The 64,163-nt window shown below is 36.6% G+C and overlaps 4 protein-coding genes and 1 long non-coding RNA gene across 6 annotated transcripts in view; 2 read left to right on the top strand and 3 right to left on the bottom strand.

Annotated features, from left to right (window-relative positions):
* Positions 1-5,808: 5,808 nt before the first annotated feature.
* LOC127160431 (uncharacterized) lies at positions 5,809-9,341 on the bottom strand (the record flags this gene model as incomplete). Its single annotated transcript, XM_051103070.1, has 4 exons — positions 9,175-9,341; positions 8,131-8,496; positions 7,361-7,672; positions 5,809-6,162 (listed from the first exon to the last, which is right to left on the bottom strand). Coding segments are annotated over exons 1-4 (1,084 nt in total), but the record flags the coding sequence as incomplete, so codon positions are not given.
* Positions 9,342-22,392: 13,051 nt separating this feature from the next.
* Positions 22,393-24,774, top strand: LOC127160430 (uncharacterized). The gene is made up of 4 exons (XM_051103068.1): positions 22,393-22,773; positions 23,547-23,714; positions 24,015-24,163; positions 24,644-24,774. The coding sequence occupies exons 1-4, from the start codon at positions 22,430-22,432 to the stop codon at positions 24,772-24,774; spliced, it is 792 nt and encodes a 263-aa protein (XP_050959025.1). The 5' UTR covers positions 22,393-22,429.
* A 1,285-nt stretch (positions 24,775-26,059) lies between these two features.
* LOC127160429 (uncharacterized) lies at positions 26,060-37,470 on the bottom strand. The gene is made up of 5 exons (XM_051103067.1): positions 37,314-37,470; positions 33,970-34,140; positions 27,651-27,989; positions 26,811-27,131; positions 26,060-26,163 (listed from the first exon to the last, which is right to left on the bottom strand). The coding sequence occupies exons 1-5, from the start codon at positions 37,468-37,470 to the stop codon at positions 26,060-26,062; spliced, it is 1,092 nt and encodes a 363-aa protein (XP_050959024.1).
* Positions 37,471-40,964: 3,494 nt separating this feature from the next.
* Positions 40,965-44,960, bottom strand: LOC127160426 (uncharacterized). 2 transcript variants are annotated; one of them, XR_007826746.1, is made up of 6 exons: positions 44,660-44,960; positions 43,140-43,454; positions 42,670-43,025; positions 42,300-42,401; positions 42,152-42,180; positions 40,965-42,021 (listed from the first exon to the last, which is right to left on the bottom strand). It is a non-coding gene; the product is annotated as an uncharacterized LOC127160426 (long non-coding RNA). The 2 variants fall into 2 exon arrangements; XR_007826745.1 differs by having other exon boundaries at positions 42,670-43,006.
* Positions 44,961-60,033: 15,073 nt separating this feature from the next.
* LOC127160428 (uncharacterized) overlaps positions 60,034-64,163 on the top strand; it is a 15,240-nt gene continuing 11,110 nt past the window's right edge. The window contains exon 1 of the mRNA XM_051103066.1: positions 60,034-60,127. Within this exon, the coding sequence (XP_050959023.1) occupies positions 60,034-60,127 (94 nt within the window). The remainder of the gene's footprint in view (positions 60,128-64,163) is intronic.

Raw genomic sequence — 64,163 nt, 5'->3', positions numbered from 1 at the left:
CCTTAAAATTTAAGCTCATAGTGAGTCTGACGCACTGTGACTCTGTGAAGTTTAAAGCCCAAAAGCAGTGTTGATTTGCCCAACGTACTGTGGCTAAGTAAACGGTTTTCAAAAATATAACCTAAAACCCAAAGTAATGTGGTTTTGTCTGACGTACTGTGACAGTGTTACATTTTTAACAGTTTAGTGTAGTGAAGTGTAAGGCGAAAGTGAAAATTTGGTTTAAAAGCCTGACGTAGTATGGCTGTTTTATTAATTTGCGCCCAAAGCACAGGAACTGTGAATAATTAGACTAAATTAACTAGATAGGTATCTAAAATTTTCTAGATAACGTTCAGTCAGTGAAGGAATAACACCTATTATATTGCTGAAGACAGTTTATTAAGATTAGGAATGTTTGATGGGATAGAGATGGCAGATGATTTATATGAGTGGGCTATGTCTCAATTTAAACATTGTTCCAAAATGCTTAAAACCAAAGAGGAAAAAGTTGCTTATGCACTTCAGGCTCTTTTCGCTTCATACAAGGTAATTAAGAAAAAAATTGAAGAAATGAAAACAGAAAACAAGTTGCTAAATTCTCAAGTCAGCTGCTATGACATGTCATGGAGAAGAGGCTGAAGAGATCATGTTGAAGGAACAGATAATGAAATTGACAATAGAAATTTCAAAGTCCGACACAGACAGGGAAACATTTAGATATTTGTATGAAGGGACAGTTGCTACATGCCCAATCCAATTCTGAATATGATGAGAATAACTGCAAGGAAGCCTTTAGTAAACGACATAACTCTTCAGATGATTCTGTGAGATTCCTGATAGCACCAGTGCGAACAAAACAGAACGGAAATGGAAATGAGAGGGTTCTTGACCAAAAAAAAAAAAAAAAAAAAAAAAAAAAAAAAAAAAAAAGAAAATGGCCAAGCTGTTAGACAGCTGTGTTTTATGGACTTTCAAAGTCTTGTTACAGCAGTGGGTACTTTTGACCCTGATAACATGGATCCTGTTGAGTTCTTGTCAAAACTGGAGAAAGTAGTGGATGCTTATTGTGTGTCAGATGAAGATGCTTCTAGACTTCTCATGATCTGCATTCCTCGCTCATTAACTAGTGCTCTCTCACAGGAAATTCACGGCAAAAGAGCAGACAGAGGGGCAAGGAGAGAAGCTCTACTTAGACTTGCTGGGACTGATTTGGTTAACTTGAGAAAGATAACTGAGGTGACAATGGAACCTGGAGAGCATCCTCTAATATTTGAATCCAGGTTGTGGGAAATGTTTAGCTGTTACAGTGGTTTGCCAAATGCAACTAAACAAAACCTCATGTTTAAGTCTGCATTAATTGCACAGAGCAGTTCGCACATGTGAGAAGCCATTGCTCTTCATGTAGATGTCAATGCACCATATACGAGCAAATAATTTCCAAAATGACACAGTATTCCAATGCAAATAGTCAAAGGGAAGCTGCAAAATCTAGACATCCAGTTGTTTCTTTGGCAGGAGAGAATGTTCTAGATTATCTGATGGTTTCCATCAGAGACCAAGGAGATTTGAAAGAGTAAATTCAGAAGGTATTACTCTCTGTTATGCATGTGGGAAAGCTGGTCACATTGCTAGACATTGTCAAGATCATGAGAGACCTCATCAAAGTTTGTCTGTCATGCATGTGGAAAAGATGGTCACATAGCAAGGCACTGTTTGTGAACTGGAGAATTTTTTTTATTTTTTATCAACCTGGTGTAATCTCCTGGAGAAAAATGATCCAGTCATCTGAAGGACAAGAAGGCCAGCAGAAACAGTGGAGCCAGAGGACTTCCACAAGAAAAAGAAGTTGGGTGATCACCATGACCAAGAAAATCAGGAGCTTTCCAGACCTGCAAGATCCAGAACTCCCATCCTAAATGATCTAGAAATTCTGAGATTCACCATGGCCATTCAAAAAATGAAGGGAAAAAAATGCTGAAATATTATGAGGGTGCAAACATATCTCAATAATGTTTATGAGATTTTAAACAACAATTTTTGTTAAAATAGTTCATAAACAGAGTTGACCCTTCAAGCCACAGAATTGTAAAGTAACAAAATGGCCTGGTGGACTGACAATTCTGTTACAGCATTGTCAGCATTGTTACTCTATCTTGGTAACAGAGTTTGACATCACAGAATTGACCATTGTAATTATTTTTATTAAAAAATTCCACTTGATAGCATAAATGCTAAGAGCACAATGCACTAATGACATCATGATTAAAAGACTTTTAAAACACCTAATGTGTGATCAGTAATAAATTCATATTTTCTTTTCACATTGTGTTCTACAAAACTCTTGGTGCAAGAACATTTTAGATTAAATTGTTTGTGCTTCAGATCTTATCAGTGAGGGAAAGTGACATTATTTCCTGTACTTACATAGTTGTGGGAGATAATTGCACCAATTTAAAGGCAAAGTATGGTACAGTAACAGAATTGTGCATTAGAGAAAAAAATAATTTAGATTTTTATACATAAAAAAAAAAAATAATAATACGGACCAAAATTATAAACGCAACACTTTTCTTTTTGCCCTCATTTTTCATGAGCTGAATTCAAAGATCCAAGACTTTTTCTATGTACACAAAAGGCCTATTTCTCTCAAATATTGTTCACAAATCTGTCTAAATCTGTGTTAGTGAGCACTTCTCCTTTGCCAAGATAATTCATCCACCTCACAGGTGTGGCATATTAAGATGCTGATTAGACAGCATGATTATTGCACAGGTGTGCCTTAGGCTGGCCACAATAAAAGGCCGCTCTAAAATGTGCAGTTTTATCACACAGCACAATACCACAGATGTCACAAGGTTTGAAGGAGCGTGCAGTTGTCATGCTGACTGCAGAAATGTCCACCAGAGCTGTTGCCCGTGAATTGAATGTTCATTTCTCTACCATAAGCCGTCTCCAAAGGCGTTTCAGAGAATTTGGCAGTACATCCAACCGGCCACACAACCGCAGACCAAGTGTGACCACACCAGCCCAGGACCTACACATCAAGCAACTTCACCTCCGAGATTGTCTGAGACCAGCCATCCAGACAGCTGCTGCAACAATCGGTTTGTATAACCAAAGAATTTCTGCACAAACTGTCAGAAACCATCTCAGGGAAGCTCATCTGCATGCTCGTCGTCCTCATCGGGGTCTCGACCTGACTGCAGTTCGTCGTCGTAACTGACTCGAGTAGGCAAATGCTCACATTCCATGGCGTCTGGCACTTTGGAGAGGTGTTCCCTTCACAGATGAATCCCAGTTTTCACTGTACAGGGCAGATGGCAGACAGCGTGTATGGCGTCATGTGGGTGAGTGGTTTGCTGATGTCAATGTTGTGGATCGAGTGGCCCATGGTGGCGGTTGGGTTAAGGTATGGGCAGGCGTATGTTATGGACAACGAACAACAACGGAGGTGCATTTTATTGATGGCATTTTGAATGCACAGAGATACCATGATGAGATCCTGAGGCCCATTGTTGTGCCATTCATCCACGACCATCACCTCATGTTGCAGCATGATAATGCACAACCCCCTGTTGCAAGGATCTGTGCACAATTCCTGGAAGCTGAAAACATCCCAGTTCTTGAATGGCCAGCATACTCACCGGACATTGAGCATGTTTGGGATGCTCTGGATCGGCGTGTTTCAGTTCCTGCCAATATCCAGCAACTTCTCACAGCCATTGAAGAGGAGTGGGCCAACATTCCACAGGCCACAATCAACAACCTGATCAACTCTATGCAAAGGAGATGTGTTCACACCAGATACTGACTGGTCTTCTGACCCCGCTGGACCCCCCCAATACAGTAAAACTGCACATTGTAGAGTGGCCTTTTATTGTGGCCAACCTAAGGTACACCTGCCAAAACACACAAAACATTTTTTTAAATGTATAAAAATCTAAATTTCATTTTTTCTTCTAATACACAATTCCCCCAATTATTGGTACCCTTCAAAATTCTTACAAGTAAAATATCTCTAAAGTATATTCCCATTCATATTTACATTTTTAGCACACCAGGGTGATGAAATTAGCCTGCCATGACTTACTGTTTGACAGGGATTTTTATTCATCTACCAGAAGCTTTTTCCAGAGTGACTCAAGGCATATTTCATCAGTTTATGTACTGATGGAAAATACATTAATATGTAATAAATAAATAAATAATTTTATTTTATTAGAAAAATATCTGTAAAATGCTTTTCCCCTTTTACAACTTTGTGGAAAAACACTGATGCTGTGACACTTTACACTTGATGGATTTTCATTTTAATAATTATGTTTATTCTTAGTTATCAGTTATGTACAAAAGGGATTTATTGTTACAACTATTTTGTTAAATTAATGTTTGCAAAATTTGGTGTTTGTGTGAATGACGTTGTGTGCACCATCAATATATTACTATTTACATCAGCTTGTGGAAAAGCTTGTAATGAACTTGATGTAAAGTTACTTTCACATAGTTTTTATACCAAGTAACTTAACATAATCATTTACAGGGACCCTTATTTTCTCTGCATTACCCACGACAGAATATGGCATGGGCCCTGTTTGGTAAATGCGAACCTGCCCTGCAGTACTTAGAAAATACGACCTGACCCGTTTGACAAAGACTGTGACATGAACCACACTCATTACGTACATCAGGTAGACTGTGGAAGAAAAATGTGCTTATGGAATATTTTGTAAGGGTCTGCGTTATTTAAACCTGCTATGAGGATGACATGAGAGAAGGGTATCGGGGCCTAAATATAGATTTGAATCTTGGGAGTATGACGTAGCAGAATGTATTTATCTGACTCTTACTATGTGTGGAAAGTCACCGTTTAGGAGATGTAACCTTGAAGGCTGGGGAAGAGATATAAATTGGAGTGAGCCCTCCCTTCTTGGTTGCACTCTGCAGCAACCTGTGTTTCTGTATGACTGTTTGACCTTCTTTGCAAAGAATAAACTTATAAAAACATTTGACTGAGTTTGTCTCTTACTCTGGTGAGAGTCGTTTTTATTTTGCCACAACATAGACAAAAACAGCTCCTGTGCATTGTGGCTATTACCCTATATAGTGGTCAACATCTTAAATGGATCAAAAAAAGTTCATCAAAGTTGTCCTAAGAAGAGAACAGGTATTTTTTTGGTTTTAGGATGAATTTATTGGAAAGTTTTGAGCCACTTCAAATGTTAGCTAATGTACATGTTGTAATCACAGACACAGAGGCAACTTTAATTAAATAATACTATTTATACTGCAAGACTTAATACAGATATATTTTGACACATTCATATTTTTTTTTTTTTTTTTTTTTTTTTTTGACCCACCCTTTGCTATGTTTATCACTATGTCAGTCATCGGATTGTGCTGTGACTCATAGAGCGATATTTTAGCAGATTCACTCTGTATTTAAATGCAGTTGTCTCTCCTGAAACTTTGCAGTGTATATGTGGCCATTGGTCCTTTTAACAGCATGAAAAATAAAACTTTTATTCGAATTGTGAATAGATTAGATAATGTGTACAGAAAGAGTGCTCCCTTTATAATCAAAGTATCAACTATCAATTCAGAAGCAGAGTGACTGGCTACAATGATCTATGTTGCAAATCATGCTGTACATAGAAACCTTTGATGGTCTTCGCCAAATGCATTGTTTTGAAAATAGACTAAAGTTACTGCTGCAGTTAGAAGAATAAAATAAGTGAAGATAACGTTTTCACTTCTCAAAGTGGATCAGACACCTATGATATTAAAGGTGGATATATTTACTAATAATCATCACTAAATGATACTCACCAGTGACAGTGACACTGAAGCTCCTAATGATGCTGATCCTGCAGACGCCGCTGCTGCTGCTGCTGATCTTTAGTTTATAAACTCCAGTGTCTGTGGTTCTTGTGTTTGTGATGGTCAGAGATCCAGTCTGATGATTCAGCTTCAGTCTGTCTCTGAATCTCTCATCACCATCTTTACACTGATCTGTGCAAATCCTACTATGATCCTCAGTGATTTCAGCTATAGAAGTGTCATTAACATACCATGTCATCAGACCATTTGGGTTTTTTAACACAGGATCAGCATTTAAAAAAAAAGATTCTCCCTCCATCACTGACTTTGTCTTCATTTGATCTCGTTCAGCAGCAGGGACTTCTGAAACAAACAACACAAAAGCTGCTAGAGGATCGTTTGCTGAAAACAACAAACTACAAAATATGCAAGAAGTTTAAATGTAAAAGCAATTTTCATGCTTTTTCTTGACATTCAGTCTGACATTATGTGCTTATCCACTCAGAATGCAGATAGAACTTTATAATTCCAAGGTGATGATTTGTTATACTTTTGCTGCCTTGGAATTATAAGGTTCTATCTGCATTCTGAGTGGTTTTGAGATATTGACCTTTAAAGTTTTTGCATTCCATATAGCAAAAAATCCTACATGAAAATGACAGAGACTCTAAATGTATTCTAAATGTACAATATCAAAATCCTCTCAAATTCTGAAATGGGGATTTTGGGAACAGACCAAATGCAGATAGAACCTTCTAATTCTAAAAAGTCATTTTCCACTTGGAATTATAAGGTTTTATCTTGCAAAACATTAATTGGAACAACATTTTAAAGAAATACAAATAGTTTCCTTGTAATTTGTTTAAAGACATAAAAGGGGTGCTGTAACGATGTGCTGGACAAGTAACTGCAGACTGGAGATATCCAAAATGGGGCATGAACTCCAAAATGAGGCGGAGTTTCACCACTGGCTCTGGCTTCAGCCATTTGGTACTGACTTACAAAATAAAACTTTATAAATTAAACATGTTTCTAGTTCAGTGATATTCAAATCTATCCTGGAGGCACCCCTGCACATTTTGCATGTCTCCCTCATCTAACTCACCAGATTCTTTAGAATCAGCAGTGGGGTGGAGTATGCGCTAAAGTTGATTGGGGGAAAAAATTTGTGTATGCGTGTCATGTGCCTGTCTGTCAATGGGAGGAAGCCACGCCCAATTTTGGAGCTCCCGCCCCCGTTTGGAGATCTCCAGGGTGCAGTTAGGGGGGCGCTGAGCTGTTCTTGAGGGGCGTTTAGTTAAGGCAAGATTACACCAAAGATGTATGAGCTGAAACTTGCGAAAGAAACTTGCTGAAACTTTGTTTGGTTTATTTGGTTATTATATAGCCTTTTCACTTTTATTTTTTCCTCTGTCCCAACTTTTTTTGGACCATGTTGCAGGCTTCAAAATAAAGATTTGTTTATATTTACAAAATATATTTAAGTTGGTCAGCAGCAAAAAAATATAACTAAACACATTAAGTGATGTGATTTAAAGACAAACAAGGCATAATGACTCACCATGAACAGCAACACTGAATATCTGAAATAAGCCGTGGCTGATCCTTAGTGAATAGAGTCCAGAGTCTGTGTTTCTGATGTTTGTGATGGTCAGAGATCCAGTCTGATGATCCAGCTTCAGTCTGTCTCTGAATGTCTCATCACCATCTTTACAGATATAACTGAGATCTCTATTGACTTCAGTGATGATATTTTCATTAAAATACCATCTAATCTTTTCAGTTTGCTTTGCTTCAACGTCAGTGTTTAGAGTCACTGAATCTCCCTCCATCACAAACACTGACATTCCTTTTGAACTAACACCAAAAACACCTGAAAAAAATTAAATAAACAGTTATTATGTAATAATCATTGATTTACACTAGTGCTGCTGGGTGGTATGATGGTATTTGTATGTGTATCAAGGTTTTTTTTTTTTTTTTTTTTTTTTTTTTTTTTCAGATTTACAGCTGGACCAATTAATCAGAAATTCTATTATTTGTAATATTTAACAGAGCCCCCTACAGCGCCCCCTGGAACACCTTCCGAAAACTTGATGTATATCCCGCACATACTTGCACGTATATATATGAAGCTCGGTGCACATATAGATCTCACTGAGCCAAACAACTTTCGCACTCATGTCATAGGCTCCACTCGACAGGAAGTGAGCTATTCAGGGCTGTTTAAAAAGTGCATGCTCTGGAATTTGATATACTCCTCGGAGTATATCAACACATTAATGATGTACTTTAAATATACAAGACTTGCTTTCAAACATAATGACTCACCATGAACAGCAAAAGTGAAGATCTTCTCAACGTCGTGAAAGCTGATAACATCTAGATAATACAATCCAGAGTCTGTGGTTCTGAAGTCTTTGATGGTCAGAGATCCGGTCTGATGATCCAGCTTCAGTCTGTCTCTGAATCTCTCATCACCATCATCACACTGAACATCTGTACAGATACTACTGGGATTTTCATTGTGAAGGTAATTTTGATGAATTTCAGCTATGCGATTGTAATTAAAACTCCATGTAATAGCTAGAAAATGTCTCATCTCTTGTTGGTCTGATGTATCATTAGCGTGTAGAGTGACTGAATCTCCCTCCTTCACAAACACTGGCACTTCAACTACATTAAAAAGGGAAGGATCTGGAGAAAAAAAGTTAATAAGTGAGTAGAGAAAATATGTTTGGATTCATAATGTAACACATGCAAAACAAATAGCAGAAGAATTTAACATTCACTCATCAGACAAACATACATGAGTCTCATCGATGAACTTATACTTAATAAGCATCATACGACCCAAGAATACTAACAGATGAATATCACTTATAAAAATACTTCAATATATTGTGCTGTTTTCCATTACAAATCATGTTTTTTTTTTTTTTTTTTTTTAATACAAAATATTGTTATTTTAAGTCCTGCTTATTAAATCTTATTTCATTTACATTTCAAGGGTGCTCACCAGTGCAACTCTCATTGTATTCAAGATACAATACAATGATTAGTTTTGCTTCTATGTACTGACCCCCTATTTTTTTATAGTATGAGGCCATATACTTTTAGATTAATTTTTTGTACTTACACCCCATTGTGAAAGCCATAATGTTTATTTATGCCTCTATATCAAAGGCTGACTAAAACCGTCACGTCCAAAAGAGAGAGAGACTGTACCAAATAAAATGTCTTACAAGAGTCAATAGAAATACAAACAATAAATTATTTTTGTCGAGTTCAAAGCTAAAAGAGATTATACTGAACAAAACGGCGTCCCGTTCGCTTGTATCACTGACCGAAAAAAAGACAGTATAAATGTCTTACCATCCGCGCGTAAAGGCACCAACAAAAAGAGAAAGATAAACACATGGATCATCGTCAATGTTTGCTAAAAGCTAAACGCAGATTAAGTTAAGTAAAAGTAATCTGGCGTTGCCCTGCATTAACAGCGACATCAGGCCATACTGCACTATAGAAACAGAAAGTAACAGTTTGCGAGGCTCCCTACAAACTTTAATGCGATGACATGAAGTTTTGTGAGTTAAGGCTAGAAGGAATACAGCTCTGGATACTGGACATGCGCACATCAATCTAGCGTTATTTTTGTCACACTGTACAACAATAATACTCTTTGTTTTATAGTAAGGGCTAAATTTAGGGTTGGGGTAGACGTGTAGACGGTAAAAACAATCTAATAGGTAGAACAGTTCATTTCATTGTTAGTGTCCGGTCGGAGCTGTATCCTGTATCCTCTCTCTTTTTTTTTTTTTTTTTTTTAAGTTAATGCTTGAACAGACAGTATAAGAACATAGCCAAGGGATCACATACAAAACTATAAAATAATAACCAGTAATAATAAATAAAACAAATGCTTACACATTAATAAAAAAAAAAAAAAAAAAAAATGGTTACCAAAATAAATAATAATAATAATAAAAAATAAAGAATAACAAATAAAAACACCACAGTATGAATGACATTACAAAGATATTCAAACAAGTGCACATAAGGAAAGCATCTAAATACATGGATTTTCTTTAAATACCGCTAAGGTTTTTTTTTTTTTTATTCTGTATAAGATGAAGAGATTTTAGAAGTGAGTTTAGTTCAGTTTTAAGAAGGGGATAGGATAGGAGGTTATTTTTAGTATTATTATTAATAACAATGTCTTTTAAACTAAAGGAGTGTACAACATTGGCAGAATCAAATATATGAGAACCTAGTTCAGACCAAAATTGCTTGGATAAAGGACAATCATAGAAAAAGATGTATTAAAGTCTCCTCTGTTTGTTTGCAAAATTTAGTCATATTTGTCAGAATTTTAGAAACATTAGAATTAACAGGGTATATATTTATGTCAAATTTTAAAATGTTTCCTTTGCTTTATTAGAAATACAACATTTCCCAGGTAAGAGCCAAGTTCTTGTCCAGTCTATATCATCAACCAAGGATCTCCAGTAGAACTTGCCTCTTGAAGAAATTTTCCTTTTAAATTGAAAAATTAGGTGCACATATTACTTTTCTTGTCTAACAGATCAACACCTTCCAATAGCAAAGTACACTGAATAACAACCCCACACGGAAATAACCTATATAAACATATACGTTTTAATATAGGTTTTGATATAGGTTTTTAATATATGTGACATATATAAAATTGGCCGTTTTCCTATATTATATGTACATACATGTGCATATATGTGCATATATGTACATATTATATCGGAAAATGGCCAATTGTCACATATGTCACATATTTTAAAAACCTATATCAAAACCTATATTAAAACATATATGTTTATATAGGTTATTTCCGTGTGGGTAAATTCCATAACATGCCAATTACATGTGATACCAATTTCACGTGTTCGCACATAAGTTTTTTGCATTTTTTTTTTTTTTTTTAGTTAGTTCTTAGTTATTGCCTTGATAATAGAAAATATGAGCTAGGCATCATGTATGACAGTTGCCAAAGTGAGATATGAGCTAAAATGACCAGATCCTGCCATGAGCTATATAGGAGACATATCTTGTATGTACATATAGCGCTTTTTTGTGGATATAAAGAAGCAATACAGGAGACCTATATGGCCTGTATATGCACATATATGCACCTCAATTTTGCCTATATGTGGCATATATACGCATATATGCAGCATATATATTATCATATATGTGCATATATACTGCATATAGATTTCATATATGCGCATATATCCTCATATAGGTTCTTTCCATGTGGGACTGAACTCCTTGGATTAAATAAAGAGTGACGTTAACAAGGTGAATTAATCCATGTGAAATTGCTTTAACCACTTTATTAAACTCTTTTGGAGGAATTGGGAAACTATGGTATGTCATAAATTGCTCATAAGAGAGAATATTTCCTGAGTCATCAAATAAGCAAAGGATACAATTAATATTATTTTGAAACCACCTGGGAAAAAATAATTATTTATTTCTGATGGTAATATCCCTGTTATTCCATAAAAATGTTCTGTGGGGTGAGAAACAGTGAACATAGCAAAGCTTCCAAGCAAGGAGACACTGAAATTTTGATAAATAGGTCCGGTTGTAGCCAGGAATTAAGAATGTTTTTAGACTTGAATATCCTGGACGAAAAATTCAAGTGTTGTCTTGCCAGAAGATTCTGGTGATCTATATGCCTAAATATTTAACTGTGGATTTATGTGGAGTATTTTCAATAGTCATAATTCGAATCATGAATAGGCATTACTCATATTTTGAGATATTTAATTTTAGACCAGAAGCACAAGAAAAAATGTAAATTAAATCTAGAGCCTTTGATACTTGTGATTCATCCTTTGGGGTCGGAGCTGTATCATTTCTAGCCACAACCCGTTTTGTGACGTTTTGCTTCTTCGTTTTTTATTGGCGTTTCACATTCTTAAATAGAGCATTACCGCCATCTGCTGTGGGAAATGGATCAGAAACTTATCAGGACTCGAGCTTTTGATGTTGCTGCGTGTTCAGCTCCTCCATCTACAGCCCAAGTCCCTACAGCACAGAGAAGAGAATAATAATAATAGTAATAGTAATAGTAATAATAATAATAATAATAATAATAATAATAATAATAATAATAATAATAGAGTTGGGGTACTCGGACTCGTACTCGGACTCGAGTCCGGTCTCGAGTACAATTTTTAGGCGACTCGGACTTGTCACGGACTCGGATGCATTTTTACTCGGACTTGACTCGGACTCAAGCCTTTCGGACTCGGAAAATATCCCGAGTCCGTCCGAGTCCAGAGCCAGTTGACGGAAATGTCACTGACTCGATGCATTATAATGAAAGTCTTGTCCAGTAGCTACTTGAAAGCCGACGGGTTTATGTGCGCACTAGAGATGCGCGGATGAGCTCAAACGTCACCCGAATCCACAGCTTCAAATAAATTATCCGCCCGCCACCCACCCGCACCTGTATTTTTCTCTGATTTAGATAACCGCACCCGACCCGCACCCGATGGTCGTTTACAATTATTCTAATTCTTAGTTTTGCATGATGATATGATGAATGGATGGTTCATTTTTAACAGCAGATTGATTCAGCTGATCTGCTCATCGCTGCACACTTATATAAGCTTAATCACACGTGCTTTTAAGCCAAAGCCACGCTAAAAAAAATAACGTTAACTTACATCTAGACGTGACTCTCCGCAATCTCTGATGAAATCGGTTGGGTGTTTGAACGTCCTTGGACAAAAGATTACAGGGGTTCACCCAGTTTAAGAAATTTCAGATCATAAAAATCTAATTCTTTTCATTTTTAAGGTATTGTTTTCGTTATAATGTACTGATTCAAATTAGTAATCAATAATAATTGTTAATTTTACTACTCGGCAAATCTGGTGCTGGAGCGGGCGCGGGCGCATGTCAGGCGCAATTATCAAACATATTTCAAAGGAAGCCGGCGCCACATTCCCTACCGTCTTTACTATGTGTTTTGAGCGAATATTTGCATTTATTCACATACGATTTAATTAGAAATGGTGGCCAGTCATGATTTTTTTTTGCCTTAAAAAAGTATTTAGAACAGGTTCATATTTTAGAAAATGTAGTTTAAATTTGCCTCATTATTGATTCATCTCATCCACCCGCGACCCACCCGCAAATAATCAGAATGCATTTTTTTATTACCCGACCCACCCGACCCGCGGATATCACCGCCATCACTAGTGCGCGCACACTCAAAGCGCGATCACAGAACGCGCCTCTCAGTCAGTGTGCGAATACAAGTTCTCTTTCGCTTTTAATAGGTTCTGTTATTGCTACACACATGCTCGTATTGGAGACTATCGGTTTTGGTTTTGTCTTTAAGTTTTGTCTTAAGTAAACCTGAACAGTTGGGAGAAACACCTGATGCGCCAAAATATTTGATATGGGCGTCAGATCTTAAAGCGACAGCAGCGAAAACCTGCAGCAGCCGACCACGTCAAACAATAATCAAACAACAAAAGAAAAAGAGAAAATCACTCAGTGTTCTTGACTGAATCACTTATTAACTGTAATAAGAATTATCTTTAATGTATACAGTGAAAATTTTGCAGTGTTTTATTTTAACATGTATTACTTCATGAAATGTCTGTAGTCTATTTCTGTAATAGCCTTTATATACATTAAAAAACATAAAATAAAAAACCTACAATTCTATTTTAAAAAAGATTCTATTTAAAAAATATATTATTTCATTTTTATTTTTGATTAGTATATGTATTAATACTTATGCTTGTAAGTATTACTTGGAGTGTTTACTTGCCTTGAGCTCGAGAATGTTTTACTTACATTGGTTGATTAGTTTTTTTCTGTATTGAAATTATTATTATTTAAACATGGTGGCAGCTTCTAGCTTGAAATAAAAATATTTTTTCTAACATCTTTGCAGCAACAGTTTTTATGGGTCGAAAACCATCTTGGGTGTGCATGATTTTCTAATAATTAAATGGCATATCATCAATTATTCCTTATATAATGTAATTTATTGTAATTAATGTAACTATAAATGCATTCAAAAATAAAACAGGTGTGAGTTTGCTGTGACTTATGGAAAGTATAGGTAGGGCTTTATACACAGTCTGTGCCATTGTAAAGACTAGGTTTGTCCCTCACAACCTCATTTTCATTCAAGAAAAAAAAAAGTCATATACAACCCAAAACACACACAGCCACAATCAGAAATAAAAGAGGTGCATTTTCTGCTCTTAAGGTCCCATTCATCAAGATACCTACTCCTTTACCCCCACCCTTGAATTTATACATTTACTACATTGATGAATAAAGTCAAGTCCCGCCCTATAATTTATCACATTCTAAAACCTGTTTCACTCTAAAATATGTCACATTACATAGATCAGCCATCACTTCTGTCACATGACTTTAAGTTTGCTAAGCAGAGCATGGACACTTATGAGATGTTGTGAAATCAAAAATTAAAATGGCAAGATCCACTAGAGGTTTGCTTTTCTTACATTTCAACTGACATTGCATTTTTCTAGTTGTAAAGGTTAAAATCAGGGGTGGCCAAACTCAGTCCTAGTAAGAGCTTGATTAGCTGGTTCAGGTGTGTTTAATTGGGGTTGAAGCTAAAATCTGTAGGACACCTCCCTCCAGGACCGAGTTTGGGCACCCCTGGATTAAAACAATGTTAAGATACTGACAAACAGTACACTCTAAAAAGTGCTGGGTTAAAAAATAACCCAACCTTAACCCAGCCGCTGGGTAACTATGGGACAGAACACGCATTGGGTTGTTTTGACCCAGGTGCTGGGTTTAACCATTTGACCCAGAATGCTGGGTTGTTTATTTGACCCAACCAGTGGGTCAGGTTAACTGTGTTGCTGGGTTAAACATAACCTAATCACTGGGTTATTTGTTGTCTTATTGCCTTTATTACCTTTATATTTACAAATAATAATAAATAATCACTAAAGAATGTAAAATTATTATTGCTTTTCTGTAATACAGTCAGAAAAAACACAAAAAATGCAACTGTAAACATCAATTTAATGAGTTTTTTCTTTTTAAAACAATTTTCAAATGGGTGCAGCTGTCAAACATTTTATTTAACCATTATAGACACATAAAACAACAATTTTAGTAGATCAGTTACTTTAAAACACAAAACTGTGTAAACTAGGCACTGTAGATTTCGATTCTTTGTCAACATTGCAGCAGCAGAACACTCAAAAATTAATTATGACGACATGAGAATCGTTCCAAACATTGTGCTATTAAAACTAAGCCAAAGAAGTGTCCACCAGGCAATACATATGACAATTTAAAACATGTTACAAGTGGCCAGAAAAAAACAGTTGGCCTTAAAAAAATTCACACATAAAGACTTATGTCCATCAATATAATATACTGCAAGCTGGAGAAATTCCCAGGCAATGAGTCCGCTTCAGTGGCACGGCCCGTAACAAAGGCGAAGGTCGTTGCCTCATCCCCAAGGCACAAATCCACCATGCTGGTCCCCACCTGTTAAATATATGACACTTAGCCTTGAAGACACTTAGGCCTGAAAAAATTCTCATTTTAGAAGAAAATTTCAAACTGCACATTCTTAGTCTTTTACATCTGAACACTTCATGGTGGCCAAAATGATTGGAACACTAGTATTTTCACCAGCTAAACAATTGTTTTAAGTCAGTGATTTCTTGATTATCTTGTGATTATTTTTTGCTGTAGTGTGTCAGTGGGAAATATCAGTTTTCATTTCCAAAAATTCATTATATATGTATAGAAAAAGTATAACAAAACTTACAGGTTTGTATGTCAATGAATGGCTTCTAGAATTCTGTGGACCCTTCCTCCAGAATGTGCAGGACTTTGAAAGCACTCTCCCCTTTAGCATCTAAACAATAAAAATAATACAGTTCAAACTGTGAAACTCATAATTTAATGAATCAAGACAACACATTGAAACACTTTCATAAAAAAAAAAAAAAAAAAAAAAAAAAAAAAAAAAAAATCTTCATTCCTTTAAATAATGAAATTATAATTAAAAAAATAATAATTAAAATTATAATGGTATTAATGCAAATGAATCCCCACCCCCATTCAACTACTGCAGGGTAAGTTTAGGTATGTGGTGGGATTCAGGGATGTAGAATATGCTCATGCAGAATAAGGCATCAGTATGTGCTGTAGAAGTACTAATTAACAGCCAATACACAAACTAATAAGCAACTAGTTAAGTGTAACTGTACCATTGTATTTACATTTGAATTTTGTTTCTATAGTTTGACATATTATAAGAAATACCTTACCTGAAGTCATGTCACCCCGCTCTTAATGCACCTTTCCATCTTACTGGGCATAGGCAACAATTTGGTCTGCAAATGTAGCCCAGTCTACAAAAAGTCTGCCTCTGGATGTAGCTTCCTGAAGTCTTGTGAAATCTGATCAAATATGAAAAAAACAAACAAAACAAACAAACAAACAAACAAACAAACAAACAAACAAACACAAAGGTGGTTACATAAGTTAAAGCTTTTAAATGTTTGATTGTTTGATTTTATTGCCATGACAGTAACAATGATTATTTTAATAAAAAAGATTCTGAAACAAATCATGGTTACTGAATGTTACTGAATGATATAACTTACCTTCAAAGGTTTTAACCAGGGTATCAAGCCGCCTTTCCTTCAACTTCTCTATTACAAAGCTGTCTATCTGGACCAGCAAGAATCTCACATATCTAGAATGAAATTTCAGATTTAGAAACTTATAATTTCACAAAACTGTTTTTACAATGACTTATTTTATTTAGAAAGCAGGTTAATGCGTTTACATGCAGCACAATCGTTTAAACACAGATCAGGTGATCACGTGATTCTCCGTAGTTTCTGATTAAAATGGTCGGGTTTTCTCTGACATGTCCTCGCGTGTGAACAGGCAGCATCTGGGTGGAGGAGCGAACGGAGCGGGCGCGGGCGCGGGCGCGGGCGCATTTAGACCTTTTTCACAAAAACCGGAAATACGCAATCGCAGGGTATGCAGACTTCCTGTCTAATGTCAACACAGCAGAAAGCCGGGTAATTTAAAAATGGAGAGTGTCTACACAACTTCCCTCACAGGTTTGTCAAAGATCACCTATGCCGACGTGACAAAAATCGTGGAGGAAAACTCCGTCACAAAGAGGAACAAACTGGAAAAAGGATATACATTTTTCCACGAAGAGTTTATCCATAATAGTGATGCGCGGTTATATCCGCGGGTCGGGTGACCGCGGTCAAGTGAGCCGCCATCTGCACTGACCACTCTTTCACATTTATACATGCATTATTTAAATTCCTTCAAATCTCACAGCAACATTTCTATTCATACTTCTTCAGAATGCCCAAGACTCTGTCTGTATCAAGTTTCATGTGATTTCAGTGAATATTTGTACAGAAAATGAATGGCAAAGTCTGTGACATTGCACCCGCATTAAATGTTTCCGCCTAATGCTTTGTATCGTAAACATAACATCCCCTGCATTTCTTAGCCAGATTCTGCCATTTTATAGCTTAGATCTAATTGCCTTCACTTTTAATTCTGTATTAAGATAGAATTTAGAGCAGCAGACCGAAAGCGCACCCTCAGAACTGAAACTAATACAGCATGTGACCACTAGAGGGGTGATCGATATATATACACAGCTTGCCGGCATGAATGCTACTGCTTATATTTGGGTCACTAATAATGTTCGCCACTTGTATCACAAGGAAATAAATCTCAATAATACGTTATAAAGTTTCCACTATTATGCCTACTTTAAAATCAAACTTTAGTATATTTAATAATCATTTCTTTTTCAGACAGTAGTCTGATGTCACATTACCACTTTTATTTTATAAATACATACATGTATACAAGTAGTATTGTAATAGTTTTAGTAATCTTGTGTCCAGATTAGGAATTCACCATTTCAGGAATCCAGCTATTATGTGTGAATATTTTTTTAATGGCATTTATTAAATAAACATACATGGAACATTCAATTTATTCTTTCATTTATTTGTTACAGAAAGACAACAGCGTTTATACAAGCTTAATTTAAAGCATATGTTACATTGGCTGGCACCAAGTTCAGGAAAGGCACATATAAAAAGGAAAGGAAAGGAAAAGACAGGAAAGGAAAGGACGTGACGTGTGGCCAAGTATGGTACCCATAGTCAGAATTTGTGCTCTGCATTTAACACATCCAACTGCAGCACCTCATAAAATATCACAAAATAATCCAGGCAAAATGACACTACAACTCCAATGCGATTCATATAAAATCACAAATAAAAAACAATGTTTCACTTGTTCAGCAGAATCAGTGTTGGCAGATTTCCACCCAATCAGGTGGATGTGAATCGATTGCAGGTCAAAATTGTTTTGGGTGGGTGGACAAAATTTGTGATAATTTTGGCAATTTTCAAAATTCTATATTTTACAGGCTAATTTGATTAATGAGTAATATGTTTTTAGTGTGATAAGGGCTCAGATTTTGACACGAATGACACATTTTTGGCTGTTATACATTCGAAGACTTCAGATGCAAAACCAGCCAACTCGGCCAAAAAAAGATAAAAAAAAAAAAAAAAAGATAATACTGACTGAATGCTTTTGACACATAGCATATATCCATCAAATACTTTTACTTCAAACTCGCTAAATCCCAGCCTCAGCCCGATCAGAAGTACTTAGGTAGAGGCTATACATAGAAGGTATACATAGAAGCTGGTTAAAAATGTTTATTGTAAAGAAAAACATCAGATGGACTTCAGATGAGCTCTTCATTCCTAAACCCCAGAATAATGTTCTTATTTGCATATTTGCGGAGTTAGTGACATTGATTGGACGAATGAACCGTGCGACCTGTTTACATAACAAATCTAGCATTGCATATCATCATACAGATAGTCGATTCTTAATACTTCTTCAGTACCCTCAAACCCTGAAATGACTGTTTATACAGTGCACTGTGATTCTCTGATTATCCAAACCATGTGAATATGAGGCATGTGATTGCTATGCAACAAACTGTAACATTCTAAAACCACGTTGTTTCACACTACACAACATAACCTGTAATGGACACTACAGTATGTGAAGTGCACTTGTGTCTTGCAGTACGAGGCCTTGTGTGATAATATGCAAGCAGTCAAATGCATTTCCTTGTCATAATGCCCTTCTTGGCGAGGTATTCATGAAAACAGTCAGTTACAAAGGATGTAAACAGATGGGACAAAATAACTGAAAATAATAATTTTAGTACATCAGTGAAAATGGCATTATAGTGCAAATGACAACAACAAAAAAAAAACATTGACTGCTCTTGTTTTGGATCACTTTAGCACCTTCAATAAGCCTATACATACCGAAAAACTCAAGCCCTTGCTGTTCCTGCTGCCGGTAATGTGTTGCTGGTTTACTGCGTATCTGCCTTTTTTGAACCAATGTTTATGTAACTGAAAGTACGTGGACTACTGTTTGAATGAGTTTGATCCTTTTTTCTCATTTCCCATTGTCCTTTTACTGTCCCTTTCAATAAATAATAAATAAATAATGTTACAGTGTTGTTTCAGTCGCAGTCTCAGTCTTTCTATACAACCCACCATTAGCAGCAGCCTCAGTCTGACTAACAGATGAATAGTTTTTAGCCCTCTGAAAAGAAAACACAGAAGGTAAGAGAAATAAACAGTTGATTGATGATTTAGTTGAAATTAACAATGACTGATGATTTAGTTACACAAACACAAAAATATATAGCTGCAAGCAGTGATTATCAGAGTTCAAGCTCTTTAAGGCATTGAAACACTAATGAAAATACACTACATACTTTTTACCAAGCCTGTAACCACCTAAATTATTGATTTAAAAAGCATTTTTGTCAAATTCAAAATTCAATTCAAAGGTAATTTTATATAGAAATATGATGATTTTTAATGTTAATGTCTAAATAGCACCACTTCTGATCGTATTGGAGGAGTTTGCAAAAGTAGGTGTTTTTAAGTAGTGTCTAATATTTAAAGAACAATTTGAGTGACAGCACTGGTCCTACAGACAAAGTAGTACATAATGAGGAAATCGACTGTACGACGGGCAGAACTAGTGTATGCATGAATACATAAACATTTTCTAAAATGTGTCATTAACCATAAAAGTATTGTTTTTGAAGCAGTTTTAACTGTTATAGCACTACCTGTGGTCTGTTTACAATCACCTGTCATATGTGCTTACCTAGTTTTGAGTTTGAGTTCATTTTTAGGCTTTGTTAGCTTTTAGGTATATTTGGACAGGCCCCTTTTCTAAACAACCCTGTTCATAGCTACCCAAAGTTCAACATTTTTTTTTTCTTTTTTTGGTGCTGATTATTATTAACCTTGGAAGTCCAGAAAATTGTACCACAGTGACCTCTAGGACCATGAGTCAAACGGGCTCAAAATTCGATGGCCAATGGCGATCATGTTTTTTGAGATATGCAAATGTCCTTACAAGCACTTGCAGCACTTTGGATCAAGACACTGCATACCAATTATCATGTTGATCAGACAAATGGTTGCTTAGTTATAGCCAGTGGTGGACAGTAACGAAGTACAAGTAATTTGTTACCGTACTTAAGTAACTTTTTAGCGTATCTGTACTTTACTTGAGTATCATTGTTTTGTGAGACTTTATACTTTGACTCAACTACATTTCGAAGTGGAAAACCTTACTTTTTACTCCACTACTTTCCTAAAACCTGTCGTTTCTTTTTACGTTCCACAACATACATGCGTAACCAGTGACAGGTCAAAATAAGTACACGTGCTCCGCAAGTGTGCCAATCAGAACACGTCGTGTTTCCTGCAGTTTGCGCGCTTTACTGTCTAATATAACTGCTGCCTGCCTGCTTGCTTCTTTTCGCTGTCACGTTTATAGCCAACGCAATAATGGAAGAAGCGCCAGACATTGAAATTGAGCACCCATGGCCATATTTAAGCGAATTTTTTGAAGTAGTGGAAAGGAAGAACGAGTCATTCATTTTTAAGTGCCTTCTCTGTCTGCCTCAGAAGCATACGATTTCTTCTTTCAAGAATTCGCCGTCCAATCTAAAGAAACACATAGAGGTAAGTAATTTTCAGTTTGACTGTGAAATTAATTAAAGGCTAATAAACCTGTCGTTTTACCCAAACTGGATATAATACGCTCATACGTTGTGTTAATAATAAACGTGGACATCAGTTCCATTGTGCAAGGTTAAGCTAGGAAACTGCAGACCGTTAGCAAAGCTCATTAACACCAACACTGCAAAAAATACTTTTCTTACTTAGTATTTTTGTCTTGATTCCAGTCCAAATCTCTAAAAATTCTTAAATCAAGATGCATTTACTAAAGTATAAGGCCATAAGATATTATGTCTTGTTTTCTGGGGAAATAAATCAAAATTAAGTGAGTTGTTGCTTAAAAAAAGCAAAATTATCTGCCAATATATCTTGTTTCTGTTTGAATTAAGGTTATTTTTCTTAGTGGATGCATCTTGATTTAATAATTTTTAGAGATTTGGACTGGAATAAAGACAAAAATACTAAGAAAAGCATTTTTTGCAGTGAAGGCACTTGGCTAGAAATAGCCTAACATTACCCCCTAAAAATGCCATTTACTTGTCAAGCTCGTTCATAGAATGTGTAGTGTGTCTAAAGAAATTCAATGTAAAATGATGAAAATGCATTTAGGCCAATGCATTTTTCTGACATTTAGGCTTCTATTTGACTAGGTTTACATGCAAGGTATGATTGATCGGTAGCTACTTGAACAGTAGCCTGCGATTGATGTAGGCTAGCTAGTTACTCAGCCTTCTCAGCAGCCTACTTGGTACATGCAAAAAAACATGAAATGTGCACTTCATTTATGAAATTGAGATATATTGCTGTGAAGATATTATGTTCATGATGTGTTTTTCCCCCTTTCTTTCCAGAGAAAGCATTCAAGTCACTTGGAAAGATACAGTGCCCTGACAGCCCCTCGAAAAAGAAAAGCTGAAAACCCAGTTCCCTCCACTTCCAGACAACTGAAATTAGGAGAAACGAAAATTGTGAATCAAACAAAGGTAGACAACGTAGTCATAAATTTTGTAATTCAGAGTCTTCAACCATTTACTGTGCTAGAACAGCCTGCGTTTAATGCTTTAGTGCAAGAGCTACAGCCTAATTCACGTGTGATGTCCAGAACTACATTGCGCCGGAAAGTAGAAGAGGGTGTCCAAGAAATGAATGAGTCACTGCCCACTGGGTGGATCCAGATTCATTAAAGAGGTGCTCTGTGGCACTTGCTTGCCGGCGGATTAAAGGGCCACACACTTTTGATGTGTTGGGCAGTGCATTGAATGACATCCATTGCGAATTTGGCATAGAGAAAAATAGTTAGAACCACCACAGACAATGGGTCCAATTTCATAAAGGCATTTAGAGAATATGGAGAACAACAACAAGATGAGAACAATAACTGTGCCTCCAGTGAGACTGAAGAGGATGCTTGCAGTGATGAAAATGAACAGGAAGAGGAAGGTGTTGATGTTGACTTCATTGAGGTAACACCGATCTTAATGGAAGATGATGGCTTACAATTTCAGCTTCCAAAGCATCATCGCTGTGCATGTCATCTATTAAACCTTGTTGCCACAGTTGATGCAGCCAAGGCCAATTCCAATGACTCCTATAAAAGACTGTCACGATCAGCTTTTGCGAAATGCAGTGGCTTATGGAACAAGACATCTCGATCCTCCACTGCTTCAGACATCATAGAGGAAACATGCAAAATACAACTGATCCGGCCAAACGACACACGATGGAACTCATTATTTCTCTCTGTTGAAAGAATCGTGAGAATAATCAAAGATGAAGGAGAAGGGGCCCTGAGAACTGTATGCACTGCACTAAAGTTGCCAATGTAAGTGTAACTTTTTTTAAATATACCTTTCATTCCAATATGTAATTTTGGAAAATATTGCTTAACTATTCAGTTGCTTTACGTAAGGGGAAATGGAGGACAATTATAGTCCGAGCAGCCTCACCACTCACCACTCATCACACACACACACACACACACACACACACACACACAATCACTCACTCTCTCACAGACAGACACACACACACACACACAATCACTCACTCTCTCACAGACAGACACACACACACACACACACACACACACTCTCACAGACAGACACACACACACAATCACACAATCATTCTCATTCTCACACAGACAGACACACAAGCACACACTCTCTCACAGACAGACAGACACACACACACAATCACTCATTCTCTCACAGACAGACACACAAGCACACACTCTCTCACAGACAGACAGACACACACACAATCACTCATTCTCTCACAGACAGACACACAAGCACACAATCACTCACTCTCTCAGACAGACAGACACACAACACACACTCTCTCTCACAGACAGACAGACACACACACACACATTCACTCATTCTCTCACAGACAGACACACAAACACACAACTCACAGACTCTCACAGACAGACACACAAACACACACTCTCTCACAGACAGACACACACACACAATCACTCATTCTCTCACAGACAGACAGACAAACACACACAATCACTCATTCTCTCTCAGACACACACACACACACACACACACACACACAGACTTAAGTGTTCTTTATGTTTGTTAGGTTGAGTTCAGTTGAAATTTCCTTTCTGGAGGAATTTGCCAGAACCATGGGTCCTCTCGCCAAAGCCCTCAACATTCTTCAAGATGAGACAGATGTTCAGATGGGATGGCTTCTGCCAACTCTGACGCTCCTCATCAATAAGCTTGAACGAATCCACATAAATTCCAGGTAGAGATTCTTTCCCCTCATGTTATTAAGGTGTATTCCTTATCATACACAATTCAACTCCCTTAAAACTTCATATAGCATACGTGTAGGAAGTTAATGTGTGCCATTAGTAAAATGATTAAAAAGAGGCCTTTATGAACACATTGACCAAGAACACAATAGATGTAAGACCGTCAAATCATATTTAACAATTAAGTATTGGGATGCTTGTTGTTATTGTCATTGTCTCAGTATAAATGCACGCTGTAAATGTTGTGATATTGTACTATATCATTTTCTCTCCCCCACCTCTAATTCCAGGTACTGCAAACCTTTGGTGGATGCAGTCCTAGAGGGACTACAAAAGCGCTTTAAAGACATGATGGCAGAACCAGAGTTTATTGCTGCTGCCATCCTGCTCCCAAAATTTAAAACAGCGTGGACATCTGATGAGAACCTATTAAACCTAGGTATGTATCTATGTATGTACATATGTTTTGTGGCATTTTTATTTCAGATGTCATGCGCTTAGTTCACAAAACAAAAGTAAACAAAAAAACTAAACAAGCACATTTATATAAGTTTACTTACTTAAAAGGGTGGGGGTGGGGGTTGTGACCTGGATTCATATATATGCCTAAAAGGCAAGTTTGATGTGGATGGACCCCATAGCCTTATTGTTCAAGGTACTACATGCTGTTCATGTTGTTCAGGAAAAAGAACAAGGAAATTTGACACAATCTAGACTGAATTGTGGCCAGGGAAGTAAAGCTGATCTAATGGGGCATAGAAACTGATCTTTGCCCTCATATGTCAGCTTTAGCTGCCTATCCATAACTGTGCATGTTGCTCCAAATTAGTTAGTTCATTCTTTTTCCTCTGTACTGTATTGCCCTATCATTTATATAACATGATTTCTGGCATCTGTCCCAATATATGTTGTATATTAGGACTTGCCTACATCAAGGACCATCTGGAGGAAGAACGTCCACATCAGTCACCAGGCAATGGATCAAGTGCTTCAGATGACGATGACTTCTTTTCAAGCATGAAAAAAAACTCATGGGCAGGAAAGTGTTAAACAGCTAGAAGGGTACCTTGCCTCTAAAGTAGACAACAAAGAGATACTGCAATCTTATCCTGCGGTTTGCAAATTGTCTCTTAAAATCAACACTGCCTTACCAGCTTCTGCTGCATGCGAACGTCTCTTTAGCACTGCTGGACTGATTTTCAGCCCAAGAAGGGCAAGATTGGATGCCAGAAATTTTGAAAATCAGCTCCTTCTCAAACTTAACAAAAAATATTTTAGCTTTAGGTAGGTCATACAGTTAACAGTGCTATTTCTGTTATTCTTCTGTTATAGCACATCACTACTAGTTAGTAGTTCTACATACTGCGTAAGTCTTCAGGGAAATCTATTGGTGTGTTAGTGTTTGTAAATCACACAACAACAGAAACTAACATTTGTTTATAGAGTGGACATACAGCTGTGTTGTAAGGAGTCATGTTTAGTAAATTGGAAAAAAGACATTCTTTGTAAACTTTGTAAACCTTTGTAAACTTGAGTAAATCCGTCAGCTGTGATGTAGTAAAGGAATGTGATAAAGGAATAAGATTTCTACATTACTTCAAACAATAAATTGTTAAAGAAATACGTGTCTAATGTGGTTTCCCCCCCACCCTATTTATTCCTAATCATGTGGTTTCCATTTAGTAGGATGTGCTTATGATAATTTCAAAAGATATCAGTACCAGATATCACAAATAGAAAACATTGTAATTTCAGAGTGGTGTTAGTGTTTTTTTTTTGTTTTTTTTTTTTACCTTGTATGACTTGATTGAGTGTATAAAGGACATGACAAGACATTGGAACTACATTACACCAAATTACTTTTACTTTTGATACTTAAGTACATTTGAAGTCAAGTACTTTTGTACTTTTACTCAAGTCGACGTTTAAAGGGAGCACTTCCACTTTTACTGGAGTAATATTTTACACTAGGTATCTCAACTTTTACTCAAGTACATGGTCTGTGTACTTCGTCCATCACTGGTTATAGCCATTTTTATGTTTTTCCCCCCTTCTTATAGCACCAGCAAGTGGCCAGTTTGGTGAAAATATCTCATTGCGTTAAAGGCTTGAACCCCTAAAAAAAATGCAAGACTGGAGTTGTAGTTTTGAGGAATTTAGGTTTATATTACCTGACCATTATTTGGCTCCAAATGGATGCCTGTTTGAGCAATAATAAAAACTCAGTTTTACACAGATGAGTTAGAATGAACAACATATTTTCACATCCTGCATACACAATGAATCTCATATTTCTATTTTGTTAAATCAGCTGTATGTAATACTCACTTTTCCCTTACTTGTGAAAATAAAACACACCAGCAGCTGCAGCTGCAACCACCAGCAGAACAAGTACAGCAGTACTTAATCCCGCTATAGCAGCTGGAGACAGACTTGAACCTGTACCGATAGAAGAGAGACAGTCATATTAATTTGATATTTTTGACTGATATTTAAACCTTTCTGCTTTGCTCATCAGTTGTGTGGTACTGATTTAACTGATAAATGGTGGTTTTAGAAGAAGAGAAACTAAAACAACATCAAAGGACTCAACAGGAAACATCAGTGTTTACAGGAAAACTTTTTGTATTGTGCAGGTTAACAACTACAGATTTAGGGCTGTAGCTATCAATTATTTTAGTAATTGAGTATTCTACTGATTATTCCATTGATTAATCGAATATTCGGATAAGACGTTTTTCTTTATTAAAGAAAAATACTAAACATACAAGAGAAAATAAGATAGGTCTCTTAAAATAAACAACTAATTTGTTTTCTTTTTAGAAAAATTAACATTTTATTGCTGAAATTGCATACATTAATAACCATGAAAACTAAACCCATTTAATTCATTTATTTGCCAAATTACATTCAAAATGCATATATATATATATATATATATATATATATAATCCTTACAAATAATTTGCCTTGATGATTTTTTGTATTCGAGTTACTCAAGGAATCGTTTCAGCCCTAAAAAGAATGTGAAAGTGAAAAACACTTTATTAATTTTCTGCTTAATGCAACACACCAGTGACACTCACCAGTAACTTTCAAGCTCGTAATCTTTGTAATACTGACGTTGCTGCTGATGACCTGTAGTTGATAAACTCCAGAGTCTGTGGTTCTGGTGTTCATGATGGTCAGAAATCCAGTCTGATTCACTTTCAGTCTGACTCTGAATCTTCCATCACTATCTTGACACTGAACATCTATGCAGGTCTTGCTGGGATCTCCATTAATTTCAGCAATGCGAACGTCATTAAAAATCCACGTAAACAAACAATCTGGGTGGCTCATTACACCAGGATCTAAAGTGACAGGTTCACCCTCTTTCATTGACGTAATTTCATCGGCAGGAACATCTGAAACACAAACCAACAGCTGCTGGAGGATTCACAAACAATTTAGCTACATGTCATCTGCACTACTTTATCTCCATGTCTGATTTAAAGAGGGCAAAATGCAATATCTAACCGATCGTAAATTATGAAAATTACCATCATTCTTACTTGTCCTGTCAAAAACACCAATACCAGCTTTAATTTGTCAGACAAGTGACCATCTGTTAATAGCTGCACATCAGGTGTTTTTTTGCCTCCACATAAGAGATCATTGAAATCATGGGTGAAAATCATACTCATGTTTATTTTTTTTATTTTTTTTTCTACACAGGAAATCATGCTAAAATTATAGTCATGTCATTTTATGCATTGCTTATGTAAAAAAAAAAAAAAAAAAAAAAAAAAAAAGTTACGGTGACAGATGTTCTATCTAAAGTATTATCTTATTATTATGTCAAAGCTCACGTCGATTTAAAATATTCAGCTGTATTTTAAAAACTCCTCCAATGAAAATACATTAAACTACTAAACTATACACACCATTGACAGTGACACTGAAGATCTTACAGTGGTCAGTTCTGCCGCTGCTGCTGCTACTGGTGACCTGCAGTTGATAAGGTCCAGAGTCTGTGGTGTTAATGTTCATGATGGTCAGAGATCCAGTCTGATGATCCAGCTTCAGCCTGTCTTTGAATCTCTCAGTACCTAGATTACACTGCACATCTGTACATGTACTGAGATTTCCAATGATCTGAGCTATTCGAGTGTCATCTAAAAACCATTTTATTATGTCTTTTTGGTTTATTTTAACCTTAGTGTGTAGAGTGACTGAATCTTCCACCATCACAGACACTTTGTCTGTGTCAACACCAGATGCACCTAAAGAAAAAAATAAATAAATAAAAAATAATTATAAATGTCTGGAATGATTGGACAACAATATACAACAGGAAAGTGCAGTGAAAATGTTTTTTCCACAGATCATGAAGTTTGTGGGTAGAGAAATACATCTGGATTCATAATGTAACATGCAAACAAACAGCAGAACAACATCGATTTACACATTGACTCATCACTTGCATATTTCATAGACCACTGGTTCAATTCAAGGGGGTAGGCAATTAACCTATTGTTATTTATAATTTAATTACGGCTCAAATAACACTATTCCACATATTATTCCAAATACTGTGTTAGTCCAAGTATTAAAGATATCAGTCATTGATTTTGCATGCATTTATCATACCTGACCCGTTCATATCAAAGGCCTATTTCATAGATATTCTGAGATTTTAAATTTCTTTCAGACAAAGTTGTAATAATACTGAATACACAGTTGAGGCAGTGAAATTTACGTACGTGAAACCCTGAAACAACGTTTTGTTTTGACAGTTTTGTTTTTCAGCTGAGAGGGTAGATCCCCTCCTTCTGCCTCCCATATCGAAATGCGTCACAACATTAAATAAAGGACTACTTAAAACGATACAAAATATAAAATATATACGTAGCATTCACGACATAATTATAATATGACGCTTCATATTTCTCTAATGTTAATCCTTATATTTATACTTATTATTTTTTTTTTTGGAGATTCATAATGAGGACGCCACAAGAGACTGTTTGTTTGCACACCCAGAAATAATACAATAGAAATGCGCCATAATTAAAAACCGCTTACCATGCAGATGCAAAAAACACCACAGTGTGAGAAAAACACCTAACATAATTCTTCACACGTGTTTGAAAGTACCTACCGCCACCTTCTTAAATGGATGATAGTTAGGTCTCTATTCTTTTATTTGAGGTATTACATAATCATGTTACATTATGTTAACAGAGTTTCTACTGCTATACAAACAGATTTTTACAGATTTTTATTCGTTAGCATAGTTGATCACCACAACAAATGGCTGTCCTCTCCAAATATTGGTCTGCAAAAGTATATAGGGAGATTTCAGATATAAGGACAAGAACATGATTAAACATTTTCAAGTTCATGTATCAATGTTTCATGTATTTGTCTTATTCTACAGTTGGAATACACAGGATAATGTGAACATGGACTTACAGACATCAAAGAGGATTATGAAAATACAGTATTTCACTGGAACCTGGTCTTCATTACACTATTTTCTGTTTCTGTTTTACTACTTTAGGTATTTATTTGTGTTTAGTGCCAATTGTCATTTATTCATATATTCATATATTCTGCTAATAACTGTTGTTAGAGCGCTGTCATTTTTGCAACAATTTCACGTCAACAAAAAATAAAAGTACCTGTTTGACACAAAATGTTGCTGTTTTTATGTAAAAACCATAATAGACACTACAAAATATTGCAATACCAGGCAGATAGGGGTAAAACACAGTATTAATTAACATACAAGTAATATGAATAATCCTAATATGATGATATAATCAGATATCCATTTGTGTGTTTTGCCAAAAGACTTTACGAGACATCCCAACAAACACAGAACGTTCCCTAACGTTAGTTCTTGGTTCCTGTTTGGTTATTTTTTTGAGAACCAAATACTATAACCTTAGGAAGAGAACTTTCTTTTTAGGTTATATTTTTTTAACCATAAAATAACATTTCCAGAACGTTACATGGTGGTTATTAATTTAATAATTTAATGAGATCTTCTTCAAAGAGTGTAAGATAGAGAAATTTTGTCATTTTGTGAGAGTGTAATTTCTGATATCACATTATCACAGTTTTACTGTAACAATAATCACTATGATAAGTATTACTTTATGAAAGAGTGCAAAATAGACAAACAAACTACAGGTGGTAAGCCTATGCATAGTGTACTACTACTGGACCACCGTCTAGTGTTAAAGGTGAATATTTAGACCATCAGAAAGTGACGGACAGAGAAGATCGCTGTAATCCATGATTAGCTTAGTTTAGTTATCTCATTTTAACACAAAAATGTCACAATAAACTCATATTCAAGCTGTTAAGAGTGAATCATATATGATTTAATGTCATATGAACATAAAACGACCTTTCAAGGTCCTTTCCATTTTTCTGAAAATAAAACAGTGTTTATGTAGGCCAAGCCTTTACAGCATATTTTTGTTTTGGCTGATGCAAAATAAATAAATAAACTAATAAAGGTCTAAAATTATTCCACTCAAAGTGTAAGGCAGCCATGTTTTGTCTTCCGTAGATGTTAGCACAAAGGATTTTCTGAGGCCTATTATTGTACTTTAACTATGGCGTCTGAGAATATTTGCGATAACATGCACCTTGATGACACTTCTAAATCCTGCCATTGTTTGGGAACCCCAGATCTTCTGTAGACAAATAATGAGCTCTTTGAACAAAAGAGAGATTTAATATAATTTTACTTAATATAAGTAAAGGATGTGCAGCAGCCAGTAACAAATATGGAACATAATAAACAAATTATAGGGGTGTGACACTTATCCCATGAGATGAGGCACGTGACTGGGTTCTGACAAAATGTTCATTGCTTAAGTCTTTCAAAAACATACATTCATTTAAAAAAACAAAAACAAAAAAAAGAACAAAAACAAATAAATAAAATAAAAAAATTCAATGAAGGAGTCAGTGTATCACTTCATTAAGACTTGACTATTGAAATCTCTTTGATGATTCAGTGACATACTTTTTTTTTTTTAAACGGGCAGTTGTCGCCACCTCCTGGCGGAAGACGATACAATGCATACAAGTGTTAAGATACTTTCGTTTTGATCGCTACTGCAGATAATAAGTGTTTATACCCAAACTATAAACTTTTATCCCAGTACTTTTATTATTTAAATGTCTGTAACACATTTGTTTATGCTGGTCCTTTGCTGGTTCATGCTGGTCCTTGACCAGCAACATGACCAGCAAAAAACAGCAAAGGACCAGCTTAAACCAGCATCAAAACCTACCTAACCAGCATTCCAGCATCAAAACATACCTACCAGCATATGCTGTTTTTTTTCACCAGGGTTAGTATTAAATGAACGTGACACTGAAATTACGCCGCTGGATATGTTGATCACCAGCAGAAATGTATACACAAGAATGCTTATTTCATTTTTCATTTAATTTCATGTATGTTACTATCGTCGTGTCCTCAGAGCGATTACATGCTCTAGACTGCGTTTTGCTCCAGCTGTATAAACAGTTGCGTAAATGCTGCTAATACACCTAATATTTCACTCCTGCATATGATGCAAACTGCTAACACTGTAACAAGCTTATTGGCTACTTATTGGCTACCAATACAGGAGAGAACCAATCAGCTGTGCCATGTGATAATGATGTCAGATTGAGTTAAACCTATCGGACTACGCCATCTAGAGTTTCATGCCAGAACTTTGTATCTCTTTTAACAAATTATACTTAATATAAGTAAAAGTATAAAAGAATGTGCAGCAGCCAGTAACAAGTATGGAACATAATAAACTAATTAAATATATTTAAATAAATAAATAAAACATATTTGGCATTTTGATGCCGTTTCTCTCCACAGTGTTTTTAGTGCAGTTATTACAGGTTCAGTTCCTGAGATTAACAGTTTGATTAAGGACACAATGGTGAGATTTCATGGATCAACCCTTGCAGGATTTGAACCTTCAACCTTTCTTTAACCATAAAGCTACAATACTAAAAACAAAGAAATTGCTTCATAAACTGAATCCTGCTGAAAAGACCAGCTTTGAGTAACATGAATATGTTATGAATAACAGCACTCTGGTGTTTTCATCTAGTGTTGTCAAATGATTGTAATATTACCACTATTAGTAGTACAGACTCAATTCAGCACCTGCTTCTTCAATGTATTATTTAATTTTCCTAACTTTACTTATTATAGCAAACTAGTTTGATTTAGGTGAAATTTCAGTCCTGGTATCTAATGAAATCATGTTATGTTTTCCTCTCTTATTAAATTAATAATGTTGACGTCTCAATGGTAGCATGAGTCTCAGACTGAGTAGAGGACGTCTCATCCATCAGCAGATCTTCAGTCTGATTAGAGGGCAAGTCGTCTACACGACTCTAAAACACAGAATCACAGAATAAATCAACAGGATCGATGGTTCAGTTACACAAAGAGAACAAGACTAAAGATTTCATATGCTGATATCCTAATATTTAAGATTAAGGGTTTACATGTCTTAAATATGGGATGCTTCTCTTAAAATGGTCATGACATGAAGAATACAAATTTTTGATGTCTTGACATTTACTATAAAACACTTTTGCAGAACGCAAAAATTCCTCATCAGCAGAAACAGCTTTTGTTGAAACCAAGCAGCTTAAACAACTCCACTAGGATTTCCACAACTGCAAATTGTAACTTCAAAATGTTGCATTGGACTGCCTACATAACTACCAGACCAACAGTGAAAAATGAAACCACCATTCATGCCGACTAGCCCGGATAGGAAATAGAACGGTTCGACTACTCGTCTACTCATGTGATATTACTCATATAAAATATTTACACACACACACACACACACACACACACATATATATATATATATATATAATATGAATTTTATATATAAATGTTTATTTAAATACATGTATGTGTGTGCATTTATATATACACACACAATTAATATACACCATTCACACACATACATTATCTAAACACAAACTTTTATTTTGCTTGTGATTATCGCTTGATAGCCCTACATAGCACCTTACCTGATTACTGACATGCATCACATAGTCTGTTCGAATAATCACAATAAATTCAATTAAACATACAGTACTTTGATTAAACTAAAAGGAAAAAAATAAAAGTTATTAAATATTATTAATGCAATAAATATCATATTTCCCTTGTTACATCAGCTGTATGTAATACTAACCTCTCATTTTAAAATGGAACCAGCGATAGTAAATCACAGCAGCAGCAGCAATGAGTAGCAAAACAGCAACAACAACAGCAACATATATTCCCATTAGAACAGCTGAAAAAAGAAAGCTGTTATTATTTAGAGAACAATATCTTTGTTATTATATTTTAAATATTATTTACACTTTGCTACTTTGGTCATCAGCTGTATGGTATTGATTTAACTGATAACTGGCACAATCTGTTGTGTCTGAAGAGAAGCAGCTAAAACAGCATCACAACACTGAGAACTCCACAAGAAACACCAACACATTACAAGTGATTATTATGCAATATTCAGGTTAATAATAAAAAAAAAAAAAGTTAAACTTTCATTAAAAACCGGTCATAGAAAAATGGACTGAGTGACTGACTAAGTGATACTCACCAGTGACAGTAACACTGAAGCTCCTAATAATGCTGAATCTGATCCCACTAATCCGTAGTTCATAAACTCCAGAGTCTGTGGTTCTGGTGTTCATGATGGTCAGAGATCCAGTCTGATGATCCAGCTCCAGTCGGTCTCTGAATCTCTTTTTACACTGATCATCTGCACAGATTTCACTTGGATCTGTTATGATTTCAGCGATGCGAATGTCAATAAAATACCACGTCATCGAATGATTAGCTTTTTTTATTTCACCAGAATCTAAAGTGACAGATTCTCTTTCCTTCACTGACTTTCTTCTCATTTTATCTCGATCAGCAGCAGAAATATCTGAAACACAAACCCACAGCTGATTGAAGGATCTTTCTGAGAAAAAAAAAAAAAAAAAACACTACACAACATCAATACCTGTAGATATGAAAGCAATTCTTCATGCCCTGTCTCTTGATATTTTGAAAATGGTGTAAAAATTCTCAGTTTTCTAAAATGACAAATTTATCTCCTTTTCTTCATCAGTGTCTGACTCCAGCTCTTACATATGCTGTTGAACAATGGTATCATTGTACAAACCTTGCTATTAAACGTAACGACTCACCATGGACAACAGCATTGAAGCGCTTCATGATGTTGATCCTGTTAGTGATGATCTCTAGTTCATAAGTGCCTGAGTCCGTGGTGTTGATGTTCATAATGGCCAGAGATCCGGTCTGATTATCCAGCTTCAGTCTGTGTCTGAATCTCTCAGTACCTTCATTACACTGAACATCTGTACAGATAAAACTGAGATCTCCATTGATTTGAGCAATACGGATGTTGTTAAAATACCATTTGATTTTTTTCTTGTAGGTTTGTTTTAACATTAGCATTTAAAATGACTGAATCTCCTTCCATCACATTAGCTGACGCTTCATCTGAACCAACACCAGATGAACCTGGAGAAGAAATGAACAGTTCATTATCCACTGATCAAAATTATACAATAGGAAAGTGCTGTGAATTTTATTGATTGATTGATTGATTTTACAGATCATATGGACTGTCGGTAGAAAAATATATTTGATTCATAACACATGCAAAACGAACAGCAGAAAACATTGATGTACACATTCACTCATCAGACAAACATACATCACTCCCATGGATGATCTTCAACAAGTTGATAAACATCATACAACACATGAATATTACATAGATGAATATTACCGATGAAAATACTGGCCATTTCCATATCATACAGGAATTTCATTGGGATTTCCTATATTTAATGCTTGAAAGGTTGAGTTCCCCTTCAGTCGTACTCTACAACGTTACGTCATAACTGACGTATTTGGGGTTCCCCTTGGGGGCCCAATCGCCTCTGAGCTATTTGGAAAAAGCCAATGAAAATTGGCTAGTGGAATTTGCATGCCAAGCCACTCCCCCCGTACATACGGCTATAAAAGATGGCGGTGTGCATTCACTTATTCAGATTTTTGCTTCAGAGCCAATCGCTATGTGAGCTGCTTCTACAAGAACGAAGAAAATACCTTCATTGCTGCGGGAGTTTCTCAAGCTGTGTGAAACATCCTTTCTTTGCATTCCAGCGGAGAGATCACCCTGCTGTGCTCAGATGAATGTGGCGGTCCTCCCCTGGGCAATCCAGCCTAAAAGAGCAAATTCCTACAGCATACACGGTCATTGAGAGTGTTTTTTTCAACACGCATCTCCGATCGTGTGCTTTTAGGGAGCAATAGTTTCCTTATTTCCTCATGACAGTCACAATCGCTGTCTCACAGGTCTGGGATGCAAACAATGTGTGTTGAGATGGCGTTTGTGAATGGGTTATGGCCACGCTCTGTGGGCAGACCCATTATTACGCTTGGTCATAGTTTACATTTTTTATGTGGGCTGCCTTTGCGCTCTACCCTTTCTGGGTTCGCGGGTCGCTGACTCTCGAGGCTGCATTGGCTAGAAGCATGGGAGACCTGAGGATTACAGTCCGGATTGCTCCATCGGGTGAGCCCCTGCAGAGGTCCGGCTCCTCTTAGCGTATTACCGTCAAGTTTCAAAATGTCAGTGCCGGTTATTCTTACCACGAGCCCTGCATCTCGTTTAGTGCTCATGAGGAGGTTAAGATGTCTATCGCCACATCAACGGAGGGGCTATCGCCTTCTGACGCCGAGGATTCTGCCGAGCGGCCGTCCATTGTAGTGGCTGCGTGGCAGGAGTCTCAGGCTAAGTTGATGGCCGTGTTCCTCCGGGCAGCCCTGACAACCACGCTGGAGGTTGGGTTCCCACCTTCCCTGGCTGTTTGTGGTCTGACGATTGGTTTTCAGTGATGGACGTGGCTCTTGCTGTGCCCTCCCTGGTACCATTCCTCCCAGAGGTTCATGAAGAGCCTAACTACGTGTTCAGCTCTTTCCCCGCACTCTTTTCACGGGTGGGGGTGGCCTGGAACACGTTGACGTGTGCAATTGCAGTGCACTCATGCTCGCAAAACACCGCCACCTGGTGGGGCTGTCCGTGTTTCCCTACAAGCTTGTAAGCGATACCAGCCTTGGCTGTAAAGCAGGGCTTACAGCGCTGCAGGCCATGCCACCTCCACCCTGCACGCCATGGCCCTCCTGCATTATATAGGCCATGATTTTGATGTGCACTAGGATAGTTCTGACTCGAGGTTGAGGCAGGAACTGCATACGGTGAGCATACGGTACTTTCCGGACTGAGCCATCCTTAAAAAAAAAAAAAAAAACAGAAGCTGTTTTGTCAGCTTCAGTTCGGAATCGGTCCTCTTTTCAGGCTCCCATTCGGGTGGCTGAAACGGAAACACGTTTCTATTTTTCAGCTCCAGAGATGGGTGACAGCTTCAACCCGAAGGACGTGTGCTGGTATTTTTGGCCTGATGCAAATATTTTTTCGGTCTGCTTCAGGGGTTAGATGTATCAGTACAGTTTTACTCTTGGCTTTCCTGCTGTCGGAGTGATCTGTTGATCTGTTTCCCCGCTGTGGCAGTGGGGGCATGGTTTAGCGAGGTCTGCAGCGGGAGAGAGAGTTGGAAGAGGAGTGGTGAGTAAGTGGATTAATTGCAAATGATAAACACCTGGGTCTTGTTTCAGTAATTGGCATGGAGAGACTGCATAAAGAATCTGGAACAGGAGAAGAGGGAGAGAGAAGACTGCTAACTGGTGGACATATGGGCAGGAGACTGTTTGCTCTGGAGAGCCTCAAGTTGCTACAAAGTTTATGTTGTGTATGCATTTTATCCACCAGTATCAGTCAATCCTACCCCATCCTCTTCCTTCCTGATCATTGACATTGCTACACCCGCATTTTACAAACTCGCAGAGGGCCTGGCCCCATTTGGGAGTAGGGCACCTGGGTCCTCAGCTATCTCGGCGACTGGGGTTTGAATACTCCACTCATGAGATTAGTTGCACGAATACAGGAACTTAGTGCTTTTGCACCTTAGCCATCAGGACTTCGGCTCAACGGGGAGAAGGGTGAGTCTTTAAGGAGAACGGACCTCCCTCTTTTCTTTGACATTAGTCGCTCGAGTTGCTAGCAGTGCTTTTACCTCCGCCAGTTCCTACCGATACTGTGGGGCAGGTACACTCTAGTCCATAGGACACTGTAGCTGCGGAAGCATACACCTATCCTTGAGGTGGTCTATGCTCCTGTTGCATGTTGCAACTCGCCCGCCATCTCCTCCTCTGGAGTCTTGCGGCTCAAATTGCTGCAGGCCGTTCGCCTCGGAGAGCTAAGTTGCGACCAAAAAAAGGGGGCACTCTCTCTGAGAATGGCGACTCCAACCAGCTTGTCTGGAGTTGACTCGGTGAAGCTCAGCTACTCCTGTTTACTTCCCTGAGCCCTCCCATGGCCGGCTCCTCCTGATCGAAAATGGCAGACATGCACTGGCACACAGCTGGATCTGGGGTCTACAATACGCCTTCCTGCACAGACCTGTGCTAGGTCGAAGAGGAGCAGGTTTCGCTGGTGCGTCTTCCGGCCCACCCGAACCTGGGTTGCTGACACTCATGTTCCTCATGTTAGTCCCTCCCTGGGGGATTCCCCTAAGAAAAACTTTCTTCTCAGGAATGGGCACAGTTGGCACCCGCATCTTAATCCGTGGACCTGTACATCTGGCTTCTTGTTAGAATGCGGTAGACCTCACTGGCCTTCCAGGCCATGATACACATTGTCACGGCATGCCAAGATGCTGTGTATGGCCCCTGGGAAGCACCACCTGGCCGTCAGGTTCCGGAGAGGTGCAGGGGGTCAAGTTCTCCTGGGCTGCACCTTTTCCCCTCTTGGGATTTCCCCGTGGCCCTCTCTAGGTCTGCGAAGTGCTCTCCTGATCCACTGAATCAGTCGTAGTTCTCGCTCCTGATCCCGCTCATGTCCGTTAAGAGGGTGTGGAACCTGCATGCATCTTTAGTCAATGGAATATGCCTTGAATTTCCTCCGGCTATTCTCACATAACCTTGAGAATCCCAGTTTGCTTACATGCCCAGGGTTCCCACCACTCCCTTCGGGGATCAGGTGGTGAATCTGCAAGCACTGCCGATGGAGGAGGCAGACCCGGCCTTAGTGTTGCTGTGTCCCGTTCGTGCCATGCACATTACATGGACCGCACCCGGAACTCTGTGCAGCTTTTGTTTGCTTATGGGTCAGCAGATGGGGAATGCTGTCCTCGACCAGAGGTTGGCCCATTGGGTGGAAGTGCCTCGCCTCGGCTTCTGTGCCTAGGTGAGCTGTGTCCCCTAGGAGTCGAGTCCACTCTCTAAGAGTTCTCCTCCTAGGGGTGGTGCACAGCACCTCTCTAGCAGACATATGTAGCAGCTGCGGGCCGGGCAACATCCATCACTGCGCAAGATTCTCTTGCGTTGAGCCGTGTCCTCCCGTGTGTTGCTGGTAACTCAGGTAATTGGCGGGAGGACGGCTCTGTGTTGGCTTGCTATGCCATTGCACCCCTGGTGGGCCTGTTATCTGGCTTACGGGGCGTTGGGAAGGTTACATGTTGAGCTTCATTGGTCCTGACACACTTGCCTGTCAGCATCTGTTCCTCAACTATGTAACATGGTTCAGGATTGTGGCGTTTTCCAGAGGAGAACCCAAATACATCAGTTATGACTGAAGGGGAACGTCTCGGTTACATCTGTAACGCTCGTTCCCTGAAGGAGGCAACAGAGACGTTGCGTCCTCCTGCCACAATCCTGAACTGTGCTGAATGCCGGGATGCATCTCGGCTCCTCAGCATAAACCTGAAAGAGTGGATGCACGCCACCATCTTTTATACCCATATGTACGGGGGGAGTGGCTTGGCATGCAAATTCCACTAGCCAATTTTCATTGGCTTTTTCCAAATAGCTCAGAGGTGTTTGGGCCCCCAAGGGGAATCCCAAATACGTCAGTTATGACGTAATGTCTCCGTTCCCTCCTTTAGGGAACGAGGGTTACAGATGTAACTGAGATGATTTGATGATAAACCAATGTATTATTTATTTAAAACCAATGGTCCAATTTATCAAACAGCATTTGTTGTTTCCAGGGATGGACATGTATGGCAAGGAACAAAAAATCTTCTTTGGGGACTATGTATTGATCATCTTAGCTGAATAAATAAAACATTTTACAAGCAACTTGTGAATGTATATGCCTAAAATATTGAGATGTGAAAATAACTAAGGACCTTACTCAATTGTATGAGGAGAGTTATGATGAAATTTAAGGGTTAGTTCACCCAGAAATGAAAATTATGTCATTAAATACTCACCCTCATGTCATTTCAAACCAGTAAGATCTTCGTTCATCTTCGAAATACAAATTAAGATATTTTTGATGAAATCCAAGAGCTTTTTGATTCTCTATCGACAGCAAGGGTCCTACCACAGTTAAGGCACAGAAACGTAGTAAGGACTTCATTAAAAATAGCCAATGTGACATCAGTGGTATTTTTACGAAGCTATGAGAATGCGCAAAGAAAACAATAACTACTTCATTCAATGATTTCTTCTCTCCCAGGACAGTCATCCGCCATTATCTCTGTACCTTGAATAAAGTCGTTACTTTTGTTTTGTTTGCACACAAAAAGAATAAAAAGTATTCTTAACAATGTCCTTTTTAACCATGACCATGTTCCAAACGACACAAGGGTGAGTGATTTTTGGGTGAACTATCCCTTTAACAAGAACATCAAGACAGACTTTGAAAAGTGATTTACCTGCCCTATAGTGGCTTCAGTGATAGTATACAAAAAATTAATTAATTAATTAAAAAAAAAAAAAAAAAAGGGGGCAACCTTTTAACGTATACTGTCTGTTGTATTTAATTCAATCAGTTTAATTGGAAATCCTTCAGGAGCAATTTCTTAAATAAAATAAATTAATACTTAATGTAATTCCAAAAATAAATAAATTACATCATTTAAATGTACATGACTTGCTTTTAAACATAATGACTTACCATGAACAACAACAGAGTAGGATCCTCCACCACTACTTTTTTTGCTAGAGATCCACACATCATAAAGTCCAGAGTCTGTGGTTCTGGTGCTTGTGATGGTCAGAGATCCAGTCTGATTATCTAATTTCAGTCTGTCTCTGAATTTTTCATTACTATCATCACACCAAACATCTGTACAGATCTTTCTTTGATCTCCGGTTATTTCAGCGATAGGAATGTTATTAAAATACCAAATTATTTCTTTTTTTTTGATCCATACGACATTTTAAAGTAACTGAATCTCCTTCCCTCACAGACACTGACCCTCCATTTGTATCAACACTAGACAAATCTTAAGAAAAAAAAAATGAACAGTTAATTACGATCCAAACAAAACAAGCATACAAAACACATTCATGTTCGTTGTTCGTTTTAACGATAAATAAATGATCAAGTAAAATACAGATATTATATTAGTTTGTCGAATATAAACTAAACTACGTCACGTTCCTATTTATCGTTGACCTGCAGAAAAAAATTAAAATGTCTTACCATACGCCAGTAAATACATGAACAATGACAGCAAATTTGAGACATGCTTCATTTTTCACAACTTTACCAAAAATCACTACAGATTAAGTCCAGTGCTCCGTCATCCCTGATTCAGCAGTTAAAGCTTCCGGAGCTTTTAGCGACCATGGCGACATAGTGATGTTTTAGCTGCATACGAAACAAAAATTCTGCCATTTTATAGCTTATATATAATTGCCTTTGCTTTTGATTTCTGCATTTGCTAGAACTCAAAGGAAGCTGGTGAAGGCAAAGAGTGAAACCAATACAGCAATTTACCATGTCCACCATGACTCATGATGAGCAATAGGAAAAACGTTTGCCACTTGAAGGAAACAAGGAAATAAATAAATAAATAATAACACGTTACAATATATCCACTAATATTCCTACTTTAAAATCTGTACGAATAGGAGTCCGATATCACATCGTCACCTATATTTCATAAATACATATGTGTGTATAATACAAGTAGTATTATAATAGAATTACTCTTGTGTCTAAACTATGAATTCACCATTTCAAGAATCCAGCTATTATGAGTCAATATTTTTTTTTAATGTCATTTATCAAATAAACATACAAAGAGCATTTTATTTATTTTATTTATTTACGTATGCATGTTTCAGAAAGACAACACTGTTATACAGGCTCAACTTTAAAGCACTTTTTTTAACATTCGCTGACACAAAGTTAAAGGAAAGGCACATGATTTGCCTTTTTTACCCACAAAATAAAAGCTCTTTAAATACACATCATTAACATTCAAACAGTTTACCAAAATCACTGAAACATTTGTGTTGGTGAAACATCCATGTCCAGTTCTTATTGATTTGAGCAATGGTAACACCCGTATATTACACACTAAGCCCCCCAGGTGAAGGCAAATATATATCACACAGTGATAATGTAATGCATAGTATCACAATAAACATGTTTTGTGAACAGGATGTTCACCTTTAAAGCCCCACAGGTGATAATCTTCCTTCTCACTCACTACTTTATAAAATATCACAGCTTTTAAAATATCACAAAATGTTTCAGGCAAGATGACACTACAACTCCATTGTAATTCACAAAAAAGTACAAATCAAAAGTACCACTGACTTGTACTGTGCCGAGCACTTCAATCCTGGTTATTCAAAAGCTTACGTTTCACACTACACAGTCCTTAACCAAAGGTTAGCGTACTTATTTGCATAGTTAAGGTGTCAGCGACATTGATTGGACGAACGCACTATGCAACTTGTGTACATCTCACCTAGCATTGCACATAATCGCATGGATATTGTGCTTTACTACAAAGTTTTTCCTAATTTCCTGGATTTTTAATACAAATTTTCCAATCAAATTATATGTGTATATGAGGTACGTGACTGCTAAACAACTAACTGTAACATTCTAACATTCTATGATAATATGTAATAACAGTGAGATGTCAATACAACAAATAACATAACCAGTAATTGCAACTACACTATGTGAAAGGCACTTGTGTCTTGCAGTACAAGACCTTGTAGGATTGTATGTGACCATACAGATACATTCCTTGTCATTATAGCTATTTTGGTGAGGTATAAAATAATAAATAATGCCATGGTGGTGTTTCAGTGTTTCAGTCTCAGTCTTTTAATGGGGCGTGCCTTTAAGACCTAGCCTGTAAGAAAAGAGAAGAGAAGGTAAAATAAATTAACCAGATAACCAGAACCACACACACACACACACACACACACACAAAACCCCTAAAGATCAGAACTGGGTTTTTGAGGAATTTAAGTTTATATTACCTGAGTGAGAGTTTGCTCCGTACCACTGCCTGTTTGACAAATAATGACCAACTCAGTTACAGACTTTGGCACATTAGAATGAAACTTATTTTTCACATCTCAAATCTATTATTTCCATCTTGTTTAATCAGCTGTACATAATACTCACTTTGCTCTTGCGTAAGACAGCAAATCACACCAGCAGCTGCAGCCATGAGCAGAATAAATACAGCACATATTCCTGCTACACCAGCTGGAGACAGACCTGAACCTGTACCGATAGAAGAGAGACAGTCATATCAATTTCATTGCTATTTCTGACTGATATGTACACCTTCCTGCTTTGTTGTAAGGTACAGATTTAACTGGGATATGGTGGTTTTAGAAGAACAGGAACTAAAACAACATCAGTGCTTAAAGGAAAACTTTTTGCATTGTGTATTTTGTGCATTGTGCAGGTTAACAACATTCATTACAATGTTAGTCCAAACAGTCCTCAATAAATGTACTTTATATTATAGTACTTGAAGGATACTCACCAGTGACAGTAACACTAAAACTTCTAATCCTTTTAATACTGAAGCTGCTGCTGATGATCTGTAGTTGATAAACTCCAGAGTCTGATGAGTTTGATGTTTGTGACAGTCAGAAAACCAGTCTGATTAACCTCCAGTCTGTCTTCAAATCTCCCATCACCCTCTTTACACTGAACACCTGTGCAGGTCTTATTGGGATCTTCACTGACTTCAGCAATGCGGACATCATTAAAAAGCCACGTGATGGAATCATCTGGGTTGTTTGTTACACCAGGATCTAAAGTGACAGATTCTCCCTCCTGCACTGACTTCACATCATCTTGTTCGGTGGCAGGAGCATCTGAAACACAAACCAGCAGCTGCTGGAGGATCTTTTTGCTGAGAACAGCAAACTACACAACATGTGAAAATAAGAAAACAAGTACATTTTTGGGTGAACTAACCCTTTGAACCCTAAGTCTTAAATGACTCACCATGAACAGCAAGACTGAAGACCCTTTCATGGTTGCGGTTGTTGATCTGTAGATGATAAACTCCAGAGTCTGTGGTGTTGATGTTTGTGATGGTCAGAGATCCAGTCTCATGATCCAGCTTCAGTCTGTCACTGAATCTCTCAGGACACTCAGCATCTGTACAGATCTTACTGTGGTTTCCAGTGATCAGAGCGATACGAACATCATTAAAATACCACATAATTCTGTCTTCTTGTTTTGTTTTAACATCAGTGTTTAGGGTGACTGAATCACCCTCCATCACTGACACTTTGTCTGTATCAACAACAGATGCACCTGAAGAAGAAATGAGCAAATAATTATAAGCCATGTTTGGGATAGTGGGATGTAATCACACAACAGGAAAGTGCTGTGAAAATGTTCTTCTACAAATCATAAAGACTGTGGGTAAAGAAATATGTCTGGATTTATAATGTACCACATTTAAAAGCAAAAGAACATCATTTATTTACATTTGCACATTTACTAGGCTATTGATGAAATAATTCACTTAGGAGACTGGCAATTATCTTAATGTTATTTATAATGGACCTTTCTCACATTTCTGGGTTTCTCATAGCGGAAGTCGTCATAGTTGGGTAAAATCAGAAAGCAGTGAATGGGAGTGTACCACAAATATTTTATTATTATTATTTGCATTCCCATTTGCTCAAATAACGAAAGGAAAACTCCACGATAGTGTTTTCATGACTTGCAAAGGAAAAAGTAGAAAGAGACTGATATCGGCAGTCAGAAGAGGGACTTCAAGACTTGAAACACCCTCGCATTAGCGCTTTTTTTTTTTTTTTTTTTTTTGACTTGATGAAAATGATATAATACAAAGTATTGTGTTATGAAATTTACCTTTTTTTTTTTAATCAAAATCTGAAAACAGTTCAAGAATTTATGATGATGATGATCGTTAAAACACGTCATCACAGTCTTGTAAAAAGGGTCCATTTAATCAGGGCTCAAAAACACTATTTCACATATTAATTCAAAACAATGTGCTAATGTGCTTGTGTTCAAATTCAAACTTCAAATGTACAGATTGTCTTTCAAGTATTAACAGTGTCTTTGATGTTGCATGGATTTAGCCTACCTGCCCCATTCATATGAATAGTAAATTAGATTTTAATGTTCTTTCAAACAGAGTTGTTATAATACACACAGGCGGTAAAATTTATGTACGTGAAACCCTGCCACAACCTTTCGATGTGACAATTTTTTTTTTTTTCTCGAGTCATAGTTAACCATGGTTTTACTACAAAAATAAAAATAAAATACTGTGGTAAAACCATGGCAACCTCAAATTAACCATGGTTTTGCTGTGCTAACCATAGTTTAACTATGGTATTTGTAGTAACTTTTACTATAGTTGAACTATGGTATTTGTACTTTTACTATAGTAAAAACCTGTTTGTTTCCACACCCAAAATACAATAACAATGCATTAACATAAAATGCATTAAAAATAATAATAATAAAAAAAAAACGCTTACCATGCAAACGCAAAATGCATAGTGTGAGAAAAACACCTAACATAATTTTCAACCACGTTTTCGAAAATAAGTCTAGATTGCGTGGAAACAACCATGAAAGTGTAAACCCATGTGAAAATCCGTAAAACAAAACATCAACAATACAAGAAAGTTTGAAGAAGAAGCAGAAGAAGAAGAAGAAAAAGAAAAAGAAAAAAGAAAAAGAAGAACGAAAAAGAAAGAAACGTGCGACTTTAGCTTCGGCTTCGCCCCACTTAAAACTAGTGATTGTTATTAGAACGTGCACTCCAGCTCGTACAGGCGCTTCTCTTCTTCTTTAGCGTTTTGGCGTTTCCACCACAGGCACATACCGCCACCTTCTTGCAAGGATGATAGTTACGTCTCTATTCTTTATTTCTGGTTCACAAGTTGCTGTGTTTCTGGCTGCTGCGTGTTCAGCTCCCATGCCAAAAAATCTGCCTAAAGTGTAGCAGCAGTTTAGTTCAATCAACCATTTGTGTGTTTGTGTGTTGTAAAATGATGATTTGTTCCGTCAAGTTTATTAATGATCCATGACAATTAATCATGTCTGACCTGTGACTATTTTATGTTTTTTGATGGTTTTAATTTTAGTTGAACAGCTGTTCTGTATGAAGTGGATCAACTGTCAGGTTCATTAAAGCAGGAAGAACCCAACAGATCAAACAAAGTTTCTAAAGCCCATGCAAATCAGACCACCCAACAGATTTCAATGTTTGATGCAAATAAGAGCTGCTTCAGTGTGATGCAAGATATGTCTTGTCTTGCTTCACTCTTGTACATATTCAACACAGTTAGGCTAGTGTCAGTGTTACATGATGAAACAATGTGCACAATTTGTTGTGCTATTAAAGTGTATTAAATGTTTTAATAAGAGCCAGAAGTATTTATATATGACTATATAACATGCAGGTGATATGTGTGCACTGGGAGGATTCACAACACGTTGAGTGTTTTCAGCGGATAGTCTTGTTAGATCAGAACTGGTAAAGAAAATGTTTTACAGGCTTATTTTGTTCTGTTTGTGCATGAGGCATCTGATTGGTAAGTTATAAAAGCATTTGATGCCATTTGATTTTATTTTTTTTTTTTTTTTCAGAACATCAACTACTACTGCTGTTCAATTTGAGGATTTGCATTTGCTTTTCTTTTCAGATCAATCAAATAAAACTGATTGTAAAAATGTTTTTATATTTGGGCTTTGTTTCTGTTTTAATTGTGCATTTCTGCTGCTGTTCTTCAGTTTAAATAAGAACCTTAATCTGTATTAAAATCTTTTCATGTTCTCCAGATGGGTTTGGTTCACAGACAAATGAAATACATTCTGTGATGGAGGGAGATTCTGTAACTTTACAAACTGATGCTACTGAAATGTGTGACGATGAAGACATACTGTGGTATTTTGGAGCCGAAAAATCTTTCGTTGCTAAAATCAACAGAGAATGTAAAACCTCCAGCACATATGATAATATTACTGATGTGAGATTTCAGAGACAGACTGAAGCTGGATAATCAAACTGGATCTCTGATCATCACAAACATCACAACTCAACATGCTGGATGTTATGAACTACAGATAAGTGGAGCAAAACTGACATCAAAAACATTCAATGCTTCTGTTTATGGTGAGTATGGTGATCCTTTGTCTTGCACTTCATATTCTTGTTCATATTCATTTTCTTGTTTTATTTTTCTGCAACTAGTTGCATTAAATGATTTCACTGTGTGAGATGACAAATACACTCACTAACTATATTAGATTTATCTGTATTTGTTTATTTTATCATGTTTTCAGCTCGCCTGCCTGTTCCTGTCATCAGCAGTAACTCTTCACAATGTTCTTCATCATTACACCAGAATTGTTCATTGGTGTGTTCAGTGGTGAATGTGAGTCATGTGAGTCTCTCCTGGTACAAAGGAAACAGTTTATTGTCCAGCATCAGTGTGTCTGATCTCAGCATCAGTCTCTCTCTACCTCTGGAGGTGGAATATCAGGATAAAAACACCTACAGCTGTGTGATCAACAATCCCATCAGCAACAAGACCAGTCATCTGGACATTAGTGAACTCTGTCAAACATGTGCAGGTACAGCAGCGGATATCTCTGTTTTTTTTTTTTTTTACTGACTAGTGGTCTCTGTATTTTGTTGTAGATCAGGGGCTGTATATATAAAGCAGCTCAGAGTAAAATTGTAGTCTTAACTGTGTTAAAATTCTAAGAATGATGTATTTTTATTATTTTTCTAAGACATAAGAATAAGAGTGATTCATAAAGTTTCCTGTTAAGTGTTAAGACTAGGTCTCAGCTCCTGAATTATTTAAGAGAGCTGGAGACATCTCCTAACCTAGTTAGAGGTATAACAAGATGGCAGCAAAGAGGAGATGACACACACTTTCCAATGAACATATGACATATTGGTGTTATATGATGATATGGAATTGATAACATGATACAAACTTGATCATCAAGCATTTTTTTTTTAACCTAAAGTTAATAACTTATTTCACTCTTCAAATCAATGCTCTAACTGCAGAAATAAAAGTAGTAATTATGTTTTGTCGCTAAAAAATGGTAAAAATGCAGCAATGCACCAGTGATGACATATTGTGACACTAACCCCACCAAACACAACAGTGGCCAAAAGTGATGTGTGGAGGGTTTTCATGACCTCACATTTCACTTAAACCCTCAAAATATGAAAGAAAGAAAGAAAGAAAAAAAAAAAAAAAAAAAAAAAAAAAAACACACACAGATTAGTTTTGCTAAGTGCTTTCAATTTAAGTTGCTAAATGTAGCTGATGAGGATGAGGTCATAATGTTGAGTTTACTGATCTGTATATATATAAATATATCAGTAGTGTTGTAATCTAAATAAGGTTTGTCCAAGAAATTGATTTTGTTGCTAGGTTTTTGAATAAAGTCTCAGAAAAGGTGAGGAGGTCACTAAACACTTATCATTAAATTGGCACACTGACTTTGACTACAACATAATCAGTTATTAATATTTTGTTAATCCTCTCTTGTTTTTATGACCGCACAATTTGGCATGTTTGACTGCATTATTATCAGAAATAAAACAATTGACACCAAATATGCAATATGCTTACAAATTTAGTAACACTTTTTAGTAACCTTTTTTTTTTTTTTTTTTTTTGCTCTTGGCCACTATGGCAGTTCATTGACTTTCCAACTGACCGTCAAACCATGCTGCAAAAACAAGACACTTTTATGTGGATTGTGGGCTATTGGAGCGGTTTATGATCATGTTCACGTCATTGCTCCAACTGTAAACGAAGAGACACACCAATAGAAAATGATTTCAAAACATTAGTAATAATTTGTGATATTTTTGCACAATGCAAAGCATTTTTTAATACATTGAAATATAAAATAGTGTCTTAATTAAATGATTTTATTGTAGTAACATCAAATGATTGGTGTTTTTCCTGCCGAGAGTTCACATGAGCAGGCTCACTATTGGCTGTTTCAGAGGTCAAGGGTGGCAATTTTGGGTTGACACTGTAGTCGTTATGCTGCCTTCACATCATGTCGTAATTCCCGTAATTCTGAGATGACAACACGTGACATTTTACTCATAGCTTTCTATGTTGTTGGACTCAGAGGTAGCGCCTAAGTAGTGTGAAAATAAACCTGGCAGTGGTCACGTGGTATATCTTTCACTGTTCCAAGTTGTAACTCAGAACATTTCGATTTTACAAGTTGTAATTACAAGTTCAGGAGCACGTGAGAGCCTTGGCGTTGATAATGTTCTCATAGAAACACATATTGCAGATAGAGTAGAATGTCACGTTTTTTCATCTCAGAATTACGACATGGCATGAATGCAGCTTTTGTTCACAACACTTAAGTGTCACCTCAGTTAACACTTAAGAATCAGTCTTAGACTTTACTGAAAGTTGCTTTTTGCTTCTTTATAAAAGTCTCCTACTCTTAGAAAAGTACTACTTTTTACAAAGTAAGACTACTTTTAAGAAATTTTTGACACTTAAGTCAAAGTTTATTACTTTGTTCAAGAGCATTTCTGAGAAGTTTTATACATACGTATTCACAAAACATTTTATCCTACCACTAAGAGTTCTCCTAAATAGCAGTAAAAGTTTTTAGCTAAGAGTTTTCTCTGGATGGATGCCCATTTCCCACAAGTTGATATGATTCTTTAGGATCTTAATGAAAACTTCACAATATGCTTTCGTTAAAAAATTATCAATGGTAGAGTAAAACAACACCATTTTTACCTTGTCAGAATGAGCTCTGCAAAAATCAACCCATTTTGATAAATTGTTCATATGTGCTGTTATGGCATACATCACTTCCAGAGAAAACTACTGCTACTTTCAGGGAGCTCTCATCAGCAACTTCAACTTTGACTTCCACTGGGCAGCTTTTCTCTATATCCGTGTCAGACGTCTGTAATATGAAAAAAAAAGAAAACATTTACAAATTAATAGATAAAGGCTATGTTTGGAATATCTTAACTCTACATCTGTCATAGAATTTCCTTTACTTTCAACTATCCTTTGCTTTATGTCTTTATGACTTTGTTCCCTGTTTATTAGGTGACATTCCATATATTAAGATCACAAATGTCTTGTAACAGCCAAACTCCAAAATAAATGAATGTGAGTTAGAACATTAAGCCCTTCAGAGATAAGTTACAGGCTATGTATTAAAAAGGTGAATTACTGTTCCCATGAATGCTAACACAGATTACATTACAGTAATTATATTAAAACAACAAAGAAGATGTTTTTTTCTACAGTAGCCATGTAAACATTTTTTAAGATATATTCCTTACATTACAATTCATATGCAGTGGATAAATGGCTTGCTTCAGACATGCTTAAGTATTTACTTAATTGTATTTGCCATTGTATTCAGAGTTTATTATTTGTTACGTTTAATAGAATAAGTATGGGTAAACTTTTCACTTACGGAAGCACAATTTGAATCCAATTTCTCTGTTACAGGACTACAGATTACATCACTTTCAGCCTTTATGTCCTGCACATCCTGGAAAGACAGAGAGGGTGGGGTCATTTCTCAAACAAAGTCTGTGTTGCACACCAAATGGCAAGCAAATTAAAGATAAAAAGTCACCAGATTGAAAGATGGACATTCAGGCTCTTCTTTGCAGCATGGAGGCAAATGACCGTCCTAAGTATTTGAAAGTAGTTGAAAAAAACAATTCACTGGGTATATAATTTCCACAAAAATGCAAAGAATTGCACAGGCAATAACAATTACATTTGGCATTAATGGTTAAACATAATGATATGAGAAGCAAAACCCCAGAAAGGATACTCACACTACAATCAACAGCTATGATAATATCAGCGAATAAATATTACTGAAAGGTTACTATCAGTATTCCTTTATGTTAACTTGGATAGTCTTGTGTTTTTTTTTTTTTTTTTTTTTTTTTTTTTTTTTCAAAAGGAAAATAACTTTGGACAGAAATGGTGAAATCAAGCAAACTAACAAGAACTGCAATGTAATGGGTATTGGTGAAATGTCTAAAGTAACAACTTCATTATTTTCCGAAAATTGGAAGGTTTGTAATTGTTAGAAAAATCTCCAAAGTAAAATTCCTGTCAAATTAATGACTAACAATAGCTTCAATTTTACCTTGAATTTAAATAGGCATGCCTGAATAATTTTAATGCAATTTATGAATGTATTTGGCACTTGCAAATCTTTACAGATGTTGCTCCAAAACCCATCAGGGTTGCGAACTTTGTACTCCTTTATATTAGTTGCAGATCCAGCAAATTTTGTAATAGCTAATGCCATTTCTTCCAGAGTTTTAGAAGTCCTCCGTCCCTTTGAAAAGGAAAATAAATAAATAAATAAATAAATAAATAAATAAATACATACATACATACATACATAAATAATTGAAAGACACTGTGCTTTTAGGCAATATATCATGCTCCATCAGAAAAGGGTGTTTCATAAATATGTTATGTGCATGTGTAATACAATAATTTCATACAGGGAAATGCAATGTTTGTAAAGTGGGTTTTCTGTAACACTTGCCTTTCCAAATGTTTTGAAAGTGCTGACTCTGAAATCAAAATACACTGAAAATTAAATTGTATCCACATGGCAATGCATCACCATGTCTCACATAACCCTGCTCTGGATCTCTCTCTCCAACTGCCTGTCAACGTTTCTGCTGAACTGAAAAGTATTATGCCATAATAACGTATTTACTGTTATTTAAAGTGTCATTGTTCAACATTGGTAGCCACAGAGTATGATTTGGACAAAAACAATACATTAGGACCAAACTATGAAAAGTTGTATTTAATACAAAAAATCTATATATTATAAATATTGTGTAATCATTCTGTAATCATGGATATTGAAAATGTTTTGGATTATGCAGTGTCATATCTTCTGAATAGCTACTAAAACTGTGCGAAAGTGGCTTTGTATCAAATCAGATTTACTGCACAAATCACAGCAGCCAGTCATTGTCCTATTTGGACACTTCACCTGTATATCATGTCACAGCATTTTTGATTGTTTGGTTGAATGGATGCTGACCTGTTTGTACTCATCCTGGGATTCAAATCAGGATAAAACCTGCACAAGCATGAATACCTTTAAAAAATAATAATAATCATAATTTAAAAAACAAGACCATGTAAATCCACATATTCCTGCATAAATAAACCCACGGCCTACACTTGTAAGTTGATAAAGACATAATTTATAAATATTTTGGAAAGATGCAAAAGTACATTTTGGGTATATTTGGGTCTCTCTCCCTTTTCACATAGGTAGCACACGTCACTAATTATTTCTTGTTTCTGTAAGCTCTATATAGCAGATCAAGCAGCAGTATATTCACAAATAGGACTCACCAGCTGTGAGCTGAAGCTTTCCTTTCCAGTCTTGTGGCTGTCTGGTCTGCAAGTACCTTCAAGCTTTTGGAGATGGTATTGAGTAAAGGCGGTCTATGTTGTCTCATCTCAAAAATGTAAGTCAGTGACACTAGGACACTGTTTGAATAAATTTCTGCAAAAACATCCGAGCAGTAGCATTGTAGAAAACATCAGCTAATCTAATTTCTTAATTGAAAAAAGTTATTTTCAAAGAGTCATGATCATTCTGAGGAATAACTATTATAAAATTTCACGTGAACTTATAACTTATAATTGTGTCTTACTGTGTAGACAAAATAACCAATGAGGAATGCAAGTCTGACCTTGCTCCTATCTTTTTGGTAAGAAGTCATAACAGTGCACCAGGAAAGTGGGATATAAGCCATTCTTTCCTCAGTTGTGAGTGAGTGAGTTTTGTCTGGCCATTTGTTTAACCTTGGCTACTTCTCATCTCACTCTTGAGTGCAAAGCAGCATTCATTAAAATACATCTTGATCATTTCCACAGAGTTTTGGCTAGAGTGAGTGCACTTGCAGTGAGTTTTTAAACTTGCTATTATTAGTCTGGCCATTTGTTTAACCTTGGCTACTTCTCTGGCCCAGCTCTGGGCCAAATGCAGCAAAGAATTACGGCCCTTGAGTGGCCAAGATCTGGACTACAGATATGAGCCACACATGAGCCATAACTGGACCAAATCTCAGCCAAATAGTAACTTATAACCAGCCCTGACCTGAGCTGAACAAGGTTTAATAGTGCTAAGCAACCGTTTAATCAATGTTAAAAGTAGTTGATTTGTCAGTGTTAAGGACATTGAATCAATATAACTTTTGCTCCCGCTATTAATGTAAAAAAAAAAAAAAAAAAAAAAAACACCATTGTTGTGATCATTGTTTGCTTTAGTTGGGCTCTTGACTCTTTGTACTTTAATGTTGATGATGTACTTTGTCTTTTGTAACATTGTTTGAGATAATGAAAGCTAAGATCCACTGCAATCAGCTGGTGGTGGCTGTAATCATTGTGAAGTGATATAAATAAATAATTGCTCACAATGTGTGTCTGTAACGTGAGATTAAAGCAGATGTACAGCTATTTCACTTTTACAAAAAGTGAAGAAAACACACAAAAAAAGCAATTTAAAGCACTGAATCAACTAGACATCAAGAATCAGCGTATGAAAGTCGACAATGGTGACAATCAGCAAAATAAAATTCTATGTAGAAATTGCATGCTGGGTATCAAGAGAGTAAAAACTCATTCATGATTACCAGCATGCATTGCAGTTGATTTGTTTATCTGAATTAGTCTGATGATTGTCACCATTGTTGAGGTTTGTATGTTGAGTGTTGATGTCTAAACCTTTCTGTGTATTGCCACAGATTTTTTAAATTTGTGAAATAGAATCATCAGTAATAAAAGACAAAATTATGTCATGTTTCTCAACTTTATTGCCACTTGACAAAAGTCATCTACTTCAAATTTATTTTAATACATCTCATTTTAATAGCATAAGTGTTTGCATTGAAACACTATTATAGCACAGAAAAAGAACTGACTTAATGAAATGCAAATATCAAGAACCCAACTAAAGCAATCACCGATCACAGTAATGTTGGTTTGTTGAAATGTCAACATTTTTGTTAACATTAATTGATTTACAGTTTTTTTTTTTCAGTTGCTAACAAGCATTTACCAATACTTGAAGTACTTTTTCTAAACTCTTAACACAGCAACACACCTACATCACACAATTAGCCAAATAGTTCATTTTCTGGCCAATACCATATTTTGTTAAACAAATACAAACTCTACATTTCAAAATGCTGAATACCTTTTTTCTACATATACCAACTCTATCAAAACACAGCTAACCCGATTCAAAAATGAGTCATTTGATCAAAACACTACCACTAGTTTCTGTCCAACAGAAACATATAGTCAATCATAGCACAGTGACTGTCAAAATACTAACAGTTGATGGCTTTACAAAAACTGCATTGGTTGTCATGTTTCAGTTCTACCCAAATATAACAGACAATATTTAAATCTATTGTTTTTTGTTGTTGTTGTTGTTGGTTTGTTTTGTTTTTGTTTTGTTTTTTTGTTTGTTTTTTTGTAATTTGATTTTACCCTAAACTGAAACCCATTTTACATTTGTAGGTGTTGAATGTGTTCTTTCTTGGATGATGCCCTATGATAGCTGATGCCAGTGATCAACAAAAATTCCAACATACGTGGCCTTTGTTTACTATGCAAGCTTGTATCCGTCACAGAAAAAAAAAAAAAAAAAAAGAAGAAAATACGATAATTATGACCATTTTTATCTCACAATTCGGACGTATATTCTTGGAATTCCAAGTTTACATCCTGCAATTCAGACTTTATCAGAATTGTGACAATTCCCCTGTACCCTTTATATTCCATGGCAGACATAAGCTTTCGTAGGTTCCACATGTGTAAGGGGAAAAAAACAAACGTAAAAATGCACAGTCCAGCACACTTACTCCTCTCCCCTACCTTTTCTTCTCCCCTTTTCTGATCCAACTACTCATCTACCTCCCACAACTATTTCTCTCCCTCTCCCAGACATTATTTTTTCTCTCCTTGATTCTTTGTGTTGTTCTGCATCCACAAAACCAAGTCAAAGTGGTCTATTTATGTTGATGTAATGGAAAGAGCTTCAACACCTGTTTATTCCTCCAAATGAGAATGGAATCAGCTATTTCTAAATATTTCATTGATCTGTTACTTAAAAAATGCTTATTAGTTGTTAAAATATTTTACATAGAAATATTTTTCAATACTTTTGAGCTCCTCTTGTTGCAGAAGTAGAAGCTTTATACTGTATTTAAGGTTTGGAACATTAGATCTTCATTCCTGACATGCTGTGTTTAAGCATTTGCAAATAAGACTAAAAAGATCCATGATTTTGGTTTTGGGTAAGCTTGTATGAAAAGAAATTGTATGCATTTTAGAAATGTGGTAATTGACTGTATATTGTGTGAAAACAACACAAATTGTGTTAATGGTATGGTCACAACAGATGGATGTTGTGCTTATTGTGTTTAGAGTTTTGAAAATGTGACTACAGATGGGACAAAAGGATGTTAGCAACTGAAAAAAAAAAAAAAAAAAAAAAAAAAAAAAACTGCAATGCCATTAACATTGACAAAGGAACTATTTCTAAAATTGATTCAATGGTTTCCACCTGCTCTTTTGCTATCTGGGACCCAATCTCAGTCTTCAGTAAACCACACAGAGTCCAGTCTTTAACCAGTGAAGGATCCTTAGATCCTTAAATTATTGTGTTGTGTTTACATTTTATGTTTTTTTTTTAAATGTCATTTATAATCATTTATTTACATAATCATTTAATAATCATTTTATAATCATTAGTCATTCACATATTTCAAATTTAATTATTTATTTTATTATTTAAGTATTTAATATTTATTCATATATATTGTTCATTTATATTATTCATTTATAAGTCTTTATATTTTATTTTTCTTATTATTTTCCTTGCTTATGCATTTTCATTATTGTTCAGTTCCATGATTGTGGGGTTTCATGAATTGTTTGGTCTAAGAAATAGATAACGGGGATGTTTATGGAAATTCAAGGTTTATGGGATGTTGAATCCGTTTGATAAATCATTGTTCTTTGAGCTGTACTCCTCAGATTAAGTTTGAACATTGAAACATGCACAACTAAAACTGTTCAATAAAATCTGTTATACCTTTTTACCATCATCACTTCGTCTCCTGCTTCTGCTCATCTCTGGCTTCCATCAGTCAACTTCATAACTGACAGAAACCTGAACAAGCCCTGAGGCATCAGTGGTTTTGCAAGTGTTAGCATGGGGTTATGTAATACAAGCACTTCATTGGTTGGATGAGGGATTTTGTTACATTGAAATGTATATTTTCACTGTAAATATGGAGCTGTGAGCCTGTCTCAATCTCTTTTGAGGAGATAGAGAGATATCTTAAAAGGGTTGATGATGCATTATGATTCTATAAATACAAACTCAAAGTGCTTGTCATTTTCTACAGCCAATCTATATGACTGTTGACCTTTCTTACAATAAATACATTTTCAAAAGACTTGTAGCCTCTTGCCTTATTGACATAGAAAGTGGTCAGAACAGTAGTTAAAAAGATTTGGGTAACACTTTACAATTTGTGTGCACAAATATGCATTAATTCATGCTGAACTAATGCAGAGATAATCACGAGTTAATAACTAATGAAGAACTAAACCATTTATTCATGATCACTTCATCAGCCACTAACTTTTTTTTTTTTTTTTTTTTACTTCTTGCTCTCGGCGAAGGCGGTCGCATCTTTTACCTCTCCCTCCCCTATATCTCCTCGCTGGCTTCTCTTGTCTTGTCATTGTTAGTTCTATCTTAGACACTCTCTTTGCCCTGCTCTCCAAACACAAAAGGAATTATGGATTTGGTCAACTGCTCTCTGAATGCAATTGACACCATCTTCTCAACGAGAAGCCTGGGTTCGGGGGAACCCAACTGTCCTGCAGGAACGTTTGCAGCTGGATACATGATGGACGGGTGGAAGAAGTGGCGCATCGTCTGCCTGGCCCCTCTGTCTCTGGAGGATATTGAAGATATTTATGTATTCGGAACTGTGATAACAGGGATTCTGCTGACGGGATTCGGTGGGGCCCTGTTGTATCGCAAAATGGAAAACATCATGCAGAAACTAGCGGCTATGCAACGGGACCTGGACCTGGAGACCAGTAACGGACATTAGATACCCTTACCAAACAGAAGTATGCTTCAAGTTTATTTTATTAAGTATACTTAAGTAAAGTTCAAGTATATTTTTAAGTGACTTTATGTAGTATTAAGTATATAAATATCAGCATACTAGTAGTATACTTTAGAGTGTACTACTTTAATACTTATTGGGACTAAATTGGCCCACTTTCTAGTATATAAAAGTATACTTTCACTATAACAGTAGTAAACTTTGAGTACACAACTAGTTTACATTTATGTTTTCAGTTTGTACTGCAAGTATACTAAAAGTGAACTAATAGGTATACTGATAGTTTACTAATTAAATACTTTTTATGCATGTTTAGTACGCTTTGATGTATAGTCTCAGTAAACTACTAGATTAGTAGTTTTAAACTCGTAAGTTATCTTTAAGTGAACTTTATATCATACTTTAAGTATACTACTATATCCCTATTAAGGTATTAATTTGTATATATTTTGTTATATGAGTATCTGAATATACAAAACATTATGAATAACTTAGTCTAATATGTAAACAATGTTGTCTTTGTTTGGGGATGAATATAAGTGGTTGAAAGTATCTAGGCCTCAAAAGTAGATACACAAACCTCAAGAATGGTGGCAATCAGTAAATACTAAAAAGATTAGATCTTTACGTCACAGTAGAACAAATAACTAACAATAATGACAAAACAACAACAAAAAAGTTTAAATGTTTCTTTAAATGCTTCTAGTCAGCAAACAGCAAAACAATAATTCTATAACAATAACTGGATAATTTATTCATGCTGCAATGCATGCTGGGAACTTACAAAGGCTTAATTTCAACAATATGAAATTCTTTGCTCAGACAACTGCGTTCGACTAGTTGGACAACATTTGCGTAATTTAGCTGGTCTGGCAAGGGTTTTTAGTTTCAAGAAAATTGCATTTTTTAGAATGTGAGACTCAAAATGTTTCGGAAAATGGAAAATATGTATTTGCGTTTTGGTTTCTTCTTCACTTTTGTTTTGGAAATTTTGTACAGAAGATGTGTAATAGCATCTCTCATGTATAACAATGAAAACAGATTCGCAGAGCACAAGTATAGCTCAGATATATTTAGACTTTTTCTAAGTATAAATCAAGTATACTTAAATGTCATTTTAAGTATATTTCTGATAAGTATATAAAGCACTTTTCTGAGAAGTACATAAAAAGTAGACTGAAAGTATACTTTCCTATTTTGAGTTTAAAAGAAGTATACTAATAGCACACTTGAATAAACATCTTTTTCGTAAGGGTGTCTGTGATTTTGGCAGATATTGACCCAATTTTGACCTAAAGATCTTTTCTCTTTTGGCTTCCCCCCCTTCTTCCAGACGGCCTCGGCCAAGGCCGTTGCTGAAGACAAACAAAGCGGTTGCTGGAGACAAACGACAACTTCCACCGAGACGCCCTGAATTCCTCCTCCCCGTTCCAAGAACACCTGTTGCGGACTGGGTTTTTCAGACTCCACAGGCTTACACATACACACACACGCGCCCACACACATACACACAAAGGTTTTCCTCTCCTTTTTTCCTAATGTATCTTATCTTCTTATTTTGATAATAAATGCTTTAGTTCATCAAGAATTATACATTAACACATGATTATCTGTGCATTAATTAAGCATGAATTAAGCATGATTTTAGTACACATATTGTAAAGTGTTACCAAGATTTGCCTGTCATTTTCTGTCAAATTCTACAATTCTCCTGTTAACTGTAAAGACTTTTTTTGAATAACTAATAAAAGACATTTTGCCTTTTATCGTTATTATTATTATTATTAAAGGACACATCAGAAATGACAAGAAGTGACATGGGGGTGGGATCAGGAAAGGCCCAGAGTTGGGATTCAAACCCAGGGCAGTGCTGCCCACAAAGCTATCGGCATCAACATCTTTGAAGGATATATAAGAGAATATAACAATATATATGCTATATAATGCATTGTGACAAATTGCCATTCATTTTCTGTACAAATCTTCACTGAAATCTCATGAAACTTGATACAGACAGAGTCTTGGGCATTCTGAAGAAGTATGAATAGAAATGTTGCTGTGAGATTTGAAGGAATTTAAATAACGCATGCATAAATGTAAAAGAGTGGTCAGTGCAATGTCACAGACTTTGTATGAATAGAAAATTTCCTGTTAACTCTGAAGACTTTTTTTTGATAAATGATAAAAAAAAAACATTTTGCCTTTTATCGTTATTATTATTATGAAAGGACACATCAGAAATGACAAGAAGCAACAATATATATGTTATATAATGCATTGTGACAGACTGCCATTCTTTTTCTGTGCAAATTCTACACTAAAACATTGTGAACACAGATAGAGACATGATTGTTCAGAAAAAGAATTTATTGAAATGTTCATGGTAACTCTGAAGAAATTTTAATAATGCATGTAGGAAAAAAGGAGCAAATATTAAGTGTTAGAACGTATTTTAACAAACTGTATTTTGTCACAAAACTTCACAGTATAATGTATTCGAAAGTAATTTAAGTGTATCTTCTATAATGTACAATATAAATACGTTTTGTAAATAGTTTTTCCCTGTTGTCGGGCACATTTAATTTTTAACCGCTGAAATATAGATGTTCGTCAGCTTTTTGGCCACTTCGTGTCTCCGTACCGTAATTCCACTAATAGACGTGCAGCAAATCCAGATGGCGGCTCACTTGACCGCGGTGTCGGGAGGGTCCGGTAATAAAAAAATGCATTCTGATTATTTGCGGATGGGTCGCGGGTGGATGAGATAAATCAATAATGACGCAAATATTAACTACATTTTCTAAAATATGAACCTGTTTTAAATACTTTGTGTGTGTCTGTTCGCCTGTTCGAAAAGTTGTGACAGAAAAGGTGACATTCCAGATAAAGTTTGAAGGGAGTTACGCCTGTGTTAATGCTATTGAGTAGGGTAACATGCAGTGGTGTACAGTACCTGCGGATACCCATTTCTTTACCAGTCGGCTTTGCGTATACCCACTTCTAAACCCCTTCTGATGCGCATCATTCAGTAGTGTCCTGCATTAGCCAAAATCATGACAGGCCACCATTTCTAATTAAATCGTATGTGAATAAAGGCAAATATTCGCTCAATAAACCCAGTAAAGACGGTGAGAACTGTGGCGCCAGCTTCCTTTGTTTGATGATTGTGCCTGATGCGCCCGCACCAGATTTGCTGCCTGTTAATGTCAAGCTCATGTCTGAGCATGTCAAGGGAGGCACGCTGAGTATTAAAATAATAATTACTGATTACTAATTTGAATCAGTACATTATAACGAAAACAATACATTAAAAATGAAAACAATTAGATTTATACGATCAAAAATTTCTTAAACTGGGTGAACCCCTGTAAACTTTTGGCCAAGGATCCAGTAGGCATTCAAACACCCAAACGATTTCATCAGAGATTGCGAAGAGTCACGTCCAGATGTCAGTTAACGTTATTTTTAGCGTGGATTTGGTTTAAAAGCACGTGTGATTAAGCTTATATAAGTGTGCAGCGATGTGCAGATCAGCTGAATCAATCTGCTGTTAAAAATTAACCATCCATTCATAATATTATCATGCAAAACTAAGAATTAGAATAAATGTAAATAACGATCGGGTGCGAGTATCTAAATCAGAGAAAAATATAGATGCGGGTGGGTGACGGGCGGATAATTCATTTGAAGCTGCGGATTCGGGTGACGTTTGAGCTCATCCGCGCATCTCTAATCCATAACTTTCAAGGTAAGTAACGTAGCTAACGTTAGAGAGCAATCAGGCTAACAAATTATTAGTGTGTCCACTTAGACCTAGGGCTATAGGGTTATGTATGGATAGTAAAGATAACATGTACAACTTTATTAAAGCAATATAACAGTCGTGGTCGTGATGTTACAAACAATGAGACATTCACTGTCTGCCTTTGGTCCAAGTGAACATCTTGTGTGTAGCAGCTAGCAACCTTAGCCCATTTTCGTCTTACTTCTTCGTTAGCAGGGAAGGAGTGGAAAGATAAATAAGGCTGCTTTTGGGCATTACAAAACAGCCCGGTACGCTACAACAACTCTTGCTCGATGCTTGCGCTGTCTTTGTTGTTTACCTGGTTACCGGCATACCGGGGAGGAAATAGGTTTCCACAGCAATTGCGTATTTCCGGTGCAAAATACGGAAGTTGTGAGAAAGGTCTATCAAATATATTTAAAAGGAAGACCGCATCACTGTCGTTACCGGGTGTTTTTAGGGAATATTTGCATATACTCACATGTGATTAAATTAGCTATTCATGTGGTGGACAGTCACGATTTTGGCTAATGCAGGACACTACTCGATGCGCAACAGAGGGGATTTAGAAGTGGGTACACGGAAAGCCAAATGATAAAGAAGTGGACATAAGCCGTGGACCTGCGTATACTCTGCACTACACCACTGCTTATACACCACGAGAGTTAAAGTAAGGTGCACAGTGGAGCTAATGCTGCTACCTGAGGAAAAAAGAGCGCGAAAATGCACAACATAAAAATGACGGATCTATCCTTGGACTCGGCATGTCGCAGACATTGACTTGAAAAAATATGCCCTTAAAAGATCAATTTTAGTATGAAATCACATAATTCTGACGAAACATTACAAAGTCATACAGTATGCAGACAGTAACTGAACTTACCCCGTATTTCTAACCTATGCCTGTTTTCATGAAGCGTTAAAAAAAGGGACATGTGTGCTGTATATGAATAAAACTTAGCATGTGCACACACACAACTTTTATTTAACGATAAAGTGATTGTTGAGGCAAAAAAGTACCTCACTATAAGCTCCTACTTAACGTTCGTTAATCATTCACAGAATAAACGCTAACCCCGCACAGCGACATATCAAATAGTGCATTAAACAGTAAAATCATGTGCTTTAAACCACAACTTATTAAAAAATAAAGGTAAATAATCATATAATCATATTAACTCACCGTATAATCCTGCTTGCTGCGAATTTCGTGACCGCCTGACGAGGAGACGAGTGATGAATCCAGAAAGTTCGATGAAGTGGAAAAATAAACAAACCGGTTGGGTTAAAATAACCCAACCCGCGTGTTCAGTGGTGAAAGTCCATTTGACCCAGCATGATCAACCCAACTGTGTGTTTACAGTACCTCAAACAACCCAGAATTTTGACCCAGCACAATTAACCCAGCAATGTGTTTACAGAAATAACCCAGCACTTTTTAGAGTGTAGTGTTTCCTTGGACTCGGCCCTTTGGGACTCAGACTTGAGTCCGACTCGGCCCATTTTGGACTCAGACTCGTCTCGGACTCGACTTAGGTGGACTCGAACCCAACACTACTATTAAGTCATCACATCCATGGTGACCATCAATAAAAACAATCAAAAATATTGGTGCAAGCAGCAATGACGGGCCCAAGCACCCTGGTGGCATCAGGAAAATGGTGCACAGTGGGCACATGCATTTAACCCTCTGGCAGTTTAGTTGCTGAGTCACAGTAATGAAAGCATTGCTCTAAAATATGAAGAATGTGAAACAAACACACAGAGAAAGGGAAGGATATATAAAACTTTTAATGATAATTATTTTTTAATGACTTTAATTATCTATAAACATTTGTTAAATAATATATAAAACTTTATTGACAGTACAGTACATAAGGGATTTCACGGGGGACCCAAGACCGAGGACCCGGGACCCGACCCGGTACCCGTACGGGTTCGGGTCTATATTTTATATGGTCAGCCAGGTCCTGTTTAACATTGTGTGTAATACCTGAGTCGATCTGAGAACAACGCACCCACCAGTGATCAGTGTTAGTCGACACTTTGTGAGTATTTTGTAACTTGTATAATTAGGATGAGAAAAGTATGAGTGCGAAACAAGGTGGGGAAGAAAAAAAAATTACATTAATTTCTTCATTTGTCAGTTGAAATGTCTAATAGTTTTTAATTTAAGAAATTCATCAAACTAAGCATGTTTCCTCAGAATGACTTGTTGTTTGGACAATTTATTAACGGTTTCCTTTTTTGCCCTTACCGTAATAAATCACCATGGCAAAACAGTTCAAGATATCCAAAAAAATGTTTACAAAGTTAGATGTGAATTGCATGAGTATGCAATTAATAACAGCCTGAATTAAACAACAACAACAACAACAACAACAACAACCTTCAAACCAAAATAGCCGACTTCCTGTTGGTCATAGCTTATTATACACTGACCAAAATTATAAACACAACACTTTTGTGTTTGCCCCCATTTTTCATAAGCTGAACTCAAACATCTAAGACTTTTTCTATATACACAAAAGGCCTATTTCTCTCAAATATTTTTTACAAATCTGTCTAAATCACTTCTCCTTTGCCGAGATAACCCATCCACTTCACAGGTGTGCCAGAGCATCCCAGACATGCTCTGTGGGTGACATGTCCAGTGAGTATGCTGGCCATGCAAGAACTGGGATGCTTTCAGCTTCCAGGAATTGTGTACAGATCCTTGCAACATAGGGTTGTGCATTATCATGCTGCAACATGAGGTTATGGTCATGGATGAATGGCACAACAATGGGCCTCCGGATCTCATCACGTTATCTTTGTGCATTCAAAATGTCATCAATAAAATGCTCATACCATAACCTCACTGCCACCATGGGCCACTTGATCCACAACATTGACATAAGCAAACCACTCACCCACACGATGCCATACACGCTGTCTGCCATCTGCCCTGTACAGTAAAAACCGAGATTCATCCGTTAAGAGAAAACCTCTCCAGATGCCATGGAATGTGAGCATTTGCCCACTTGAGCCAGTTACGATGATGAACTGCAGTCAGGTCGAGACCCCGATGAGGACGACGAGCATGCAGATGAGCTTCCCTGAGATGGTTTCTGACAGTTTGTGCAGAAATTCTTTGGTTATACAAACCGATTGTTGCAGCAGCTGTCTGGATGGCTGGTCTCAGACAATCTCGGAGGTGAAGTTGCTTGATGTGTAGGTCCTGGGCTGGTGTGGTCACACTTGGTCTGCGGTTGTGTGGCCGGTTGGATGTACTGCCAAATTCTCTGAAACGCCTTTGGAGACGGCTTATGGTAGAGAAATGAACATTCAATTCATGGGCAACAGCTCTGGTGGACATTCCTGCAGTCATCATGCCAACTGCACGCTCCTTCAAAACTTGTGACATCTGTAGCATTGTGCTGTGTGATAAAACTGCACATTTTAGAGTGGCCTTTTATTGTGGCCAGCCTAAGGTACACCTGTGCAATAATCATGCTGTCTAATCAGCATCTTGATATGCCACACCTGTGAGGTGGATGGATGATCTCGGCAAAGGAGAAGTGCTCACTAACAGATTTGTGAACAATATTTGAGAGAAATAGGCCTTTTGTGTACATAGAAAAAGTCTTAAAACTTTGAGTTCAGCTCATGAAAAATTGGGGCAAAAACAAAAGTGTTGCATTTATAATCTTGTATTTAAGGTATTTAAGGTATAAAGAATACCTTCGCAATTTTACATCTGCTGTGTTTTGACATTACTGACATTATTCTAATGAAGTTTGAAGCAAATTGAGTAAATTTTGAGTAAAATTAAAGGCTGATTTCATAGCATTTTAAAAATGACACTCTATCTGATGTCAGTTGTTGGCACTATAACCTTAGGAGGAGTACTGCAAATTCCACACTGTGCGTTTTTTTTTTTTTTTTAAATAGCTGACTGTAAGCACAAAAGTTGTTTGGGCAGATGAGATCTACTTGTATATGAATTTTGGTGACTGTA

This window comes from Labeo rohita, unplaced genomic scaffold, assembly GCF_022985175.1.
Source record: "Labeo rohita strain BAU-BD-2019 unplaced genomic scaffold, IGBB_LRoh.1.0 scaffold_348, whole genome shotgun sequence".
Taxonomy (NCBI): domain Eukaryota; kingdom Metazoa; phylum Chordata; class Actinopteri; order Cypriniformes; family Cyprinidae; genus Labeo; species Labeo rohita.
The sequence above is the reverse complement of the archived record's forward strand: the minus strand, read 5'-3'. Positions and strand labels throughout refer to the sequence as shown.

Bases quoted from the DNA above. Each gene is read 5' to 3' on its own strand.
- LOC127160429 (XM_051103067.1), bottom strand. From the start codon at position 37,470: ATGCGGGTGCCAACTGTGCCCATTCCTGAGAAGAAAGTTTTTCTTAGG. The intron at 27,990-33,969 runs GTGAGTCGTTAC...TTTTTTCTTTAG, and splicing joins CTTCAATGCTGTTGTCCATG to GTGCATCTGGTGTTGACACA. The intron at 26,164-26,810 runs GTGAGTGTCACT...CTATCGGTACAG, and splicing joins TACGAGCTTGAAAGTTACTG to GTTCAAGTCTGTCTCCAGCT.
- LOC127160430 (XM_051103068.1), top strand. From the start codon at position 22,430: ATGGAAGATGATGGCTTACAATTTCAGCTTCCAAAGCATCATCGCTGT. The intron at 23,715-24,014 runs GTAGAGATTCTT...CTCTAATTCCAG, and splicing joins CGAATCCACATAAATTCCAG to GTACTGCAAACCTTTGGTGG. The intron at 24,164-24,643 runs GTATGTATCTAT...GTTGTATATTAG, and splicing joins TGAGAACCTATTAAACCTAG to GACTTGCCTACATCAAGGAC.